At 43.5% G+C, this 72,089-nt stretch overlaps 1 protein-coding gene across 1 annotated transcript; it reads right to left on the minus strand.

The window, feature by feature from the left end:
- Positions 1 to 15,965: 15,965 nt before the first annotated feature.
- Positions 15,966 to 46,811, minus strand: LOC144482168 (scavenger receptor cysteine-rich domain-containing protein DMBT1-like). The gene is made up of 12 exons (XM_078201379.1): positions 46,502 to 46,811; positions 42,353 to 42,667; positions 36,682 to 36,996; positions 34,467 to 34,811; positions 30,729 to 31,046; positions 30,589 to 30,645; positions 30,181 to 30,498; positions 30,018 to 30,056; positions 29,372 to 29,488; positions 28,300 to 28,377; positions 18,639 to 18,731; positions 15,966 to 16,761 (listed from the first exon to the last, which is right to left on the minus strand). Exons 1-12 carry the CDS (start codon positions 46,809 to 46,811, stop codon positions 16,598 to 16,600), a joined length of 2,469 nt encoding a protein of 822 aa, XP_078057505.1. The 3' UTR covers positions 15,966 to 16,597.
- Positions 46,812 to 72,089: the final 25,278 nt, after the last annotated feature.

Consider the following 72,089-nt stretch of genomic DNA (forward strand, 5'->3'; position numbering starts at 1 on the left):
CGTCTTAATCCTTAAAACTTTCCGAAATGTTGAAAGACTGTGATCAGTATACACAATCATCTCTGATGCATTGTTTGCAATGTAAATATTAAAATGTTGTAAGGTCATTACTGAACTCAATAATGCCTTTTCAAAAGTGGAATATTATGTCTGGCACATATAGAAGTTTTGAAAAATAACCGATTGGCCTTTCAATTCCACAATCATCCTCCTGTAACAACATCACTCCAACATCTACATCGCTGGTGTCGATGGTGACTTTTAATGGTTTCAAAAATTTTGGTGTGACTAAAACAGCTGCGGTGGAATGCAATAGGTACTGCGTTATCTGTCTCAGGAAGAAATAACTGAATTGAAATACTTGTTACAGTGCTATGTGGACCAATGTAGAAATAGAATGGGGAGGACTAACGAAATAGTACATGAGGTTGATGTAGAGAATGCTGTTCTGATAAAACAACACACTTATCGACTTAATCCTCTCAGAGCAGATCAGGTTCCGAAGGAAGTGGAAGAGATGGTACAGGATGGCATCATAGAGCCGAGTCAGAGCGAGTGTAGTTCGCCGATCGTGTTGGTTCACAAACCTGATGGCACTCAACGATTCTGTGTAGATTATCCATAAGATCAATGCTGTGACTAAATCTGATTCATAAACAATTCCAAGGCTGGAGGATTGTGAAGAAAATGTCGGAGAAGCTAATTACACCACAAAGTTGGACTGACTTCGCGGTTATGGCAAATACATTTGTCAGAGTGAGCAAATTAAGTTTCTGCTCCTGTAACCCCAAGTGGGTTATAACAATTTAAAGTAATGCTCTTTGGGATAAAAAACGCAATAGCCACTTTTCAAGGGCTTAAGAACTGAGCTGCCACAGCACATGTGTGACGAAATGTGCTGCCTTCATAGATGACTGAGAGATCTGTAGTCATTCATGGAAAGATCACATGGGGCATTTGGCAGAGCTCTTCGAGAGAATACAGAAGGCGGAGTTTGTCATAAAATGGGCAAAGACAGAATTTGGGAAGGCAGAACTGACATTCTTAGGACACAACATTGGATACGGATAGATGGCATGGAGAAACGGGAAGACGAAGGTCATCACGCAATTTCCAAGACCATCATGAAAAAGGAAGTTGTACAATTTTGGGGATTGAGTCGATTCTCCCGAAAATTCGAACCAAACTTGAGCAGCGTAGGGGAACGGTTGAGGGATTTGTTAAAAAAAACCTCAATGTTTTGGTGGACAGAACAATGCCAGGAGACATTTGAAAATTTCAAAGCGGTGTTAACCACCGCACCTGTTTTACTCACACCAAAATGTTTGCAACCATTTAAAGTCAACAGGTTTTTTTTTCTTAATTTCTATTGACTTCAGTTTCTCTCGGGCTCCTTGATGCCACATGCAGATGTATGGTGCCTTGATGTGAAGGGCAGTCACTCTCACCTCACATCCTGAGTTCAGCTCTATTGTCCGTGTTTGCATTAAGGCTGTAATGAGGTAGGGGCTCAGAGTCAGTGAACACATTAATGCTAATTAAATGCCACTTGATAGTATCGATGACACCTTCCATTACTGTTGAAGAAGGGAAAGGGTGAATGTTGTTTTGTATGCAATGTATTTTGTACCTAAAAGGTTGAACTTTGTAACTGCGATGTATCACAATCATAACCCTTCCTTATGGCTAGTCTCCCCTTTGTTTATATTGCTCCTGGCAGTAGTATAGGCCATTTGTTCATGTCTTTCATCTTTAACTTTTAGTCGTATCAGCCATTTGTTCATGGTTCCCTCGCTTGTTTATATCATTCTGATAAAACAGACAGTTAAATATTAATGTTGGGTTATAAGTCTTACGTTTCCCGTAGGCTTGTGTATGATTTAAACAAAGGAAGCAGCTACCAAATGGTAGAGTGCGAGAATGGCCATTTAGAAACATAGAAAAACTACAGTACAAACAGGCCCTTCGGCCCACAAGTTGTGCCGAACACATCCCTACCTTCTAGACCTACCTATAACCCTCCATCCTATTAAGCTCCATGTACTCATTCAGGAGTCTCTTAAAAGACCCTATTGAGTTCGCCTCCACCACCCCTGACGGCAGCCGATTCCACTCGCCCACCACCCTCTGTGTGAAAAACTTATCCCTAACATCTCCCCTGTACCTACCCCCCAGCACCTTAAACCTGTGTCCTCTCGTAGCAAACATTTGAAGGAGGACTCCCACTGGGACAGCTGAAGTCGCACACAGTCACTTCAAAGGAAAAGCTGCGGGAAGAGCAGGGGACCAGAGGTCGCATCTTGACTACAACTACCAGGAGAATTGTGCTTTATGACCCAAGGATACCAGATCGTCTCTAACCATAAACCAGAGTTTATCAGAAGCTGTTAAAGGAACTATAATTTATGACCAAGGAATGTTAACTGGAAATTGCTTCATGACTTGTAAAGGGAACCGTGATGTATAAAAGTCCACGCTTCTTGTGTTCAGGGAGAACTTTGGCTTCCGCTTTCAAGGGGTCAAGTTCTCTCACAAGAGAATAAAGCCTACTCTATTTTGACTCAGACCAGCCTCAGAGGTATTTGTACCGACTTCATTTGGTGCCGAAAGCCGGGAGACAGCCCGGGATCTGTTTGCGGGACTCTCTTTGCGGACTCAGGTTGAATGGCCACCACCAGGGTAATGGAATAGAGTTCTGAACCTAATAGGGTGAGTCAAACTACAGTGGGCTGATCATATGTGATGAGAGAGTGTGAGAGTTGAAGACATCTGAACTGAACATATACGGACAAGGAGGCATTTGTCTGTTATGGATTCTCAAGTGAGTGTAAAGACTGGAGAAAAGTTGCCTGAGGTGTGATGTTCAGACGTGAGTGAGAAAGAAACTGTCTGTGTGAGAGAGAGACTGTCTAAGTGATCACCGGAGTAGAAGTAACCTTGATACTGTCAGCTTAATAGTGTAACTGGTGGTACGGAGGGATTTGATCACCCCTGACAGGTAAAACCGGACTCCGATAAGAGCGACCTAGGAGTGGGAGAGCGAGAAGGGAGAACAGAAGGCTCCAGGTGGTGATTATAAAACTTATCTGTATTATGGTCGGATCACTAAGACAGTGGGGACTTCCGGAATCCCTGATAAATGAGTGTATGACTAAGAGGAACAAATTCATTAAACAGATGAGAAAAGGGGGGTGGAACTTATCCTGCCCTCTGGGCCAACAGCATAAGTGGTTGGGTAAAGAAAATAGAAACACGACAAAGAAAATAGGAGTATTGTTAATACATCAGTTAGCTGGACTAATTGAGCAAGTAGTCGCCTCTAATAAGAAGTGGAGTGAGGATAAAAAAAGGATTAGGGAGTTAGAATCCAGAGTAAGGGAACTGGAGAAACAAAACCAAGTATGAGAAGAAAAGCTATGGAGAGAGGAAACCGTTCCTCTACCTCCTTATGACTCCATATAACAGGGACTAAACCCTCTTCCAGAGGAATGGGAAGCGCTAGAACACAACTTAGTGCTAGTAACCCAAGGGGGAACAGATGCGCAGCCAAAAGTAAATTATAAACCATTCACCCCAGGTGAGAGGCAGCAGATAATGGCTTCCCTGGGTAAATTACAACCGAGAAGCGCAAACACTAATTTCTGGGAAGAATTAGACACAATCTGGGTAGGACGCCAATTACATTTGAGAGACGTACACCAGCTGGTAAGGGCAGCCTGTCCAGCGGGTAAGTGGAGGCAGGTCGCAGGTGGACCCGCCGCTCCTCCAGCACAGGATAATAGTGGGGGACGGTGGACACATGTAGTCGCCCGACCATCAGAGATAGATGCCCAACAGACACCCTTCGCCCAGTTTAACGTAGAAATTCTGAGAGTGGTAGGGGATGCTCCCACTAACTGGAGCAGAATGACCACAACGAAACAGCTAAAAGAGGAAGGAGCTTCTGAATGTGGGGGTGGTTGTTCCAGGTATATCAGGAGTGCTCTGGACAAGGAAACCCAGGTCGAGGAGATTGAATGTTCATCCAGACTTTTAAGGATGAATTCTTTAGTGTTCACCAAAAAATCCTTAAAATGGGAATTCTCAGTACCGCGAACGATGTTGAGTTGGTAGAATGGGCTATTGGTATACCTGGGGGTGGATAGGAGAGATCTCAGTTTTTGTATTTCAGTGTGTTTGTGACCTGGTTGTTAGTCGAATGTAGGTGGTTGTTGTTGTATTAAATTGAGAGCAGGAATTGTTGAAGCTTTTGTTTGTTCTTGTGGAGTGTTTATTGCGGGTAATAAATGACCTCGTTTAGCCTCAGGAGAGCTGGGGAGGTGTTAAGAATGTTAAAGATTACAGTGATAAGATTTCTTGAATTTACTTCTGTTTTGAGTTTTAATTACAGTTTGGAAGAAGAATAAAAGTGACTGTCTTAATCCAAGTTCTGTATTCTTTTAATTGTTTTACTTACATCTCAGTTTAAGATGTTAAGTTTGAATGAGTGTTGGAAGTTTCCATGTGTGTCTATGTGTGTTTACAAAGTTGTTCGCTTTGTTGTGATTTTACAACAGAGGGTTTGATACAGAGTTTAAATAAAATTAGAAGGTAAATTGAAATTTCAAAATCAAAGTACATAAATTGAAGTTGGAAATAGCCAATTTGAATTTTGATTAAACCTGTGTTTGAATTTTGTTAAGAAAGGATTTAAACCTTGGAGGGAACCATGTGCTCTCTCCTTTGTCTTAAAGTGAAGATTATGAGAGAGTTAGTTGAGAATTGGGAGAAAATAAGTAATTTTATGGAAAGTAGATAAACAAGAACAAAAGAATGAGGTAAATGTACTGTCGGGGGGGGGGGTGCGGGGGGTGGGGGGGTGGGGGGGCGGGGGAGCGGGGGGGGTTTGATCTGGAGCTCAGTTTAAAATTGGAAACGGCTTGGATTAAAAGGGTTTGGATATCACAGTTATGACATGTAAAGTGGTATGATATAACTGCCGCTTGATTATTCTTATTATACAGTATAGCACTGCTATATAGACCCGAAAATAAAATCAAATCCTGAAAAGCCTTCACCAATTTTGTATAATATAGTTATATATTATATGTTGTGTATTGATAAAACATAATTCTGTAGGAGCTTCCTGTTTTCCTCGCCATACAAATGATTAAATTAGAGATAATGTCGGGGTACATTATATAAAGATTGGAGCTGTATGGCATGTGATTTTAATAGGGAATGCGATGTCTTTTGATGAGATTATATACAAATGAATGGATGTCTATCTGCAGCCGAAAAGCCAGTGTAAAGTGATATTTAATTCACACTAAGCTTTCTATGGAAGGGTGGAGGGGGGGGGGGGGGGGTGCAGTTAACTGTACAATGTACTGGCTAAAGCCATACAGATATCGGGAAATTGTGGACAGAGATATTGCCCACTATACTGATGAGATTAAGAGTTCCCACAAACCGGGCAACCGGATTAACCCTTTATGAATTAATGACAGAATGGGCAATGATGTCGGTTCACTAAAAGATGAATTCAGGAGATATGCTTTGGAACTAAGTACCCAACCAAAAGGGATGCGCAAATTGGTAAAAGACAATCTGGAACAAAGAGACACAGAGAGAAAGAGAGCTTGAAATGTTCCCTGATGGGCGGGAAGTTGCGTCCTAGTAAAAGCACCACTTGACAAACCTGGGTTCGCCCCAAAATGGAAGGGCCCCTATGAAGTTAAAATTGTGTACTGTGCTTAATTCACAGATATGTGAGACGGTTGACCTCCAAGCAAGCTGAATGGGTTCGCGGGCAGTGGCGCGCGGGCGATATAGCCTTTGGACCATTGTATAACGGTCGCACAGGTTATTAGTTAAGTGATAGGATGATTTTCTTGCTGCTTCTCACGACCCTTGCCCTGCTAGTTACGAAGGGGAAGTATAGATGGAATTGTGTAGACTTGTGGTTAGAGCATCGCAAGCATCTCTGTAACAATGGCTGTCTATTGTAACCTTCCGACACATGGAGTAAGTCGCTGGGAGGTAACCCGTAGGGACCGCTGCTTGGGATTCCTTAACCATGCCATGCTGCCAACTCTGTTGGAGGGGGGAGGTGATTGGGGTCTCCCATGCAATGTAACGTGGTGTAACTGGAATTTTCGGTGTTTGGCTGAGGGACCGGGATGGACCTGTACTCGGCAACAGCAGAGGGCTCGGGAGGATGAGTACATTAACAGGAGATTTGGTCGATCCAAGCGATCATTGTACCAATCCTCTAAAATCCGAACCTATCACATGAACACTTTCACGTATATGTCTCACTTGTGTGTATTGCAGTCAAAATTTTGAGCAAGTGCTGGGTCTGCTTACATATTCCCATGCACGAAGGAAAGGGGGGCGGGCGGGCGGGGAGTCCTTTAATCCCTATCTCTTTGTCAACTCCGGGAATGGTAGAGGGGATTTTGAATCAGAATGGAACCCAAGACGAGACAAGGAAAGTGACATTTAAAACCCCATCAGGCATGTTGTGAAAACCCAACAAGGGGGAATCTATCTGCTTGGTAGGAAACGGAGCCATACCGGTGGGCCTCAGCTACTGTACCCAGCAGGTTAATGTCACCAGTGGTGCCTGGGCTTTGGTGCAACAGATTACAATCCATTGCCCCACTGCTGATGTCCTGGTCAGCCTCTCCTCTACTTATGTGAACAGCATGACTGCATATGATGGTACTTATTTGTATGGAAACAATGCCTACCCATGGCTTCAGAGAACATAGAACATAGAACATAGAAAGCCACAGCACAAACAGGCCCTTCGGCCCACAAGTTGCGCCGATCACATCCCCACCTCTAGGCCTATCTATAGCCCTCAATCCCATTAAATCCCATGTACTCATCCAGAAGTCTCTTAAAAGACCCCAACGAGTTTGCCTCCACCACCACCGACGTCAGCCGATTCCACTCACCCACCACCCTCTGAGTGAAAAACTTACCCCTGACATCCCCCCTGTACCTACCCCCCAGCACCTTAAACCTGTGTCCTCTCGTAGCAACCATTTCAGCCCTTGGAAATAGCCTCTGAGAGTCCACCCTATCCAGACCCCTCAACATCTTGTAAACCTCTATCAGGTCACCTCTCATCCTTCGTCTCTCCAGGGAGAAGAGACCAAGCTCCCTCAACCTATCCTCATAAGGCATGCCCCCCAATCCAGGCAACATCCTTGTAAATCTCCTCTGCACCCTTTCAATGGCTTCAACATCTTTCCTGTAATGAGGTGACCAGAACTGCGCGCAGTACTCCAAGTGGGGTCTAACCAGGGTCCTATAAAGCTGCAGCATTATCTCCCGACTCCTAAACTCAATCCCTCGATTAATGAAGGCTAGTACGCCATACGCCTTCTTGACCGCATCCTCCACCTGCGAGGCCGATTTAAGAGTCCTATGGACCCGGACCCCAAGGTCCTTCTGATCCTCTACACTGCTAAGAATGGTACCCTTCATTTTATACTGCTGCTCCATCCCATTGGATCTGCCAAAATGGATCACTACACACTTATCCGGGTTGAAGTCCATCTGCCACTTCTCCGCCCAGTCTTGCATTCTATCTATGTCTCGCTGCAACTTCTGACATCCCTCCAAACTATCCACAACACCACCTACCTTGGTGTCGTCAGCAAACTTACCAACCCATCCCTCCACTTCCTCATCCAGGTCATTTATGAAAATGACAAACAGCAAGGGTCCCAGAACAGATCCCTGGGGCACTCCACTGGTCACTGACCTCCATGCAGAGAAAGACCCCTCCACAGCCACTCTCTGCCTTCTGCAGGCAAGCCAGTTCTGGATCCACAAGGCAACAGCCCCTTGGATCCCATGCCCTCTCACTTTCTCAAGAAGTCTTGCATGGGGGACCTTATCGAACGCTTTGCTGAAGTCCATATAGACCACATCCACCGGTCTTCCTTCGTCAATGTGCTTGGTCACATTTTCAAAGAACTCAACCAGGCTCGTAAGGCACGACCTGCCCCTGACAAAGCCGTGCTGACTACTTTTGATCATACTAAACTTCTCTAGATGATCATAAATCCTGTCTCTCAGGATCCTCTCCATCAACTTACCAACCACTGAGGTTAGACTCACCGGTCGGTAATTTCCCGGGCTGTCCCTGTTCCCTTTCTTGAATATAGGGACCACATCTGCAATCCTCCAATCCTCCGGAACCTCTCCCGTCTCCATCGACGATGCAAAGATCATCGCCAAAGGCTCCGCAATCTCCTCCCTCGCCTCCCACAGTAACCTGGGGTACATCCCATCCGGTCCCGGCGACTTACCAACCTTGATGCCATTCAATAGTTCCAACACATCCTCTTTCTTTATGTCCACATGCTCGATCCTTTCTGTCCTCCGCAATCCAGCAGTACAACCACCCAGATCCCTTTCCACCGTGAATACCGAGGTAAAGTATTCATTAAGCAGCTCCGCCATTTCTAACGGTTCCGCACAAACTTTTCCCCCTTCACCTTTTAAGGGTCCTATGCCTTCACATCTCATCCTTTTACTCTTGACATATTTGTAGAAAGCCTTGGGATTCTCCTTAATCTTACCCGCCAAGGTCTTCTCATGACCCCTTCTCGCTCTCCTAATTTCCTTCTTAAGCTCCTTCCTACATCGCGTATACTCCTCTAAATCCTTAACACCTCCTAGCTCTCTGAACCTTCTGTACGCCTCTCTTTTCTTATTCACCAGGTTCATCACAACCTTCGTGCACCACGGTTCCCGTACCCTACCAACACCCCCCTGTCTCATCGGAACGTTGTCATGCAGAGCTCCAGACAAACATTCCTTGAAAATCCTCCACTTTCCTTCGGTACTTTTCCCCAAGAATGCCTCCTTCCAATTTACCCGTCTAATTTCCTCCCTGATGACACTGTATTTCCCTTTACTCCAGAGAAACACTTTCCTAGCCTGCCTGACCCTATCTCTTTCCAATGCTATCGTGAAGGAGATAGAATTATGATCGCTATCCCCAAGATGCTCACCCACCGAGAGATCCTCCACCTGTCCAGGTTCATTAGCCAGCACCAGATCAAGAACAGCCTCTCCTCTAGTAGGCTTATCCACATACTGTGTCAGGAAACTCTCCTGGACACACCTAACAAACTCCTCTCCATCCAAACCCCTAGCCCTAGGGATATTCCAATCTATGTTTGGGAAATTAAAATCTCCCATCACGACAACTCTGTTATTCCTACATCTCTCCAGGATCTGTTTCCCCATCTGCTCCTCAACATCTCTGTTACTATTGGGCGGCCTATAGAAAACACCCAGCAAAGTTACCGACCCCTTCCTGTTCCTAACCTCCACCCACAGAGATTCCGTAGTCAGTCCCTCCACGGCGTCCACCTTCTCTACAGCCGTGACACTATCCCTGATCAACAGTGCCACTCCCCCCCCCCCTCTCTTGCCTCCCTCCCTGTCCTTCCTGAAACATCTAAAACCCGGCACCTGAAGCACCCAGTCCTGTCCCTGAGACATCCAAGTCTCCGTAATGGCCACCACATCACAATTCGAAGCAGCAATCCACGCTCCAAGCTCATCCACTTTATTCACTACACTCCTGGCATTAAAATAGACACATCTCAGACCTTCAGCCTGAGCACTTCCCTTCTCCCTCACTCGTCTAACCTCCCTCTTACCCTGTCTACATTCCTTATCTATTTGCGAGCTAACCTCCTCGCTCTCAGTCCCCTCATTTCGATTCCCTCCCCCCAACCTTTCTAGTTTAAAGTCTCTCCAGTAGCCTTAGCCAACCTTCCCGCCAGGATTGGGTAGGATCGTGTTATTTAGCATATGTGGTACCCTATATTCACCATTAGTGAGACAGAATGGTTCTTTATGATAGCTTTCCCACTTTATGGGACAGCAAAAACAGCACAGGAACTTATATATATGGCCTCGACCTTGGAGAGAATTGCAAATGAAACTAGAGACGGGTTCGAGGAGGTGAGCACAGCCTTCTTTGAAGTATCAGCCGAGGTTGTAGCTATCAGGACTGTTGCTTTACAGAACCGATTGACACTTGATTATGTGTTGGCTTTCCAGGGAGGAATGCACGTATATCCCAGATGATTAAAATATAACTCGCTGGCAGATTATGTCAAACGAGTGACGATGACAATACAAGGTGAAGGGAACCAATATCATAATCATAACCCTCCGGGATGGCTGGGGTAATGGTTTGGGTCGTGGGGATCATACCCGATGCACGGGTTAATTGTATTGATTGTCATTGTTATCGCTTGTTGTATTTATATGACATTATTGAACGAACAGCCCGGATTATGCCGAGTGCAAGTGTCCAGGCAGAAAGGGCAGACTTCCAGATGAAGGGGGAGGCCCATATATATATATTGGTAACCTTTGGCTCTGAATTGGTCATGGGGCCATGTTTGAACTTGTCCCCGACCAAAAGGGGGGATTGAAGAAGGGAAAGGGTTAATGTTTTTTTTGTACTCAATGTATTTTGTACCTAAAAGGTTGAACTTTGTACCTGGAATGTATCACAATCATAACCCTTCCTTATGGCAAGTCTCCCCTTTGTTTATATTGCTCCTGGTAGTAGAGTAAGCCATTTGTTCATGTCTTTCATCTTTAATTTTTTGTAGTATCAGCCATTTGTTCATGGTTCCCTCGCTTGTTTACAGCATTCTGATAAAACAGACAGTTAAATGTACATGTTGGGTTATAAGTCTTACGTTTCCCGTAGGCTTGTGTATGATTTAAACAAAGGAAGCAGCTACCAAATGGTAGAGTGCGAGAATGGCCATTAGAAGGAGGACTCCCACTGGGACAGCTGAAATCGCACACAGTCACTTCAAAGGAAATGCCGCGGGAAGAGCAGGGGACCCGAGGTTGCATCTTGACTACAACTACCAGGAGAATTGTGCTTTATGACCCATGGATACCAGATCGTCTCTAACCATAAACCAGAGTGTATCAGAAGCTGTTAAAGGAAATGTAATTTATGATCTAGGACTGTTAACTGGACTTTGCTTCATGATTTGTATTGGGAACCCTGATGTATAAAGGTCCACGCTTCTTGTGTTCAGGGAGAACGTTGGCTTCCGCTTTCAAGGGGTCAAGGTCTCCCACAAGCTTGTGAGAATAAAGCCTACTCTATTTTGACTCAGACCAGCCTCAGAGGTATTTTTACCGACTTCATTTTGCTGATGATCGAGAGTAGACTGATGTCTGTGATGTTGGGGACCTTTTGATGGTTGAGCCACTGGAGTTAATCACAAATATTTTAGTCATATCTTTTGCACTGATGTGCTGTTCTCCTCCATCATGAGGATGGGATATTTGTGGAACCTCCGCCTTCTGTCGTATCATCGTGCACTACCATTCACAACTAAATGTGGCAGGAATGCAGAGCTTCGGTCTGAGCCGAGGTAACCAGAATTTCCGGCTCGAGGCAACATATGACAGACAGAGCTCAATCGTACCAAAACCAATGGGCCTGATCAAAGATCTGCAGTCTTGCCATATCCAGCCATAAATAGTGTTAGACATGCCAGAAGTGTTGGACATGCCACTAAAAATAGGCGACAGAATGGTACAGTCGCAAGCACTGCTTCCTCATAGCACCAGGGACCCGAGTTCCATTCCGGCCTTGCGTGACTGTCTGTCTGGAACTTGTACGTTCCCACAGAGTCAGCGTGGGCTTCCTTTGTGTGCTCCGATTTTTTTCCCCACACTTCAAAGATGTGAAATTAGGTTGATTCGCCAGGCTAAGTTGTCCCTTCGAGTCGCCAGATATGTCGGTTAGGGGGATTAATGGGGAATATATTTGGAGTTACAGAAATAGGTTCTGGAGCAGATGTTGTTTCGAAGAGTTGGTGCAGGCCTAATGCGCCAAATGGCCTCATTCTGCGCTTTGGAGATGCTGAGATTCTATGAACGTGCCACAAGAATCCGATCATTACTGATGAGGGAGCCCAGTGTAAGTGACAAGGCTGAAACAATAGCCGCTATCTTCAGCCAGAAGTGCCGAATAGATTGACTAACCTCGCCTCCTCCCTGGTTCCAGCATTACAGATGTCAATTTTATTCACTACTTGTGAGGTGAAAAAGAATTCTGAAGGCACTGCGTACTGCAAAAACTGTGAGGCTGACAGTGTCCCAACAATGGTACTGAAGACTTATGTTCCATAACTAGTCATTCCCCGATCCAATCTGTTCCCGTACAGCTGCAACACTGGATCTACCGGACAATGTGGAAGACAGCAGCACAAATCCAATCTGGTGAATTACTGCTCCATCAGAAATGTGTCATCCTTTCAGTGCCTCATGAGTATCACGGCAGGAGTTCCTCAGGGTGATGTCCGAGCCCAACCACTTCAATTGCTTTATCAATGATCTTCCTCCCATTATAAGGTCAGAAGCGAGGATGTCCACCAATGATTGCAAGATGCTCAGCACTGATCACAATTCCTCAGAGACTGAAGCAGTCCATGTTCATAAACAGCAAGACCTGTACAAAAGAATCGCGAATTGGCTGAAAATATTGATGAAAGCCTGAATTCCATCTGAAAGGAAGATATTCAAATTACAACAATGTTTCACTTTAATTTTGTAAGCGATTCCCATTCTGCCTTCTTCTTCCTGCAGTTCCTGCACTCTCCCACTGAATGCCAATTCGGAAAAGGTTTGTTTGATTTTTAACTAAGCAGAGTATTGCAGATTGAAATAATACTGAAATTCACAATTTCAGACTGTAACAACTTCCACAGCGTTCTCGGACGGCCTTAATTATAATGTAATAAGGCCGCATCATATACTTGGAAAGGAACGGGTGTGGGCTTGTTCTTTGGCAGGGAGGATCCCCTCCTGTTGCACTTCCAGCAAGTTAGTCCATCCCTGGGATTTACCCACATTTCCACGTCAATCCTTTTGGGTCTTTGTCCTCTTTTCTGCTCATTCCAGGCTCTCCTTCTCCATTTCGCTCTGGTTTTATGTTGTGACCGTGTTCGAGTGCACTGTACCAAAAATCTGATTCCAAAAAGGCAAGGAAAGTTATGCAACATTTTAACAATTGCCGTTTCCTGAGTTGGACTGGGCGAGGATTTCATACAAGGCATGATGGGTGTTCTGCTACCCGTGGTGTGCCTCCTGGCATGGATTTCCCTTCCCCACATGGATAAGGAGGAGTCACCAGCTATCGAAGTGTGTATGAATCCAGCAGGGAAATAATCATTTTTCTGTTTATTCCTAGTGATTGGTTCTGATTGTTAGGTGCTTTAGATCACGGGAAGCATGATCAAAACAGAGGATGGTCCAAAATTGCGGAGAGGAGCAAGTCTGAGTAAGTTCAGATACTGGACGCATCCGAATCTAGGTTGCCCCTGTTTCCTAGACTGGATTCTGATTGCAAGAGATGCAAACCTGGTTGGGGGAGGGTGTGGTCTGAAGACAGGAAGTAATTTGCCAGGGAATGATGCGAATATGTGTGGGATCCAACGCTCCTCATCTGATAGCGGCCGATCACATTGAGAGCTTAATATCTAGCGTGTTTAGAGTGTTATCGCCCATGCCTTGTTTCTTTGCTGACTGTGTGAAGTGATCACAGAAAAAAAACTTATCATCCAGTATAAACGTTTAAAACAGAACAAGTAAACGACTTGCTGTCTCACTAACCGACTCGTTTTAATTCATGATCAGGGTGTGGACTACAAATGTAAGTTCAACTCCTCCAGTAACCCAAATATATTTTCTTTTCATAAAGTATTTCCATATGTTCCGCCTCACACATTGATATATTTTGATTTCCAGTTTCCTATCTTTCTCTGCCAGGTTTAATCCATTCACATTTGTAACTCTGTGCCCTGGTAGGTACAGTGACTTAACCTGCTCCACTCGTTGACTGGTGCCCAGCGAAGCAACGGATCTAATCGCCATGAACACGGAGGTTTCGGATCATTTTGGATTTCTCCATGCTGCGCCGTGGACAGCACTCCTTTGTGCAGTGTTACCGTTCACCTGATTCGTGAAGATCGAAACTTATCATTCTGGTTCGCCATCAGTTTCTTCTTTCATCGATATATGGCTATTTGTTGGATCTGTCTTTCTAGCACATTCAACCATTTTGCTCTCTTTAGAAAAAATCCCTTCGACTACACACATGACAAAGGAGCATTATTCGACAGCGTGCTCTGGTTTTGTTATGCTATGTCAAGTTTGAAGACAGAGCCCCAATTGATGGGATATTTTGTGTGTGATAAGATAGTAGCCCAATTGTTTGGCATCAAGAATGTTCTACTGGAACATTCGACTAAGGCAAAACGCGAGTCAGATTACCCCAATCAAATCGCTGCAAAAACATGTGTCTGCTCGAAATGCACACGTTCCATTCTTAGCACTTCGCATTTTGTAAGATTCGAATATGTAAAATGATCTGTTCTTTCATCGCCAGAAACCTTCTGTCCTTCTTCAGAGGCTCTACTCTCCTCTTTGTTCCAATTGTGTCCTCTCTGTCTCTCTCCCGCTATTTATCTCTCTCTCTCTCCTGAGCAAACGATTAGACACAGCATGGCGCCTGTTTTGATGCTGAGATGGAGGAGAGCAATCCTTTATTGGTCATGTCGTTAGTACTTATCTGCCCTATTCCATTTCATCAACTGCTTTCCATCCCTCCGTTAGAACTGGCTACTTTAGCCAGTACGTGCCTCAGCGTCCACTGAACAATCTTTCCTGGCAAATTGTTGCCCTATTTCATGGTCCACTTCCTCTCCAACGTGATTAATTACTGGGGCATCTCAAAAATCCGTGCACATCGTTCCTGAGCTCACTAGGGACTCATCCAATCTGTTCCCATCCCTTCCACAGAATCAAAACATATATTGTCCACGTTCCAACAGACATTCTGGGCAGGATTAACACAGGTAAACTATCCTTCTGTCTTGAACACTGTTATCATCATTTCCCAGCGATGTGCTGCTCCAACAACACTCCATTCTCAGCCAGCTGGGCGGGAGTTATATCTCATGGCCTATTTGCATCTATTTATTCGCAAATAGATAATTACATTTTTGTTTTTCTCCTTCTTAGTCCTTCTGCTGTCCACTGAGGACCCTTGGCTGCATTCGAATTAACATCCAGCAGCTTACTTTTGGCGACATCATCATAAACACGTTGTCCTGACAACCCTCATTTCTACTTCAACATCACATTGCGCAAAATCTCCCGTCACCGACAGCTGCCTCTACACTTACTGTCTGCTCCAATGATACCCAGAACTGGAGTATTCCTGGTGTGTAGAAGTATTGTATCATTTAATTTCTGAATTACATTTAGGCAAATAGTACATGTTGCACCATGCCTCCCTGACAAATGCAGACTCTTCGTCACCAGCTGAGTATATTGAGGTGTGTGCTTGAGCGAAAAGATCAGAACAAGTTCACAGGAAGTTGGGCAGTGTGGGTGAGTGTGCCGATAATATGATTAAAAATTGCTGCTCTTTATTCTCTCACAGCCTCGAGATATCAGCTCTCCTTCTCCCTCAACAAATAGTAATTATGTTGTTCGGCTTTTTGTACCACTTCCTGTTTTTTCTTCAGTTTATTGATATCAACTTTGGCGTTCTGCGAGTGGATGTGCTTGTCTCTGCACTGAAATTACGGAATAAGGTACGATGCTGCTCGAGGATGGCGCGTTATGCATTTATTTTCCTGAGTGAGTTCACATTGCATCCATAATTGACATGTTCAATATATAGAGCTGACGTTGATATAAACTTGATATTCTGATCATGGTGTCCTTGTCTCATACTGCAATTTCCAGATGTTGCTATAGTGCTGCAAACAACATTGTGGTGATCTGTATTTAGTAATTGTGACACCACAACGGGCTCTGCGCATCAAGAAGATGGCGATGGAGAGAGCAGTTATAATAAGTGGAGATAAAAGAGGCAAAGCATTCATATACTTTTTCGAATCCATCTTTAATGACAAGCGACATAATACAAGCACGTCATGAATACTTATTCAAACTTGAACCCAATATAGGTTCAAATCATCGATGAAAAACAGTCCATCACTGTTTTAATATGGACCTTGCAATATTGATAAAGTATTTCAAATGAGTAAACATAATGCATTAACAAACTATTGGCAAAGGTAAACATCGAAATCTCAAGACTAAGTAAAGTATATTTCCTCATGCTTATGAAGGGCTTAAAAATTGGGGCTTGAAAAAGCAAACTTGCATTGACGATACTGGTGGAAAAAATCTATTGGATTCGACACAGAATATTGTCACAAGTTTGTCACGGAGCTGCAGCCACCATGATTTGAAGCTGACTTTTCTCTACATTTTGAAAATAAAACGCTGCACAGTGAGAGGCGACAACAATTTGTTCCAGCATTAATTAGGTCAAAGATAGTTGAACTTTCATTTCATAGAATATTTTCAATTCAACTGCTATTTAGTTCCGAGAAAAAAATCACACCACACATTCTCTCTGTTAATGTTGTGTCACTGGAGAACACTGAACATAAACATATAATAAAAAAACAAGCAGAATTTCAGAATGCCCAGCCCTCAACACAAGAATGAAATATGTTTACTGGTCTGATGTCGATGTTGTTAAATTTTCAGATGGATTGCCAATGCTCATTTGTGGCGGAGTTTCTGATGTTGAGAAGGTCTCACAGGAAACTTCGTTGGTCTTGAAAGTGTTGAATTGATCCAGGAAATGCGAATCAGCAGGAGCCCGATCATTGTATTCTGTGGAGAGAAACCGAATTCGGATTAACTGTGGGCCGTATGCGAGTTCAAAGCTACTCAGAAGCTATAGGTGAAGCATGGCACTACGCGGCTCCCAATGGTTGCTTGGTCGAACGATAATTGTTTGCTATACCTATAAACATGCACAAGCACATTTCACAATGAGCCAAGCAATGGCAGATGAAATTTAACCCTGAAAAAAGTGAGGTGATGCACTATGGAAGAAGAAACGAGACAAGGGAGTATTTAATGAGTGGCAGGAGACTGGTCAGCTCAGCGGAATAGAGGCTTCTTGGGTTAATTACTCAATGATCCCTGAAATCGGCAGAGCACCTGAATATGATGGTTAAGAAGGCATATGAGACACTTGCCCTCATCAGTCCAGGTCTGGAGTAAAATAGCAAACAGGGTTGCGCAGAGCGTTGGTTAGGCCACAGCTTGAGTATTGTTTGCAGTTCTGGTCACCTCACTGTGGGAAGGACGTGATAACGCTGTTGGGGGTAAAGAGGAGGTTCAACAGGATGTAGCCTGGGATGGAGCATTTGAGCTATGGGAAAAGAATAGAAAGGGGTTGGATTGTTTAGTTTGGAGCATAGAAGCCTGGGGGGGGGGGGAGGGGAGGGGGAGGGGGAGGGGGCGGGGACACGATTAAAGTGTATATGATTATGAGGGGTATGAACAGGGTAAGTAGGGAGTTGTTCCTTGTTTAAGGTGCAACCGTGAAGGGGTATTGACTTACGGTTAGGGGAAGGTGATTCAGAGGAGATTTGAGAAAATAAAATTCCCTCAGAGGGCAGTGGGAATCTGGATTACACTGCCTGGGAATGTAGTGGAGGCCGTAAGCCTGAAACCTTTTTTTAAAAATGGATGAGCACTTGATATATCATAACATTCAACGATATGGGGCAAGTGCAGAAAAAAGGGATTGGCACAACTTTAATTAATTAGCTTATAGTTTCAGGGAACATGTTTATTTTCCTGTGAGAAATGTACTTTGCCACAGATATATCACTGGGGACGGAGAGTGTGGATTGTATTAGATGAAGGAAAAATAAATTGATCCTACCTTATTGTTCAGGGAATTTCAATCAAGTTGATTTTGATTATAGACTGACTGGGATGCAGAATATTAGATTAATTACAATGATGCACTCCTGTCCTTGCAGATTTGTTGGGCGGAAGGGCCTTTTCTGCGCTCTGACTCTACCGCTCTCTGACTCTATGATGGCAGGAGATTGGAGCAATAATCAAAGATTTATCTCACCAAGCAAGGAGAGAACAAGGCCACTTGTCGTCACTGCAAAAAGATAATCAGAAAGACTGTTGGGAGGCAAGTGCCTTCCTGTGGAATCCATATGCTTGTCTCAACTTATTTATTATTTTCTGGAAACGGACTTTAAAGGCAATCGTGAGTTTCACTGATAATAATTACTGACATAGAACAGTTAGACTAATGTTGCTCAATCTTGGAATTGCAGAAGGACTGCTGCATGCATTTTTGTCAGGAGGCGGGGTGAAAATTGATGGTGGAGTATGATTAGAGTATTTTTTGTCATAATATCGTTACTTTCTGTTCTCTGGTTGCTGGATAGCACAGAATCACGCCACAACCTGCACATTTTTTTTTTCACAGCGTACAATCTATTGTGAGGAAACGCAACTAAAGACATTCTTCACAACTTTATACAACTGGATGTAATCCGTATGATAGTTATTTTCAGAATGAATTAATTTATAACAGCCTTCGTAACTGAAATTATTCCCAAACACGAAGGAAATTTTGCATAGCCATTTTGCCGCCTATACATTTTGATATTTTTGCTGTTATTTGAGAGAGTACATGTGATCTAAACACTAGAAAGTGAAAATGTACCCACCCTGAATATTGAGGGGTTTTCCTTCAGGATCCATTGCACTCATATGACTGGTGTAATATTCGATCTGATCCAGGGATTCAGTGGACGCAGAAACTGTTCAATATTTCAAAAAGTGTTTATTTGAGACATTGTTTGTGATAGAGTAATTAAAGTGACATTTAATCATAAGTAAATAAATACGATAGCATGGCCATTGCAGAGACAGGATTAAAAGAAGATCAATATTTCAAACATAATATCCAGAGATATTTGACCTTTCGAAATGACAGGGGAGATTTAATATGTGATGGGTTAGCGCTGTTAATAGGAGATGACGTGAGGACAGTTGTGACGGATGATCGAGACTCCATGTGTAACGTCCCTTTGGGTTGAGGTAAACAACAGGACGGAACAAATACATTGGTAGGAGTAGCGTATAAACCCGCAAATAGCAGCCGCACTCTCGGAAAGGGTATAAAACAACAAATAATAGCAGCATGAAAAATGTATAGGTAAATAATTATGAGTAACGGTAATTTTCATGTTGATTGGTTAATCAAATCGGAAAGAGTAGCTACGACAAAAAATCCATAGCGTGCATTACTGGGTAAGTTGTTGGAAGGTATTTTGAGAGACAGGATCTACAGGCATTTCGATACGCAAGGACTGATTAGGGACCATCAACATTGCTTTCTGAGTGGAAAATCATATCTCATAAATTTGATTGAGTTTTTTGAAGGGGTAGCCAAGAAGATAGATGAGGTCAGTGCAGTTGACGTTGTCTCCATGGACTTTAGCAAGGCCTTTGACACGGTACCGCATGGTAGGTTGTTGCATAAGTTTAAGTCTCACGAGATCCAGGGTGAGGTTGCTAAATGGATACAAAATTGGCTTGATGACAGAAGACAGAGAGTGGTTGCAGAGGGTTGTTTTTCAAACTCTGTGACCAGCGGTGTGCCTCAGGGATCAGTGCTGGGTCCACTGTTATTTGTCATTTACATGAAGGATTTGGATGAGAATGCAGGAGGATTGGTTAGCAAGTTTACAGATGACACCAAGATTGGTGGCATAGTGGACAGTGAAGAAAGTTGTCTCGGATTGCAACCGGATCTTGATCAATTGGGCCAGTGGGCTGACGAATGGCAGATGGAGTTTAATTCAGATGAATTCGAGGTGATGCACTTTGATAGGTTGAAGCAGTGCAGGACTCCCTCAGTCAATATAGCGTCTTGCGGGGGGGGGGGGACGGACTGTTACAGAACAAGGAGGTCCAGGGGTACATGTTCATAGCTCCTTGAAAGTGGAGTCACAGGTGGACAGAATGGTGAAGAAGGCATTCAGCATGCTTTGTTTCATTTGTCAGAACATTGCATACAGGCGTTCGGACGTCTTGTTGAAATTGGTAAGGCCACACTTGGAGTACTGTGTATAGTTCTGGTCACACTATTATAGAAAGGATATTATTAAAGTGTGTAGAAGAGTGTAGAAAATATTTACTTGGTTGCTACCGGGACTTGATTGTTTGAGTGATAAGGAGAGGCTGGATAGACTGGGACTTCTTTCTCTGGACAGTAGAAGGCTGAGGTGTGATCTAATAGAGGTCTATAAAATAATGAGGTGCATATGTCAGCTAGATAGTCAATATATTTTTCCCAAAGGTAGGGGAGTCTAATACTAGAGGGCATAGGTTTAAGGTGAGAGGGGAGATATACAAAAGTGTCCAGAGAGGCATTTTGTTTTTCACACAGAGGGTGGATAGTGCCTGGAACAAGCTGCCAAAGGTAGTAGTAGAGACGAGCACAATTTTGACTTTTAAAAGCATTTAGACAATTACATGGGTAAAATGAGTATAGAGGGATTTGGGCCAAATGCGGGCAATTAGGACTAGCTTCGGGGATTTAAAAAAAAAGGACGGCATGGACAAGTTGAGCCAAAGGGCCTGTTTCGATACTGCAACCAGCTATGACTTTATAACTCTATGACTCTATTAGGAATAGTTGTGGAGAGCAAAATGTCATGGAGCCAATGAATGAACAGGCTATCATGGATCTGGTAATGGGTACTGAGGCCGGTTTCATTCATGAAATCAGAGTAAATGATCCCCTCGGATGCTGTGAAGATAGCGTAATATAATATAATATAACGTATCATTAAGCTTGAGATTGAGAGAGTTGGGTCAGAAACAACTTTGTTTAACTTAAATGAAGGGATTTGCAGTTGAATGAATTTAATGTTAACTGAAGTCGAGTGCGCAGAAAAATTAACAAGAAGCGGTAAGCAAGCAGTGGCAGAAATTGAAGGAGTTGATTCAAGATTCTCAGTTACAGTATATCCAGGAAGGAGGAAAGAGTCCAAGAGAGGGACAAACCAATCATGGCTAACCAAGGAAAAAAGGATTGTATCAATAGAAACATAGAAACATAGAACAGTACAGCACAGAACAGGCCCTTCGGCCCACGATGTTGTGCCGAGCATTATCTGAAACTAAGATCAAGCTATCCCACTCCCTATCATCCGGGTGTGCTCCATGTGCCTATCCAATAACCGCTTAAATCTTCCTAAAATGTCTGACTCCACTATCACTGCAGGCAGTCCATTCCACACCCCAACCACTCTATGCGTAAAGAACCTACCTCTGATATCCTTCCTGTATCTCCCACCACGAACCCTATAGTTATGCCCCCTTGTAATAGCTCCATCCACCCGAGGAAATAGTCTTTGAACGTTCACTCGATCTATCCCCTTCATCATTTTATAAACCACTATTAAGTCTCCCCTCAGCCTCCTCCGCTCCAGAGAACAGCCCTACCTCCCTCAACCTTTCCACATAAGACCTACCTTTCCTCAAAAGAGAAAGCTCGGCAAAACATCGTGGGCCGAAGGGCCTGTTCTGTGCTGTACTGTTCTATGTCTACCCTCCAAACCAGGCAGCATCCTGGTAAATCTCTCTGCACTCTTTCCAGCGCTTCCACATCCTTCTTATCGTGAGGTGACCAGAACTGCACACAATATTCCAAATGTGGTCTCACCAACGTCCTGTACAGTTGCAGCATAACCCCACGGCTCTTAAACTCCAACCCCATGTTAATAAAAGCTAACACACTATAGGCCTTCTTCACAGCTCTATCCATTTGAGTGGCAACGTTTAGAGATCTGTGGATATGGACCCCAAGATCTCTCTGTTCCTCCACAGTCTTCAGAACCCTACCTTTGACCCTGTAATCCACATTTAAATTAATCCTACCAAAATGAATCACCTCACATTTATCAGGGTTAAACTCCAGTTGCCATTTTTCAGCCCAGCTTTGCATCCCATCTATAGCTCTTTGCAGCCTACAACAGCCCTCCACCTCATCCACTACTCCACCAATCTTGGTGTCATCAGCAAATGTACTGATCCACCTTTCAGCCCCCTCCTCTAAGTCATTAATAAAAATCACAAAGAGCAGAGGACCAAGCACTGATCCCTGTGGCACTCCGCTAGCAACCTGCCTCCAGTCCGAAAATTTTCCATCCACCACCACCCTCTGTCTTCGATCAGATAGCCAGTTACCTATCCAATCAGACATCTTTCCCTCTATCCCACACCTCCTTACTTTCATCATAAGCCGACCATGGGGGACCTTCTTAAACGCCTTACTAAAATCCATGTATATGACATCAACTGCCCTACCTTCATCAACACACTTCGTTACCTCCTCAAAACATTCAATCAAATTTGTGAGGCACGACTTGCCCTTCACGAATCCGTGCTGACTATCCCGGATTAATCCGCATCTTTCTAAATTTTCGTAAATCCCATCCCTAAGGTCCTTTTCCATCAATTTACCAACCACCGAAGTAAGACTAACCGGCCTATAATTACCAGGGTCATTTCTATTCCCTTTCTTAAACAGAGGAACAACATTCGCCACTCTCCAGTCCTCTGCCACCATCCCCGTGGACAGTGAGGACCCAAAGATCAAAGCCAAAGCCAAAGTTGAAAGAAAAAGCATGCAAGGAGGCAGAAGTCAGTGATAGCCCCAAATACTGGGCTCAATTGGAAATCCAGAAAGGGAGGAATAAAGATATAACATGAGAGACCATAAACTATAAGGGAAATCTATGGTGGAATAAGAAAACTGACAATACGAGCTTCTTCAAATATATTATCAGGAAGAGAGAGACCAGAATGACTACAGGCCACTTAGAAAATGAAGCTGGTGAGAGTGTAATCGGGGATAAGGAGATATTAGGGGAGATAAATATATTTTGTATCAGTATGTGTGTTGGAACATACTGCAAACATTCCATTAATACGAAAGAATACAGGGGAAGAACTGAGTACTACCACCACCACTGGAAAAGTTGTGTTTGACAAACTAATGGGGCTCAAGCAGACAAACCATTTGGCCTTGATGGCTTGCATTCTAGGATCCTAAGGGAAGTAAGTAAAGTGAGTAAAGGTGCACTGGTTTTGATTTTCAAACCATGATTAGCTTCTGGAGAAGTGTGTGATCATCGGAAAACTGTCAATGTGACACATATTTTCAAAACTTGGAGTAATGGAATATGTTGGTAATTATGAACTGATTAGCATTAAACCAATTGTTGGAGAAATGTTTGAATCAATTATGAAGGAAGTGATAGCAGCACGATTGGAATATCATAATCTAATCAAGCAGAGTTAGCATGGCTCCATGAATGCAATCTCATGGATAACTAACATATTATAGATTTTCGATGATGTTTCAAACTGAGTGTAAATTATATGGAGAACTATTAGTTGTGGTGTGTTTGGACTTTCAGCAGGCATTCGACAAAGTTCTTCACAAAAGGTGAAGTCATAAGATAAAGCCCATTGTGCTGGATGTAGCATATTGGCGTGGATAGAAAATTGGCTAATCGGCAGGAAAATGTGATGGTGATTTGGGGTCCTTTTTCAGATTTGCGACTTGCAACGAGTGAGGTGCCATAGGGATAAGTACTGGGATTGCAGCTATTTACCATATATATTAATGACTTGGCAGAATGAAGCAAATGTACCGTAGCCAAATTTGCAGACAGCACAAAACAGAAGAAACAAACGTTGCGAGAGATATACAAACACTTTTGAAATAGATAGTGATAGGTGAAGTGGGCAAAAAGTTGACAAATAAAGTATGTGGGAAAATGTGAGGTTGTGTAGGTGGTGAAATTTGAATTCAGTAAAAAAATCTTGAATAAGAAGTCTGACGATGACCACGAAACGATTGCTGATTGTTGCAAGAAGACGTCTGGCTCACTAATGTGCTTATGGGAAGGAAATCTGCCGCCCTTAACTGGTCTGGCCTACATGTGACTCCAGAAGCGCAGCAATGTGGTTGTCTCTGAACTGCCATCCGATGAGAACTAGGTTTAGGCAATAAATGTTAGCCAGCCAGCGACGCCCATGTCCCATGAATGAATGCATGAATAAAAAGAAGTATTGTGCAACTGCACGAGCCACTGGTCAGATGACAAGTTTCCGTTCACCTATTTAAAGACATATATTATTTTTCTGGAATCAGTTCAGTGAATCATAGAAAGTAATCATGCAATCCCTACAGTGCAGAATGAAACCATTTGGCCCAAGAAGTCTGCATAGCCTTTCTGGCAGAATATTTGAACCAGACCACCACCACCACACCCCCACACATCCACCCCACCCCCACCACTCCCACCCACACACAGGCCCAGAGGGGGTTGATTCGGAATAAATCGGTGCCAATTTAATACTGAGATGGGAAGGACTTTATTCACGTGGTGGATTGTGAGTGCTCGGATCTCTTTGCCACAGGAAGCTTTGGAGGCAGAGTCGTTGAGTACGTTTAAGGCTGAGAGAGATAAATACTTCACAATTTATTGAATCAAAGGTTACGAGGAAAGGGCAGGAATGGGACGAGAGGAATATCGGATTACTCATGATTCTATTGAGTGGTGGAGCAGGATGGAAGAGCTGAACTGCCTCCCCCTGTCCCTATTTCTTAAAATGGTATGGTCGATAACATCACCATGGGTGGGTTCCGCAATTTAGCGGAGCCAATGGGCAGGATTTTCCGGCAGCACTCGCCTGAAAACCAGATGTCCCCGTCCGACTTCAATGGACGTTTACATGGTCCGCCGCCATGCGCTGCAATTATAGTGGTGGGCGGAATGGGAGAATTCCGGCCAACAATTCTACTGTCCATGTGATCACGTCCTGCAATGTTTTACATAATAACATTTTGGTGAAAAAGTCAACAAACACAATGCACGTGTTCAAGGCTTAGGACCAGCATTATCTTTTCCTCGCAGCTAGAGATGGAGAATGAATGTTCTTCTTCCAGTCCAACAGGGATTATTTCAGACTGCAAAGCCCATTAGGTAGGGCATTTCTCGGATATCAGAGCATTAATGTCGAATAAAAGCCGGTATTACTGAGTCAGTATGTGCGATTTCCTGATTCCGAAACCATAGATGTATAGAGAAGAGGAATAGGGGGAAATCATTCCTCCTATTCTTGCTTGCTCCAGTATTTATTGCGGTCATATTTGATCAGCCAACTCAACAGCCTCTTCCCTCCTGCTCAAGATGTCCTTCGACCCATTCATCCCCAAGAGCTTCGCCTATCTCCTTCTTGAAAACATACAGTGCTTGGGCCTCAACTATTTATTCTGGTACAGAATTACACAGGCTTACTACTCTCTGCGTGACTAAATTTCTCCTCATATGATTCCAAAACAGTCCATTCTGTCAACTCAGTGTGACACCTAGTTTTGAACCCACTCTCCATCAGAACATCCTTTCTGCATTTACGCTGTTCCGTCTTTATAGAATTGTGTAGGTCTCTATAAAACCTCCCTCATTCTTCCGAAAGTCCACGTAAAGCACGTCGACTGGCTCTCAATCATCAACTTTACCAGTTATGTCATCAAAGTATCCCAGAAGATTTGTCAAACATGATTTCCTTTCGGTAACTTAAAGCTGACTTTGTCCGATATTGTCATGGTTTTTCAAGTGTTTTGCTGTTAAAACATTTATAATTAAGTCTAGAATTATCTCACTACCGACGTCAGGTTGGCTGGTTTGTGATTTCATATGTCCTCTTTACCTTCATAGTTTTTGAATAGTGGATTTATAATAGCTATCCTGCAAACTGTGGGAACTGTCCCAGAGTTTATGGTATCTTGGAAGATAGCCAGCAATTGATCAAACGTTTCTATGGCCACTTCCTTAAGTGCACTGGGATGTGGATTATCAGGCCCAGGGGACGTTTTTGCCTTCAATTCAATAAATTTCTCCAACACCATTTCGCTACGAATAGTAACTTGCTTCAATTGCTCCCTGTCAATAAACGTCATGTCCCCCAACATTGCTCTGCTTCCATTCTTGGTCTTGTTTTGCATTTTTGTACTCCCAAATCGTTTGTTAAAAAATTCTCGTGATCACTTTAGAGTTGTGGTCCAAGTAAAATATAACAATCTTATTTACTCTGATGTTCATAGCAGTACTCCTCAGACCAAAACAACTGTGTCATTATTAAAACTATAAGCTGCGTTTGGTTTATAAAGACAAAATCGTTCAATAAAATTGCACGCAGCAGTGGTCCAAACACCCTTGTCAAACAGGAATTCCCTTATTCTTCCCCTTTGAATGATTGTCTTGCATGCAAACCATTAAATTATATTTCAGCGAGCTATCGAGCCACTCTGTTATTTAGCATATCATTTCATATAGAAAAACTAAGCAATTGAATAAGATGTTTCTCACGAGGAGTGGTAGATTCAAAGTCCTTTGCAACCACCAAAAAATATTGGGGTGCTGACACTGTTGCTAAGAGTGAAATCGGTCAACAATCTGTGCATTGCAATTTTCAACTAACAATCAAGCAATGTGATAATGTACAGGTCACACGAATTTGTGCTAATGCTTGATTGATAAATAAGGTCTCGGCAACAAACACAGTTTTGAAATATTTTTGTGCGCACTATAAGGAACCTTTCCTTGGATGCAGCTTGCAGTTCACTAATGATCATTTGGGGAGGCAGGGAGGGCGGAATCCACCACCCTTTTCCGTCTTGGCTGCATGGTTTCCAGAACATGGCAATGATACTGGCATCTATCTGTCCCCTGCAACAGACAAGCGAGCTACTCAGTTTAAGGGAAATTTCAGGATGGGCAAGAAATGTTGCTGTAATCAATAAAGCCAACATCCAATTAACAAAGATAAGCATAGCCACAGGAGTAGGCATGCGGGACCGACAATCAATGCCGCCTGTTTAAAAATAATGCCACAGGCTATGGCAGAAGTCCCTGCTGCTTGTATTTTGGTCGCCGTTCTGGGGGCATGGTTGCTCTTCAAAACGGGAACTTCTAAGTCATGCACATCATTGCTATCTATTTTTTCAGGGCTAATAGGCTGACATGTTTTGGCCTCACTCATTTGTGTATCATCCAAATGTTAGCAGTACATGATTTTCAAAAAAAATAATGGTATCAGATTTTCAAATGAAAGAATTGTAATTCTGTCTGTTTTATCCATTTCATTTTCAGTTTTATCCTCAAACTTTGCTTGGATGTTGCAAGTAGAATTCCGTGCATTTTACATTAAATCTGAGTATATTCCGATGCTAACCAGAATTTCCATCTTCATGTGTAGCTATGCTTCATCTCTGGTAAATACTGTAGCAAACTAATTATTTTCTCTTTCTGCATTTTCACTGGTCTTGACTATTAATTCATTTTGCACATATTGAACATACTGCAATGTCACTTTCCCTTTTGTAATTTATCCGACAGTGGAATATTTTACAAATTACGGTCCATAGTACCTTTATAATCAACTGTATTCTTTCTTACACATATGCATTTTGCGATTGGGTTGTATATATTTTGCCTCGACTCAGCGAACGTTAAATAATGTAAACACATTGTTATGTGTGCATGGCGCTGTCCATATATTTTTGCAAGTGCTAATGGAAATCCCGTCGCTTTCAAAACTATTTCCCAAACAATTATCCTTGTTCCTGTTATGCCCCATTATTATATTGATGTATGTATTCATTAATATGCCTGATGCATAAATGTCCCCCTTAATTTATGATCTCTTCTGGATCATTCTTACATGTTCGCAGTACATGATTTTCGCAGGTCACACGAATTTTTTTGCCTGTTGTATTTTAGGCTGACTGGGTTAGAAATATATTTTGCACACAAAAACGCGCTGCATTGCCCACATTCACACCTGCATGCTCCAACAGCCCAACACAGCTTGTTCCAGCCTCAATTTGTTCAGATAATTTTCGTCAATTGTTATTTTTGCACCAATTACTGAGGTTATCTTTGTTCCACTCACTTCTCAAATATGCTGTTTAATTTTCCCACCTTCTTACGTGTACTATTGACATTCTAAGAACTATCATAGTACATTAGATTGTCCTTTATTTAATCGTCAATATGTGCAAGACTCTTGGCCTGATAACTAAAGGATTTCCGGGGTGGAAGGTGGTCTGCGTTCTAGTGATGAGGGGAGACAATTCTGTTCACTATTTACAAGGAAACAGCCAATGGATTATTTGAGCAATCAAGAAGCTTCAGACACTGACCTGGACTCCTTCAAATAAGGATATTTTTGAAAATAGTAAACAACAACTATCCATTGAAAAATACGAACCCGAACGACGCAACTGGGTTGATAGTTTACCCGGTGGAATAATCTCGATCTCTTCGTAAATTGCTTGGTAGAGGCCAATAGGAGAATCCCAGCTGTCCATGGCATCATCTGTCGAAGAGACGGTGGGGAGATTCATATTTTGCTGCATACGATCAATTTTTTCACATTTACAAATGTAAAAAGATACATTTTCATGGTTGGGTGACAGTTAGTGAATAAAGCCAGTGACCTTCATACTGGGGAAGCGCTCTTGTGTGGATGCTGTGTGTGTGTGTGCGTGTGTGTGTGTGTGTGTGTGTGTGTGTGTGTGTGTGTGTGTGTGTGTATGTGTGTGTGTGTGTGTAGAGAGAGACAATTAGACGAGGGGTCAATTTGTCAAGGTAGGTTAAGTCGGAATTAATCACTGTGGCGAAACATATGTACTCGCTCAGTTGCGAGCCACACCGAGAATTGAGTTGAAGAAATGATGCGAGAAATGTTGGTGGATTTTTGTAGGATTTTTGAGGGAGATGGTCATACCCATTTGACATATCACGTTAATGTGACAAGTAATATTGGCTGTGCTTTTAGAACGTAATGGTATTGTATATTGAGATATTCGTGTGATAGTTGTGTTTGGGTGTGCAATAATCGCCGATGACTGCAGAATATCCCATAGAAGTGTTACATCTCAAAACAGTGAATGGAATCCTGTCGGAGATCTTGGACATCTGGATCGATAAGCTACAGGCCGAACTGGACATCTAATTGAGAATGCAAGTGTAATTGATGCAAAAACAACAGAACCCGGAGGCGGAAATTATTCAACTAAACTCTCAGAACAATTGGTGCTAGAATTACATTCTTCTGGAGTTATGTACCGAAGGATCGGCTCGAACATTCAATGTAAGCATCCAAATAAATCGACTTTTAAAAGTCATATTTTACAATGTTGGTCAGTGAGTTTAACGGAACCAGTGTTGGAACGCTGACAAACATCAAGAACATATGTTTCTAAAAAAATTCGGTGGCAGTTTCTTGAAGCAGGAGACTGCATATTCACCTGGACATAAGCAAATGTACGAGATCCAGTTTTACCCTTTGCTCAAGTTTTGAAGCTTACCTTTTCTTCTCCACTTTGTCTTTAACAGCATAATAATTGCAGTGAACTCCACGATTAGCAGGACTCCGAGTGTTATGCAGGTCGCAAGTAGGATGTAACTGCGTTTATCTTGCTGTTCTGAATAGAAAGGACGATGAACACAAAATTATGAACAGAGTGGATAGGGACCAGCTGTTCCCTTTAGTTGAAGGATCAGTCAAGAGGGGACATAGGTTTAATGAGAGGGACAGGAGAATTAGAGGGGATGTGAGGATTTATTTTGTTTTACCCAGAGGGTGGTGATGGTCTGGAATGCGCTTCCTGGGATGGGGGTGGAGGCAGGTTGCCTGACATCCTTTAAAGCAAAGTACACGGATGAGCACTTGCCACGTCATAAGACCCCAGGCTATGGGCCAATTGCTGGTAAGTGGGATTAGGTAGGAGGTCAGGTGTTTCTCGTTTATCGGTGCAGACACGATGGGCCGAAGGGGCTCTTCTGCACTGTATTATTCTGTGATTGTATAACACAAGCAGTCCAGCATATGCACTTTGTAAATTTTCCACAGTTCTGAAAACACAGATATTGTGTGCAACATGAAATGACAATAAATGACACTATGCCAAACCAAATCACTGACATGAATATATTGTTGTTAATAATAATTACCTGAATTTGTCGATTGTGTTGCCTGTAGAATTTCGAGCCCTGAGGAATAGGTGATACAAAATATAATGAATTAGATACGACTGTTCTCGTTCATTCTATCAGCAATGCTCACAGAACAAGGACAGCACCAGGGCCAACATAAGTCTCTTTGTGCAAACCTTACCGGAGCAAACCACACTGGCATCTTCCTTGTGATTGCAATCATGTGGAGATAATGATGAGCATGGACAGTCGAATAGAACGGATTCACTTCCGGTGCATTTCACATCATCCAGCCAGATTGTTCCGTTACCCTGGCCAAAAGCGGCCCCTCCTGGCGCCAGCAGAGCGGAGCCACAACCTAGTTGTCTGCAGACAACATTGGCATCGACCAAATCCCAGGAGTCATCACACACCGTACCCCAGCGCTTATTGAACATTATCTCCACTCTCCCGGAACAGTTGGTGTTTCCACCAACTAGGTGCAAACTTTGCCCTGAATCTGTCAAATAAAATGTATGCTATTAGTTACACAACGCAAGGCAGAGATTCAATTTCATGTTATAGAAATGTAATAAAGTGTAGCAACCACCTAATTCCCGAATGAAGTCTGCTGAATTCTGCGGCACCTCCTCCATTACGTTTGGTTCTGTTGAAAAGAGAAACATGCTGACTGTGTTAGATATCAGTGTTTGAAATGACAGCCGCGCTTTGGGGTATTTGTTGGTTTACCTGTACAAACAACACCTGCATCTTCCAAGTGATCACAGTTATGTTGACCCCACGGGTCTGATTGGCACTGCCAAAGGGTCGATTCGTGTGAAATACATTCCACCTCATCCAGCCAAATAGGTCCAGATCCTTCTCCGAATGTCCAAACGTCATACTCGATATAATCAAGGGTGCCGCACTCTAACTGTTTGCAGATCACGATTCCATCATGGCGGTCCAGTTTTTCCCTGCACACTGTTCCCCAGGTCCCATTGTAGAAAACTTCCACTCTCCCCTCACAGCGATGCTTTCCATTCACCAGCCGGATGTCTTTGTGTTCTGTCAATTCAATACGAAGTAACCAGACAGAAAACTTATATAGTTCCTACAGCTCACATGACATATGTTGCAACCTTGAGTACCCAGATTTCTGGTAATTATTTCAAATGTTAACAGCAAAAAGTTATAATCCGAGCCGAGCTTTATCTGAAACCAAGATCAAGCTATCCCACTCCCTATCATCCTGGTGTGCTCCATGTGCCTATCCAATAACCGGTTAAATGTTCCTAAAGTGTCTGACTCCACCATCAGTGCAGGCAGTCCATTCCACACCCCAACTACTCTCTGCGTAAAGAACCTACCTCTGACACCTTTCCTATATCTCCTACCATGAAGCCTATAGTTATGCCCCCTTGTAATAGAAATCATAGAAATCATAGAAACCCTACAGTGCAGAAGGAGGCCATTCGGCCCATCGAGTCTGCACCGACCACAATCCCACCCAGGCCCTACCCCCACATATTTACCCGCTAATCCCTCTAACCTACGCATCCCAGGACTCTAAGGGGCAATTTTTAACCTGGCCAATCAACCTAACCCGCACATCTTTGGACTGTGGGAGGAAACCGGAGTACCCGGAGGAAACCCACGCAGACACGAGGAGAATGTGCAAACTCCACACAGACAGTGACCCGAGCCGGGAATCGAACCCGGGACCCTGGAGCTGTGAAGCAGCAGTGCTAACCACTGTGCTACCGTGCCGCCCATCCACCTGAGGAAATAGTCTTTGAACGTTCACTCGATCTATCCCCTTCATCATTTTATAAACCTCTATTAAGTCTCCCCTCAGCCTCCTCCGCTCCAGAGAGAACAGCCCGAGCTCCCTCAACCTTTCCTCATAAGACCTACCCTCCAACCAGGCAGCGTCCTGGTAAATCTCCTCTGCACTCTTTCCAGCGCTTCCACGTCCTTCTTATAGTGAGGTGACCAGAACTGCACACAATATTCCAAATGTGGTCTCACCAAGGTCCTGTACAGTTGCAGCATAACCCCATTAACCCCATATTATATAAATAAGAAGAATCAACACAGATTGCAATCGTAGAAGTGTCGAATCTCGAAGCAGGAGTAGGCCATTCGGAACTTCGTGCCTGCTCCGCCATTCATTTTGATCATGCCTGATCAGCGAATTCAATATATGATCCCCCTTCCCCCCATTTCCGTACCTTTACGCGTCGTCTGACGTATTGAAGTTAGCTAAAGACTTGGCAGAATGAACATAGTAAATGCAATGTGTGCAGAATCCCAATCCACCTTTGGCATTGCTTGAAAACTGACTGAAGTCAGCAGAAATGAAGTTAGAGAATGAGTAGAGATTTGGTGTAAATCTGATTACAAAACCAAGAACCGCGTCCTCCAGTTGCTACTAGACTTTTGAAGGACCTTTCTCGTATTAAGTGGATCTTTCACTGCACCATAGCTATGACTGTAACACGACATTCTGCATTCTGCACACGACATTCTGCACGACATTCTGCAGTTAATAAAAATCAAGAGGTAACTAAGTGTGTTGATGAAGGTAGGGCAGTTGATGTCATATACATGGATTTTAGTAAGGCGTTTGATAAGGTCCCCCATGGTCGGCTTATGATGAAAGTGAGGAGGTGTGGGATAGAGGGAAAGTTGGCCGATTGGATAGGTAACTGGCTGTCTGACCGAAGACAGAGGGTGGTGGTCGATGGAAAATTTTCGGATTGGAGGCAGGTTGCTAGCGGTGTGCCGCAGGGATCAGTGCTTGGTCCTCTGCTCTTTGTGATTTTTATTAATGACTTAGAGGAGGGGGCTGAAGGGTGGATCAGTAAATTTGCTGATGACACCAAGATTGGTGGAGTAGTGGATGAGGTGGAGGGCTGTTGTAGGCTGCAAAGAGACATAGATAGGATGCAAAGGTGGGCTGAAAAATGGCAAATGGAGTTTAACCCTGATAAATGTGAGGTGATTCATTTTGGTAGGACAAATTTAAATGTGGATTACAGGGTCAAAGGTAGGGTTCTGAAGACTGTGGAGGAACAGAGAGATCTTGGGGTCCATATCCACAGATCTCTAAAGGTTGCCAGTCAAGTGGATAGAGCTGTGAAGACGGCCTATAGTGTGTTAGCTTTTATTAACAGGGGGTTGGAGTTTAAGAGCCGTGGGGTTATGCTGCAACTGTACAGGACCTTGGTGAGACCACATTTGGAATATTGTGTGCAGTTCTGGTCACCTCACTATAAGAAGGATGTGGAAGCGCTGGAAAGAGTGCAGAGGAGATTTACCAGGATGCTGCCTGGTTTGGAGGGTAGTTCATATGAGGAAAGGTTGAGGGAGCTCGGGCTGTTCTCTCTGGAACGGAGGAGGCTGAGGGGAGACTTAATAGAGGTGTATAAAATGATGAAGGGGATAGATAGAGTGAACGTTCAAAGACTATTTCCTCGGGTGGATGGAGCTTTTACAAGGGGGCATAACTATAGGGTTCGTGGTGGGAGATACAGGACGGATATCAGAGGTAGGTTCTTTACGCAGAGAGTGGTTGGGGTGTGGAATGGACTGCCTGCAGTGATAGTGGAGTCAGACACTTTAGAAACATTTAAGCGGTTATTGGATAGGCACATGGAGCACACCAGGATGATAGGGAGTGGGATAGCTTGATCTTGGTTTCAGATAAAGCTCGGCACAACATCGTTGGCCGAAGGGCCTGTTCTGTGCTGTACTGTTCTATGTTCTATGTTCTAAGACTTCACGAACCAAACCAATAAAATGCAGAATTGGCGTGCGAGTGACAAATCAGATTTAAAGCTAAAAAAAAGGCAGGCGGTGGATTGTAGGAAAAACAAAAAGGCTGCATTCTGCATGAAAAACAAAATTCTAAATGACATGTCATAGAATCATAGAATCATAGGAACCCGACAGTGCAGAAGGAGGCCATTCGGCCCATCGAGTCTGCGCCGACCATAATCCCACCCAGGCCCTACCCCATATCCCGACATATTTATCTGCTAATCACTCTAACCTACGCATCTCAGGACACGAAGGGGCAATTTATTTTAGCATGGCCAATCAACCTAACTCGCACATGTCGGTGCTTATATACAGAGTCACTAATTGTTGATGGAGCTTTAATGTCGTGACCGATGATGTGATAGTGAAAAATCCATCCAGTAAAAAAAGCATTGGAATCTTTTTTTCCATGTTCCATTCAGAGTCCGTGGGAGGCGACAGACATGTGAAGCCACGGTGAAGTGTGCTGATGACTCTGCGGTGAAGGTCGATTGCGTAGAGCAAGACAGTCATCAAAGCTAACGCCGATTTATTTTGATGAACTATCTGGGTGATATTTATGTTCCGAGTGGATGAAATGAAATGATTATGTGTTTTTCGCGAACGTAACTCTCATTCTCATGAAGCCTTGTTTTTACCATGAAAACAAGTGAATACACTTACCAGAGCACATGATGATCACATCTTCTTTATGGTTACAGTCGTGGTTACCCCACGATGCATGCGGGCATTCCCAGAGAAATGATTCATTCCCAGAACAGTCCAATTCATCCAACCAAATCGGGGAATAGTCTGGTCCTCCAAGAGCTGGATGACCCAACTGCAATGCATTTCCACATCCTAGTTGTTTGCAAACCACGTCAGCGTCAATCAAGTCCCAGGAATCATCGCAAACTGAGCCCCAGGCCCCATTGTGATAAATCTCGACTCGGCCAGCACATCGGCTTCCACCATCCGAAAGCCTTAACTCCTCGTGCTCTGTTAGAAAGTAATGCTGGAAGGTCACAGCTGCAATACACATTGACCACAATGTACAGTCCAACACGTTTAAGAACAAAGAACAATACAGCACAGGAACAGGCCCTTCGGCCCTCCAAGCCCGCGCCGCTCCCTGGTCCAAACTAGACCATTCTTTTGTATCCCTCCATTCCCACTCCGTTCATGTGGCTATCTAGATAGGTTTTAAACGTTCCCAGTGTGTCCGCCTCCACCACCTTGCCCGGCAGCGCATTCCAGGCCCCCACCACCCTCTGTGTAAAATACGTCCTTCTGATATCCGTGTTAAACCTCCCCCCCCCCCCCCCCCCGTCACCTGGAACCTATGACCCCTCTTCAACGTCACCACCGATCTGGGAAAAAGCTTCCCACCGTTAACCCTATCTATGCCTTTCATAATTTAATACACCTCTATTAGGTCACCCCTCATACTCCGTCTTTCCCGTGAGAACAACCCCGGTTTACCCAATCTCTCCTCATAACTAAGCCTAAAAACTAATCTTTTTATACATCAAGATTAATTCTGATATTGGTGTTTAAAATATACCTGTGGCAGGTAAATAAATGTAACCTGCAGAATACCAATCTAGATTTCACTATGGTATGGAAGAAATAATGGATAAATATTTCCGATATTCCCGCGTCTGACTCTGATGATTATTTGCTTTCAGTTCACCTATTCTCCACGCATTGCTATGGAAGTTGCTTTGCCATCGATTTAATTTATTTTCCCAATTCGTAGTTCCCCACGAGCAATTTTAAAAGTGATTTAAAACCGTGTTATTCTCCTTTAAATTCGGCAATTGGTATTTCATAAGATCACCTTGCATCTCACTAATTTACATTGATAACGTCAGAAAATGTTGGAAATACTCAACAGGTAAGGCAGTGATGCTGTGCTATTGGCACCAAACGACCAGAGACCAAATGCAGTGCAATTGGAATCCACCAATGCAGATGGTGTAATTATAATAACAATCTGGAATTACAAGTCTATTGGTGAAACAATTCACTTGAAAATGCATTTGGTTCAGAATCCATATGAATTGGAAGGACAGTTAGGGATGCACAATCAATGCTAGGCCAGACAGTGGCACTCACATACCATCATTTTTAAAACGCCAATATTTCTGGAGAGTGAAATAAAAATGACTTTTCAGACGGTGACATTTGATAGGAGTTCAACCCCTCTGCTGCTGAAATTGTCATGAGTGTTTTGTTATTTCTAGAGTCAATATTTTGTACACTCCTGACGTGGAACCAATCCCCCTCACTCCACAATCTTCAATGTAATGAGAACTCTGATCAATGAATTGCGCATCAGGGAAATGAGTACACCCAGCTGGGACTCTCAAATCTACGTTTCTTGCCCGAAAGCCAATAAAATTAGCCTTAGATGGTCATTGGTGTTCAAATAGTTATTTTTTTCCCCCTCCACCTCCCATCCTCAAACTATCACAACAAAATGCCGAAAATCCCGAATCTGTCCGAGAATTGTTCATTTCTGGCATTTCGTGCATCGCCCTTCCTTCAGATACGATTAGCTCTTAGACATTGTCAGAAAATCTAAATGTCATGCTCAAACATCTCCGCCTATCCACGTTTCAGACGCCATCTTCAAGACACCAATAACGAAAAATTTTCTCCGCGTTGCCAAGATATCCTGCATGGCTTAGCCTGAATTTCCTGACGAAGAGTATCAAATTCATTTTTTTCGCTGTTAAGGCGCTATAAAGTGCAAGTACGATTAGATCTAGAGTTCCGCCTTGCTGCTCGCTTTGCATTCATACCCTATGGTAAATTATTGGTTTATGTGATACCATCCCCCTCCAAGTAGCTCATTCGTATTCCCAATATAGTACAGCTTACAATTTGGATTTACCTGAACACAGAACGCCCACGCCAATTCTGTCATTTTGAGAGGAATTCAGTCGCAATGGGCTACAGTTCCAGAGATGCGATTCGTTTCCTGCACAATGCACATCTTTCACCCATACTGGACCTTCAGCCTCTCCGTACTTTGAAGCGTTATAAGCGGCGATCGCGACACCGCAGCTCAGCTGCCTGCAAACAACTTTGGCATCATTCAGGTCCCAGGATCTGTCCTGCACTCTGCCCCAACTGCCCGTGTGGTAAATCTCCACTCGCCCATCGCACCGGCGTCCCCCATTAGTCAATCTTAGCGACCAGCTTGCAGCTACACAGATAAAATATTCAATAAACAATTAAAGTGCAGGAAATAAAAACAAATATTTTGTTAACTATCACCAGGACAGCAATTCTTAATTTTAATATATTTTTGCGATAAATTTTAGAGTCCATTGCGAGAAGTCGTGCAGAGAGATAGTATCTGCCATGAATTATTTCTCAGTATTAGGTTTTCGAATTAGTCGAGTTCTGGGCCTTTTTTTTAGGTAGTCGAGTTCATGGGAACATGGTGATTTATCCAAATATGTTGACGCATGTGGCGATATGTGAGCGGCTGATTGTGATATTGGTGGTTTTCGTGGGAAGGGGGCATGTTGGTTGTTGATTACTGCGTTGATATTACTGCTTTCCTCCAGCAACGAGTGATGCATCTGTGTTTACACGCTTGGAGACTGCATGTTGCAATTACGCCAAGCGTAAATGAGGATGCTCAATGGGGGTTCGCCTAGACAGCGAAATGAACAGCTCCTCGAAGAGTTATTTGTATTATTTATATTAATAATAGCAGAGAATTTTAGCTGACAGTAATAGTACTTGATTGTATGCATGAAGAAGTCGGTAAATAAATAAAGTAATAAACAAACAAACACATCAAGTAATAAATTATTAGATAGATAGATAGATAGATAGATAGATAGATAGATAGATAGATAGATAGATAGATAGATAGATAGATAGATAGATAGATAGATAGATAGATAGATAGATAGATAGATAGATAGATAGAAAGAAAGACAGACACACATTAAGACAGATACATACAGACATAAATTTAGGCAGATCTGCCAAGTCGAGTGATGTGCCCTGAATTTGCATATGTTAATACCAGCAAGGCATTGTAATCCCAAACCAGCATGTTTGTCGTATGAGTCTGCAGCTTGAGTAACTTGGAGTTATAGCTGCTGAGGTGCAAACTGCATGGCAAACATTGGTAGGGGTGAGGGAGATGCGAGATGGCTGATCACTTTGTTCCTGGATGTATTCCTGAGATCTAGCAGGAATTGGCTGATTTTAAGAGAGAAGAGCATCTGTATGCGAGTCAGAGGTTTACTGGACATGAATGTTCAGTGAACTTGACGAGACAAACTTAGGACTTTATTCTAACCAACAGGTAACATGGATGAGCACAAGGACTGCTGGTTGCGGGACACAATTACCATTCACTCGGGGAGGTTTGGATTCTTTATGCTAACCACTATTGTCCAGGTGCAAATTGTATTCAACTAACTTTCTGGAGAGTTTTGTTTGCTTTTGACTAACTGAATGCTGATGCGTCTACTTTCTACGGAATTTTGATATTGTACCACTGAAAAGAATCATCAGCAAAAAATCGAACATGTCGAAGAAAATTGTCAATATTTGCTTGGACACGGTGTTGGATGTTCGACAGGACAAGACAATGGTAGAATAGCTGCGCATTCTTAGAGCAGGAAGCGATAATGCGAGGGTCCCCGGTGCTCAGCTGCCTGACCACTAATTTCATCAACATATATCAATGGCCCAGGTTTCAGCGGAAAGTACAGAATTTAAACACTGCTTTCCTTGGAAGTGTTCTGAAATGTGTAGTGTCTAAGCTCACACACGAAACAGACTCGTGGAGAGGTCGGAAAATTGATGAATAAGTGTCATGCTGATATATGTTGAACGATTCTGTGTTACAGGAAAAAAATAAAAAAATCGAATTACTGATGTTTTCACAGCCAATTAATATAGAACATAGAACATTACAGCGCAGTAGAGGCCCTTCGGCCCTCAGTGTTGCGCCGACCAGTGAAACCAATCTAAAGCCCATCTAATCTGCACTATTCCAATATCATCCATATGTTTATCCAATAACCATTTGAATGCTCTTAATGTTGACGAGTCTGCTACTGCAGCAGGCAGGGCATTCCACGCCCTTACTACTCTCTGAGTGAAGAACCTACCTCTAACATCTGTCCTATGTCACTCACCCCTCAATTTAAAGCTATGTCCCCTCGGGCTAGCCAACACCATCCGTGGAAAAAGGCTCTCACTATCCAACCTATCTAATCCTCTGATCATCTTGTATGCCTCTATTAAGTCACCTCTTAACCATCTTCTCTCTAACAAAAACAACCTCAACTCCCTCAGCCTTTCCTCAAACGATCTTCCCACCATACCAGGCTACATCCTGGTAAATTTCCTCTGCACCCTGTCCAACACTTCCACATCTTTCCTATAATGCGGCGACCAGAACTGTACGCAACACTCCAAGTGCGGCCGCACCAGAGTTTTGTACAGTTGCAGCATGACCTCCTGGCTCCGAAACTCAATCCCTCTACCAATAAAAGCTGACACACCGTACGCCTTCTTAATAACCCTATCAACCTGGGTGCCAACTTTCAGGGATCTATGCACATGGACACCCAGATCCCTCTGTTCATCCACACTGCCAAGTATCTTACCATTAGCCCAGTACTCTGTATTCCTGTTACTCCTTCCAAAGTGAATTACCTCACACTTGTCCACATTAAACTCCATTTGCCAATGTCCCTCTGTAACCTGCCACTTCCCTCCGCTTTGTCTACAACTCCACCGACTTTAGTGTCATCTGCAAATTTACTAATCCATCCTTCTACGCCCTCATTCAGGTCATGAATAAAAATAACAAACAGCAGTGCCCCCAAAACAGATCCCTGCGGTACACCACTAGTAACTGAACTCCAGGATGAATATTTCCCATCAACCACCACCCTCTGTTTTCTTACAGCTAGCCAATTCCTGATCCAAACCACTAAATCAACCTCAGTCCCATGTGTCCGTATTTTCTGCAAAAGCTTACCATGGGGAACCTTATCAAACGCTTTGCAGAAATCCATATACACCACATCAACCGCTTTACCATCATCCACCTCTTTGGTCACCTTCTCAAAGAACTCAATAAGGTTTGTGAGGCACGACCTACCCTTCACAAAACCGTGCTGACTATCCCTAATCAATTTATTCCTTTCGAGGTGATTATAAATCCGATCTCTTACAATCCTTTCCGAAACTTTGCCCACAACAGACGTAAGGCTCACCGGTCTATAATTACCAGGGTTGTCCTTACTCCCCTTCTTGAACAAAGGGACAACATTTGCTATCCTCCAGTCTTCTGGCACAGTTCCTGTAGACAATGACGACACAAAGAACAAAGGCAAAGTCTCTGCAATCTCCCCTCTAGCCTCCCAGAGAATCCTGGGATAAATCCCATCCGGCCCAAGGGACTTATCTATTTTTTCCCCTTTCCAGAATTGCTAACACCTCCTCCTTATGAACCTCAATCCCGTCCAGTCCAACAGCCTGCATCTTAGTACTCCCCTCGACAACACTGTCCCTCTCCTGTGTGAATACCGACGAAAAATATTCATTTAGTGCCTCTCCTATCTGTTCAGACTCCACGCACAACTTCCCACTACTGTGCTTGACTGGCCCTAAACTTACCCTCGTCATTCAATTACTCCTGACATACATATAGAAAGCTTTAGGGTTTTCCTTGATCCTACCTGCCAAAGGCTTCTCATGTCCCCTCCTGTGGCTTCTTAACTCTTTCTTTAGGTCCTTCCTGGCTAACTTGCAACTCTCAAGTGCCCTAACTGAGCCTTGACATCTCATCTTAACATAAGTCTCCCTCTTCCTCTTCACAAGAGATTCAACCTCCTTAGTAAACCACGGTTCCCTCACGCATCTGCTTCTTCCCTGCCTGACAGGTACATATTTATCAAGGACCCGTAGTAGCTGTTCCTTGAACAAGTTCCACATTACAATTGTGCCCATCCCCTGCAGTTTCCTTCCCCAACCTATGCCAGCTAAATCTCGCGTAATCGCATCATAAGTTCCTTTCCCCCAGCTATAACTCTTGCCCTTTGGTATATACCTATCCCTTTCCATTGCTAAGGTAAACATAATCGAATTGCAGTCACTGTCACCAAAGTGCTCACCTACCTCCAAATCTAACACCTGGCCTGGTTCACTACCCAGTACCAAATCCAATGTGGCCTCGCCTCTTGTTGGTCTATCTACGTACTGTGTCAGGGAGCCTTCCTGCACACATTGGACAAGAACTGACCCCTCCAAAGTACTCGAACTATATCTGAACACACTTGCTCGTCAATTATGAGTACTCTGAATGGTACGCATCGTTGGAGACTACTGAATGAGAAAAGATAAACACAGCAAACTCCCACAAACAACAAGGTGAAAATGACAGGAACATTTCTGGTTTACGATATTGCTTGAGGGATAATTATTCGCCTCTAACCTGGGAAACTGCCCTCCCTTGTCGGGATGTCAGCCGATGGAGTATCGATTTAAAGTATCACCTAAAAGAGGGAAGCTCGAAGGTTGCAGTAAACCTTCAGTATTGGAATTTGTGCTGGGGACATCAAGTGAGACTTGAACCAAAGTTTGCAATTTGGAGGTGAGGCGGCAATCAAGCAAAACAAAGCTGACACGCAAAGAAGCAAGAAAAGCAATGTACAATAACTGGAACATATTTAACGTGGTTGCTGAAGTAGAGGGGGGCTGGTGGTATGTTTCACAAATAATGACGATGAAAGGGCGCATTTTGAAGGTGGGCAGAAAAAGACAGGGCTGGGATTTTAAGTGGTGACACAGAGTTTAATAATAGGGACGGTATGATACTCCTTTAAAAATGACTAATTTCGGCTCCAAATAGAGTCATAGAGGTTTACAGCATTGACCTATTTTGTCAGTTCTGGGAATAAACCTTTTGGACGAATATGATGGCTTCAGAAGGGATGCAGACAATATTGGTAAGGTCTGTTACAGTATTGATGATATTTACTTATGTGGATAGATCTTGAGAACGGTGTTTTTCTTTCTGGGGAAAGGATACAAAGGAGGTCATTTGAAAGATATATTCGAAAGATCAATGGCGGAATTTTACCGGGACGCCCGCCCCGATTCCGGGGGGCGGGGGGGGGGGGCGGGGGGCGAGGCTAGGAGAATGACATTCTCCTTTGGCCTCGGGTGGGATCGTATGTACCTCGGGCTGACATGTCGGTAAATTTCCGCCCACTTGTCTGGGCACATTAATGGTAATGAATATTCAATTTGGCGGACAGATTGTGAAATGGGGAAGCCGAATTAAATTTGTTAAAGTAGTGTCAACGGAGACTTAAGGCTAAGTCACCCTGGAGGAAAACAGAAAGACAAAAACGATGTGCAGAACGTGTGCGTGTGTGTGTGTGCGATTTTGTGTTTCTGTGTGTGGAAGAGAGAGAGATATGTGGGATGCGGTCTGGCTGAAATGTTTCTCCCCGTGATGCACTTATATCCGGTGATTCTATCATGCAATGATTCCATAGTCTTAGGTGACTCACCTGTGCAAATAACACTCACGTCATTTTCATGTGAGCAGCGAAATTGATCCCAGGATGAAACAGGGCAATCCCACAACTGGGACTCGTTCCCACGGCACCTGTATTTCTCCTTCCATACTGGGCCATTTCCTTCTGCAAAGTGAGCTCTTTGTGGGAGTTCCTTTAACACTCCACAATGGAGCGCCTCACAGACCACACTGGCTTCCTCTAAACCAAAATAAACATCGCAAAGTGTCCCCCAGAGTTCTCCATGTAGAACTTCCACCCGGCCGGAGCAGCTGTCCACTCCTCCAGCCAATCGGAGGCCATGGTGACCTATTTTGAATAAATATTTATGTTATGTTAATAACCAAAATAATAATGGAGTAAAGTAAAGAAATTAGCAACAGCGTATCAACCACTGGTGAACTAATTATGAACCTTGTCGCGTTACGCCAACTATATAATGCTAAACAGGTTTGTTATGAAGTTTGTACTGAGCTCCAATTGGATAGTACGTACTGAAGACATGGCTTGAATGTTTGACTATATCTCAATTGCCTCCAAGATGGAAGTGAGGAGATGATAACCAGACATGCCCATTCATTATAAGACCTGATCAGCAGCATTTCCCTTCATCTTCGGCCACACAAGTAAGCAGCGATTAATTCGTGAAGCATTATGTTCTAATGCCAGCTTGTATAAACTGTCATGAGGACCTTTAATTTGGAAGAGTTCTGATTAAATCAGTTGAGGTGTTAAAATGTTACGTAGATTGGAAAGCTCAGTCGCAAATTCAATAATTTGATAATCCAGAAAAAAACCTCATCCGCAACATTGTCAAGGTCGACATCTGTATCCCATCCCTACCTGCCCTTACGAACGATACTTAAAAGAAAATCACGTGAATCAATACATGTTCGCACGTATAATGTTCTTTTGCAAGGCTGATAAGTTGAGAGCCCCAATATTGTGAAATAAGGACCCTGAACTGGCAAAATCGGTACTCTATCAATTCCACTAGGTGAAAATCCTGTCACTCCATCGCTAAAGAAATAACCGCCATGTGCTGTCGCAGTAGTTTCCCTCGATGTGTTCCCCATGATACTCCACATCATGACATCACCCTCAGACAGAGAACCAGGGATCTGTTATGTGACTGCAAAACACAAGACGAATATGAAAGGAAGGAAGAAAGCTGAGCCCGGTGCAATTGTTTAATAATTGACTACAATGTTCTGCTAATTTCAGAAGAAGCAAGAAAATGGAACATGTCATTTTAAAAATAATGGCCAATACTTTCTAACGTTGGTTCTGCCATTTAAAATTTAGAATGAATTGCAAACCGGGTTGAGATACTGTTAGAGAAATACAACCGGGACTTCACTTTCTAAAAAAAAAGGATTCTATCTGTCATTCGTTAAGCATGTGTTCACCGGAATGATCGCATTGAAATCATGTGTGCAGGAAGTTTGATTCACTGTAGAAATAGGGCAGTCCCTCAGACGTGCGCCCTTCATTTACATGTAAAATATTGTTCCATGTAAATTCAGTGCAGTCTCCAATGTAATTGTCCACTGATACGGGCACCGGGTTGGTGCAGTACAGTTGAACAGTGACCATAACGCCGTGATTCCTGTACCTCTCGCGTTAGGGAGCGAACTTCAGTTCCGGCCTGTGGTGACTGTCCATGCAGAGTCTGCACGTTCTCCCCGTGTCTGTGTGGGTTTTCTCCGGGTGCTCCGGTTCCCTCCCACAGTCTAAAGATGTTCAGATTCGTTGGATTGACAATGCTTATGTGGGGATACGGGGTTAGGGCATGGGTTGGATGCTCTGTGGGAGAATCTGTGCAGACTCGATAGGCAGAATGCGATGGCCGGTGGCTTCTATAGTATGATTCTCTCAATAGAGTCATAGAGGTTTACAGCATTGAGACAGGCCCTCCGGCTCAACTTGCCCATGCCACCCTTTTTCCTTAAACCCCTAAGCTAATGCCAATTGCCCCCATTTGGCTCATGTCCCTCTCCACCCATCTTATCCATGCAACTATCTAAATGCTTTTTAAAAGACAAAATTGTACCCGCCTCTACTACTACCTCCTGCAGCTTGTTCCAGACACTCACCACCCTCTGTGTGAAAACAATTCCCCTCTGGACACTTGTGTATCTTTCCCCTTCACCTTAAACCTATGCCCTCTAGTTTTAGACTCCCCTACTTTTGGGAAAATATATTGACTACCTGGCTGATCTGTGCCCCTCATTATCTTATAGATCTCTATAAGATCACCCCCAGCCTCCTACGCTCCAGAGAAAAAAGTCCCAGTCTATCCAGCCACTCCTTATAACCCAAACCATCATGTCACGGTAGCATCCTAGTAAATCTTTTCTGAATTCTTTCTCGTTTAATAATATCCTTTCTATCATAGGGTGGCCAGACCTGCGCACGGTACTGCAAGTGTGGCCTTACCAATGTCTTGTACAACATCAACATGACGTCCCAACACCCGTACTCAATGTTCTGACTGATGAAACCAATTATGCCCAATGCCTTCTTCACCATTCTGACCACCCGTGACTCCACTTTCAAGAAGCTATGAACATGTATCCCTAGATCTCTTTGTTCTGTAACTCTCCCTAATGCCCTCCCATTGACTGAGTAAGTCCTGCCTTGATTCAATCTACTAAAATGCATCACCTCGCATTTGTCTAAATTAAACTCCATCTGCCCTTCGTCAGCCCACTGTTCAAGATCCCGTTGCAATCGGAGATAACGTTCCTCACTGTCTACTATGCCACCAATCTTGGTGTCATCTGCATACTTACTAACCATGCCTCCTATATTCTCATCCAAATCATTAATATAAATGACAAATAACAGTGGACCCAGCATTGTACCCTGAGGGACACCGCTGGTCACAGGCCTCCAGTTTGAAAAACAACCCTCTACAACCACCTTGTTGCTTCTGTCAAGAAGCCAATTTTGTATCCATTTAGATACCTCATCCTGGATCCCGTGAGATTTAATCTTATGCAACAACCTACCATGTGGTACCTTGTCAAAGGCCTTGCCAAAGTCCATGGAGGCAACATCAACTGCACTGACCTCATCTAACTTCTTGGTAACCCCATGAATACATATTTTAAACCTGCCATCCTGCGTTCCCAAACTTAATCGAATTTAAAGCTTGAAGTTATTAAAGTGTATTTATTAGTCACAAGTAGGGCTTACATTAAAACTGCAATGAAGTTGCTATGAAATTCTCCAAGTCGCCACAATCCGGCGCCTCTTCGGGTCAATGCACCTAACCAGCACATCTTTCAGAATGTGGTAGGAAACTGGAACACCCAGAGGAAACCCGAGCAGAGAGGGGGAGAACGTGCAGACTCCACACAGACAGTGAACCCAAGTCGGGAATCGAACTCGGGTCCCTGACGCTGTGAGGCAGGAGTGCTAACCAATGTGCTACCAATTGTGCCAAATATTGAATATGCCCTTCGACCTCGAATATATATATTTGCGAGTAACATAACTCGTTTTCATTTGTATTGTGTTATTTATTGATATTGGTGGTCGTTTACTTCTTGCAACACACACTTCATAACTCGTCAAAACTCCGAGAATAATCGGTTTAGATAAACGGGTCAATTTAATGCAAGGTATTTCTGTGCTGTCTGCAGCTATATTAGTTTCTTTCGCTGTCGCTCTCATCCTTGCTCAGCCGCCCTCCCTCCCACTGCCCCCCCCCCCCCCCCGCCGCCCCCACACCCCGCCCTCCCCCAGAAACTGCGAGCTGAGATGGGCGTGCAGGAAGCTCCCAAATTTTACTCCGGTTCTGAGAGACACAGAGCAGAATTACCCAATAACCCCGTTTCATTTCAATCTTGCCCTCTTTTATATAGCTCACTGTGTTTGCTTTGACAATAGCCAATCCGTCTCATTGACGCAACATGGCAATACAGTTAAATTTCTGTAGGTTTACCAAACGGCTGAGACGTTGCATAGAGCAGAAATTGAATAGCAACAAATTGCCAAGCTTTTCCAACTGATACTTAGCCGAATTCTCACTGCTAAATTCGTGTTTTTGAAAAAAATAACTGTAAAATCATTGGAGATATTCTTGCAGATAACATTGCAGAAAATAACAGGCAATTAAAAAAATAATAATCTTACCGGAACACAACACCTTCACATCTTCTTCATGATCACAGTCGTTTTCACCCCAAGCTTTGGCTGGGCATTTCCAGAGAAATGCTTCCTCACCGGAACACTTCACATCATCCAACCAAATTGTTCCTGAGCCTGGTCCAATAGAATCAGGAAGTGCGCTATCCAATGCATTTCCACAATTGAGTTGCCTACAAACCACGTTACCGTCTGAAGAATCCCATGAGTCATCACATACGGTGCCCCATGTTCCACGATAAAAAACCTCCACTCTCCCAGCGCATCGGCTTCCACCTTCAGACAGTCGTAACTGCATCTGCTCTGTTGGACATCACAGTTTGATTATATTTTTAACACAACTTTATTTATTCTATTGATGTAATCCTTTGCATGACTCCAGTTGCAACAAATATTCTTATTCATCCCACGACAATTAAATTAATCTGACGAATTTTGTTGACTTGGCAAACTGGGAACAAAAATAAATCACTCGGCTCAACGAAGTTATTTCTGTGTTCATGCGAACAATGAATCCGCTAATGCAACAATTGCTCTAACAATTTAAACATAACTATCAAATCACGTCGCCATCTCGAATTATCTATTTTTCTCCTGGTCATATTCTGTTTACGAGCATCTTGTTCTACCTTTTTACAATTGTTTAGGCAAATAAATCATGATTTATTGTTCTACTGCCTTTATTATGGTCTAACTGATATTTGTTACTCGTTTCTGCTGCAGAATAAAATATCACCTTTTTTCGTTCCAGTCATTTTACATTCCCGAAGACTGCCACTTCAATGGCATCTTTTGTGCAATATGATATTGCTGAAACCTTTGGAGCCATTCCTGCCACTTCTAACGTCCTAGTTCTAGTATCATCATAGAAACAAAGAAAAACTACAGCACAAACAGGCCCTTCGGCCCACAAGTTGTGCCGAACACATCCCTACCTTCTAGACCTACCTATAACCATCCATCCTATTCAGCTCCATGTACTCATCCAGGAGTCTCTTAAAAGACCCTATTGAGTTCGCCTCCACCACCACTGACGGCAGCCGATTCCACTCGCCCACCACCCTCTGTGTGAAAAACTTACCCCTAACATCTCCCCTGTACCTACCCCCCAGCACCTTAAACCTGTGTCCTCTCGTAGCAGACATTTCCACCCTGGGAAAAAGCCTCTGAGAGTCCACCCGATCTATGCCTCTCAACATATTTTACACCTCTATTCGGCCTCCTCTCAGCCTTCCTCTCTCCAAGGAGAAAAGACCGAGCTCCCTCAGCCTATCCTCATAAGGCATGACACTCAATCCAGGCAACATCCTTGTAAATCTCCTCTGCACCATTTTAAACTTTTCCACATCCTTCCTATAGTGAGGCGACCAGAACTGAGCACAATACTCCAAGTGGGGTCTGACGAGGGTCTTATATAGCTGCATCATTATCCCCGGACTCCTAAAGTCAATCCCTCGATTGATAACGGCCAGCACACCATATGCCTTCTTAGCCACCTCCTCCACCTGCGGGGCCGATTTCAGAGTCCTATTGACCCGGACCCCAAGGTCCTTCTGATCCTCTACCGTACTAAGAGTCTTTCCCTTTATATTGTACTCCTTCATCCCATTTGACCTACCAAAATGGACCACGACGCGTTTATCTGGGTTGAAGTTCATCTGCCATTTGTCCGCCGAGTCTTGCATCCTATCTATGTCCCTCTGTAACTTCTGACATTCCTCCAGACTATCCACAACCCCACCAACCTTCGTGTCGTCGGCAAACTTACCAACCCATCCCTCCACTTCCTCATCCAGGTCATTTATGAAAATGACAAATAGCAAGGCTCCCAGAATAGATCCCTGGGATACACCACTGGTGACCGACCTCCATTTAGAAAAAGACCCATCTATACCCACTTTCTGCCTCCTTTGGCAAGCCAGTTCTGGATCCACAGGGCAGCAGTCCCTTGGGTCCCATGCCCTCTCACTTTTTCCAGAAGCCTTGCATGGGGGACCTTATCGAACGCCTTGCTAAAATCCATATCAACAACGTCTACCGCTTTTCCTTCGTCAATGTGTTTAGTCACATTTTCGAAGAACTTCACCAGGCTCGTAAGGCACGATCTGCCTTTGACAAAGCCTTGCTGAGTATGCTTGAGCATACTGAACCTCGAAATGCTCATAAATCCTGTCCCTCAGGATCTTCTCCATCAGCTTACCAATCACTGAGGTTAGACTCACCGGCTGGTAATTTCCTGGGCTATCCCTATTCCCCTTCTTGAAAATAGGAACCACATCCGCAATCCTCCAATCCTCCGGCACCTCCCCGTCTCCATCGACGATGCAAAGATCATCGCCAGAGGCTCTGCAATCTCCTCCCTCGCCTCCCACAGTAACCTGGGGTACATCCCATCCAGACCCGGCGATTTATCTATCTTGATGCCATTCAAAGATTCCAGCACAACCTCTTTCTTCAAGTCCACATGCTCAATCCTTTCAGTCCACCGCACACCGGCAGTACAACGACCCAGGTCCTTCTCCTTTGTGAAAACCGAGGCAAAATTGAGCACCTCTGCCATTTCTACTGGTTCTGTACAGACTTTCCCGCCTTCACCTTTAATAGGCCCTAATCCGGAACAAAGAACAAAGAACAAAGAACAGTACAGCACAGGAAACAGTCCCTTCGGCCCTCCAAGCCTGTGCCGCTCCTTGGTCCAACTAGACCAATCGTTTGTATCCCTCCATTCTCAGGCTGCTCATGTGACGATCTAGGTAAGTCTTAAACGATGTCAGCGTGCCTGCCTCCACCACCCTACTTGGCAGCGCATTCCAGGCCCCCACCACCCTCTGTGTAAAAAACGTCCCTCTGACATCTGAGTTATACTTCGCCCCTCTCACCTTGAGCCGGTGACCCCTCGTGATCGTCACCTCCGACGTGGGAAAAAGCTTCCCACTGTTCACCCTATCTATCCCCTTCATAATCTTGTACACCTCTATTAGATCTCCCCTCATTCTCCGTCTTTCCAGGGAGAACAACCCCAGTTTACCCAATCTCTCCTCATAGCTAAGACAATCTCTCCTCATAGCTAAGAGGTCTCATCTTTTTACTCTTCACATACTTATAGAACGCGTTTGGGTTCTCCTTATTCCTACCTGTCAAGGCCTTCTCGTGAGCCCTGCTGGCTCTCCTAATTCCCTTCTTTCGTCCCTTCCTACAAGCCGTAAACTCTTCTAAATCCCTACCTTCGCCAAGCCCTCTGAGCCTTTTGTACACTTTCCTTTTCTTCTCGACTAGGTCCCGCACAGCTTTCGTGCACCACGGTTCCTTTAACCGACCAACACCTCCCTGTCTTCTCGGAACGTTGTCCTGTAGAACGCTAGACAGACATTCCTTGAAAAACTGCCACCTCTCTTCAGTAGATTTCCCCGAGAATACCTCCTTCCAATTTACTCCTCTAATTTGCTGTCTAATGTCTTCATATTTCCCCTTACTCCATATAAACACTTTCCTAGCTTGCCTGATCCTCTCTTTTTCCAATGCAAGCCTAAAGGAGATAGAGTTATGATCGCTATCCCCAAGATGCTCTCCCACTGAGAGATCTGACACCTGTCCAGGTTCATTGGTCAGTATCAGATCAAGTACAGCCTCTTCTCTTGTAGGCTTGTCCACATGCTGTGTCAGGAAACCCTCCTGAACACACCTAACGAACTCTTCCCCATCCAATCCCCTTACCCGAGGGATATTCCAATCTACGTTTGGGAAATTAAAGTCTTCCATCACAACAACTCTGCTATTACTGTATCTCTCCAGGATCTGTTTCCCTATCTGCTCCTCCACCTCCCTGTCACTATTGGGCGGCCTATAGAAAACTCCCAGCAAAGTGACCGATCCCTTCCCACTCTGAACTTCCACCCACAGAGACTCGGTGGACAATCCCTCCACAGCATACACCTTCTCTACAGCTGTGACACTATCCCTGATCAGCAGTGCCACTCCACCCCCTCTCTTGCCTCCCTCCCTGTCCTTCCTGAAACATCTGAATCCCGGCACCTGGAGTATCCAGCCCTGTCCCTCAGATATCCAACTCTCCGTAATGGCCACCACATTATACTCCCAGGCATCGATCCATGCTCTGAGCTCATCCCCTTTATTCACTATACTCCTGGCATTAAAGTAAACACATCTCAATCCTTTGGTCTGAGCTCTCCCCTTCTCTATTCCCTGTCCATCCGCCCTCTTGCACTGCCTATAACCCTTCTCTGTTTGCGAGTTACCTTCCTCACTCACAGTCAACTCATTTTGATCCCCTCACCCCAACCTATCTAGTTTAAACTCTCCCCATGTAAATCTCAATGTAAGTCTTGTCTGCAAATTTTCATCTGTATATATATATATATATATATATCGATATATGTATCTTTGATAATATATGGTGAAATTAATTGACCAAGGGAGATCCAAACAAGTTGTGATGGTTAATTAAAATACATTGCCTAATATTCAATGATATTCTGCTAGACATCAGCACCAGTCATGTGTTTCGTACTTGTGACCTCATTGACTCATAGTGATACTTTAGTTTTTTTTATGTATTTGAAACATTTGCGTTCGTTGTCCATTATTAGTGAAGCTGCTGGTAGACATTCTGCTTCACAACACTACCGTCAATCGGAAGAAACTGCTCTCATGTCGTTGCTAGGTTGTAATGCTGCATTGGGAAGAATTGTCGATGAATGCACAAATCAGAAAGGTGGTAGAGAAAGAGAATGATGGACTTGGATAAGAATAAGACAAATTGTTGTTGCGTATACCTTCTCATTCAGCAGTCAGGATTTTGTGACTGTATTGCACTGCTGAACAAATGTTGGTGTGTTGCTGCACTGCACAGTCTCGCATGGCACAATATAACCATGGTGCGCTAATGGTTGAATGATTGAAATTTCAGCTCGTGTTCCAGCTGTTATAAAGGAGAGTCACTTGCATATATCCTCGCATCGAAATTCTTAAATAGTGTTGGAAAGACATGTGCTGAGGATCCCACGCCAGAATATGCAGACACTGACCTCCTGGAATAGATTCATTTGTGGTCACACACCTGACACATTTGCTATGATTCGCCCTCTATGAATATATCAGATTTAAGGGGTATGTTGGCACTTTTCGCCTGCATTTCAGCTAGCTCGAAAGTAATTGTAATATTTGAGAAAAAAAAATACTGTCCTTCCTCAGAAACTTTTTTTCTAAAATTGCAGATTACTCTCCGAATGACAATATATAAACTACTGAAGGTGCAATAGGAAAACTAAATTCCATCAACACTTGACCAATACTCTACCAACACCAACACTGCTGTTGGTGGCAAATGGGCAACTGTTGTACCCCTCACAAACCATTGATGACATGGTGAAAGGTTGGTTGTCTTCAGAAATATCATGAAGTCAACAATTATTCAAAAAATCTAATAATCTCTTTCCAAGGGCAGTGAAATCAGTAAGAAGTGTGGTCGAAGTTATGAGAAAAACTGCTTTTCTGCTCGTTGTGGAATTAGTTCTGACTGCTCATTGCAATTGTTTCCTCTCTTTTTTTCTTCCTGCTTACTTTGTCTAAAATGCTGTTTCATGCAACTGTCCCATATTTATTAGCATTATAAATGAAAGGACATGCAAAAAAGAAGGTACATAAAAATCACATGCATGTCAGAACGTAACCAGCAAGGTTGATAGTGGGGAGCCTATGGATGTGATATATCTGGACTTCCAGAACGCGTTTGACAAGGTGCCGCATAAAAGACTGCTACAGAAGGTTAGATTACATGTGATTAGGGGACGACTCGGAATAAAAATTGAGATTCTCGCTGGCTAAATGTAACTAGCAGGGTCTGCAGGGGTTAGTCCTCTGATCTCAACTGTTTATAATCTGTATAAATTACTTGCAAGCAGGGACAGAGTGTTACATAGCAAAATCTGTGGATGATGGAAAAGTAAGTGGGAAATCAGGCAGTGACGAGGATATAAAGATTCTTCAGATGGATGGAGGTAGGCTAGGAGATCTGGCCAAAAATAGGCACATGGAGGTTAATGTGGATAAATGTCAGGTTATCCATTTTGGCAGGAAAAAAAATAGAATGGCAAATTATTGCCGAAATGGAAAGCAGATGAAAAATGCATCTGGGAGAAATCTGGGTGTCAATGTTCATGAATCACAGCAAATACTTCTCATGGAGGCTGATAATTTTTTGAAACTCGCTGCCACATAGTGGTGGAGTCTGAATCGTTGAATGGTTTCAAGAAGGAGATCGATATATTTCTAACAAAAATACATAAAGGGATTTGGGCAATAGGTGGAGTGGTTGGATTTGAGACCAGGGAGAGTTCAGACATGATCTGATTGAATGACAGAGCAGACACGAAGGGCTGAATTTGTCTAGTTCTACTCCTAATCCCTATATTCCACCGAGTGCAGCTACTTCCCTTGCTGTCAGCGGTTGAAATGAATACAAATCTCAGACATTCCAGGGACGGAGAAAATGACTTTCTCAGGTTCAAAGTGTATGTTGGTTAACAAACCGTAGGCGAACAATTGGAATGGCACAGCATGCACTGTAGCAGTTACTGGTTTGAACGTTCAATGGTTGTATGGAAAATGCAACCTGTCCAGCTCATTCATTGTGCCTTGGCGTCAAATTTCAGCAAAACGTTTTCCATTCTGCGTTTGAAAATGTCGAGTATTACCAATTTATTCTGTATTTTGAATACTTAAAGAGAGATTGATCATTAGGAAGCAAGTGAGTCAAAGAATATCAGGAGTCGGCACTATTATGAAGTTGAGATGATCATAAAATCAGTACATTATTTTGCAACGATGGAGCATAGCCCAGAACCGAGAGGCCATTCATGATCCTAATTTGTACGCTCATCTCACTCCCTTTATAATGTAAATGTTTATTAGAAGTGATACTCAAACAAAAAGACTCGATAGGGACAGTATATATTTCAGGCTTCAGATCTCGGGAGAATGGAATGAGTGCAAGGACACAGTGAATGTAATATTCAGCACAACTTCAGCACCGAAAAACATGAGATCCCATTCGATATTTTTTTTAAAAACTTGAAGATAGTCCTCAAAATGTCCACCTGGAAAGGGAGAGCCATTGAGAATACTGCTTGGGTCGATGGTCGTTGACTCTTCATTTTAACAGAGATTGCTGAGGTGGAAAACGATAACTTATTTGGGACAGCTAGCAAAGCAAGCACGGATGGTTCTTCAGGAATCCGCCTGTTATCAGGTAACATGAAGGGAGTAACGTTTTTTCAACTGACAGGTTGATAAATGTGAAAAAAAGTGTGACTGATATGAATGCTAGTTTTCTTTCCCTTTGGAACAGAGGAGGCATTAAGGAAATTAGATTTATGCATGCAGCTTCATGGGTCCCGCATAGAAAGGATAAGAATCATCGCTTTCCCTGAGCATAAAAGACAGCAGGGAAACAAGCAGAGAACCAAAGAGATGAGTGGAAGCGTTAATGGATGAGGGGTCTGAAATTAACGGACTGAGACAGCAAAAAACAGATAGAGATGCAGGTCGGTTTCCTTAATTTACGGAGCACTGTTCAACAAGTGAATGGAATTAGGCTGAATGACCTAAGCATAACATTTTATGCTAGAAACATGGTTGAATGTCCAGAGAGCAAGCGCAAATCATTTAAATCGTGACCATTTGGATCAAGAAATTCTCTGCGAGTCTGGATATTTAATGGGATGAGTTAAAGCAGAAAAATGCAACATTATGTGGAAGTAAATTGCCGTTACCTGAAGGATCATCCTGACTGCTTCCACGTTCCCCTGAAATGACATGTCAAAAATTAAATGTTGTCGGACATGAAATAAAGACTGAAATTTCATACAGAACATAAATGCTGTTCATAAAGAACATGTGCAGCACGGTGGCTCGGTGGTTGGCACTGCTGCCTCACAGCGCTAGGGTCCTGGGTTCAATTCCCGATCTTTGCTCACTGTCTACGTGGAGTGTGCACATTCTCCCCGTGTCTGCGTGGGTTTCCTCCGGTGCTCCGATTTTCTACCACAGTCGAAAGATGTGCGGGTAACGTTGATTGGCCGTGCTAACTTGACCCAAATATCAGAGGGATTGGCAGGGTAAATATGTGGGGTTACAGGAATAGATTCTGGGTGGCATTGTGGTCAGTGCAGAACCGATGGGCCGAATGGCCTCCCTCTGCACTGTCGGGATTCTATATTTTGTCGAGGCGGCACGGTAGCATAGTGGTTAGCACTGCTGCTTCACAGCTCCAGGGTCCCGGGTTCGATTCCCAGCTCGGGTCACTGTCTGTGTGGAGTTTGCACATTCTCCTCGTGTCTGCGTGGGTTTCCTCCGGGTGCTCCGGTTTCCTCCCACAGTCCAAAGATGTGCGGGTTAGGTTGATTGGCCAGGTTAAAAATTGCCCATTAGAGTCCTGGGATGTGTAGGTTAGAGGGATTAGCGGGTAAATATGTGGGGGTGGGGGTAGGGCCTGGGTGGGATTGTGGTCGGTGCAGACTCGATGGGCCGAATGGCCTCCTTCTGCACTGTAGGGATTCTATGATTCTATGACAAACTATATCGCTCAAATGGTATTTGAAATTACACATTGGGGCTTGTCATTTCATCTGTTCTATCGGCAGCACCAGCACAATTCATTTAATTTATTTCAATTCATCAAGGGGTGTTTTACCGTTTTAGCTCGAGAACACATGTGAGAGAATGTGGAAAAAGTTGAATTGAGATAACAAAACTAAAAGATATATCACCATCTCTCCCCAGCTCACTGGAGGAAAAAAAGGCTTGCTGATTGACGAAAAGTGGAAAACGTCTGCATGGCCATTTGGCGTAGGTAATAGGGGGTCATAAACGATCAGCTTTAATGATGCCTTTTGCCGAGTGGCCTGGCTTTCTCTAATATCATCGCAGATCTTTCATATATGTGAAAACAAGCTCAAGGCATGGTACTTAAACAGGCTGAATTCTGAATGTTCTGAATGTAGAATTTAAATTCCTGAATGAAATACAAAGCTGTAAACGAAGTTCATTAAAGGTAGCTACGGGAAAGATTTCGAGATGAGAAACGAAAATTAAGATATTTTTGATATGCACCTTTTCTCGATCAGGTAGTTAAATGTAATAATTATTTCATTTTGAATTATCAGTTTTTAGTTTCCTACAACCAGTTCTTATGTATGTGTGTGACATTAAGGCACCATGCAGACTATATGAGCTAAATAGGTCAAATCGAATAATGCCGAGAAACATGAAATGTTAGATAAGATTATTTTGAAGCAAACAGAGAAAAGTCGCATTAAAAAATCACCAACAGTAACTAAAATTAACGTGTTAAAAGCAAATATGAATTATCAGTCTTGTTATTTGAAAGGCGTGGTAAATAATTATTATTGATAATCAGTATTAATGTTTTTCACACATTAATTAACATTTAACTTGTCAATTTTTTAACTCGTTGGCCAAGGTTCTGATCTTTAACAAGCAAATGTTTCGGTTGGATTCCCTTCAAAAACCAAGGTCAGCAACATATCTGAGAATTATCGGAGACTGAATTAGCCATTTCCGTTCAGTCAGCATAGGTGCCTCTTGGCCTTTTGTGCTAAACTAAGTAAATTAATTAGGAACGCCAGCCACAGCACATTCCATTCTAAGGGAGATCAGCCTTTGCTTGCAGCAATAGAGCATTGAAAGTTTAGAATAGTATTTCACAGGCGTTCGCACTGCACTGTCCGCACAAGAACAGTAGGGCTCGTTTTAAACTGGTTGACTCGCTGCGATTCAATTTTGCTCCGGCTTAAAATGTATGACAAAATGAAGCTGGAAATTTAATCCAGTCATATCAGGCATTCCAAAATTCCTATAGTTTTACTGACATTTGCAAACAAAAGGATAATCTCCTAACTGAACTTGGCCTTAATCAAATCAAGTATACAATCAATAACGTGGATAAGAATTTATTTCTAATAATTAAATAAACAATTTCAATGTTCTTGTCATGCATTGTCAAATAATTCTAACTCTCAATATAAAATGCTCACTTTGTGTAAACTGATTTTATTAGCAAGATTTTGCGAAGTTATGCCTTAATTGTATCAGGCTTTGTTCATAACATGCCATGCAGTAAATGATCTTTGAACTATCCATTGGAACCTGCGTTACATTCCAACACAACTAAAATATATTGATTTAGGGAAACACATTTTTTGCAATGTATAAAGTGTTTGAAAACAATGTGAGCAAATTCGCCTGTCAGGAAACACAATGTGCCTTCGACAGACTATTAATTGTCAGGAGACGTACATTTGAAACAAGGAAAAAGCGAACACAAAGACGCTCTACTAAGATCGACAAAGATTACTGATTCGGACAAAATAGTTTCTAACTAGTTGCTTATAATCATTAAACACTTCTGGCATTGTATTAATATGTGAGAGTGTGAAATATTTTTAAATCAAGAGTCTCCTTTTTGAAGACATGCACGAATTCCAGACAAAAATGCACAGAGCAATACTTTGGTCAAGTTAGAACACATCAGAAACGTTACATCTTTCGATTAAGTACTGGTTATTTTTTATATTGACGATTAACGTGAACAGAAACAAATGCTCATTCAACTTGTAGTTCACATTTATCTATGCAGCATGTATTGGTCTTGTGCAATCTACATCGGTGAACAAACTATTTATATTAGTCTTACTTCGGTGGTTGGTAAATTGATGGATAGGGTCCTGAGGGATGGGATTTACGACCATTTAGAAAGATGCAGATTAATCCGAGATAGTCAGCACGGATTCATGAAGGGCAAGTCGTGCCTCACAAATTTGATAGAATTTTTTGAGGAGGTAACTAAGTGTGTTGATGAAGGTAGGGCAGTTGATGTCATATACATGGATTTTAGTAAGGCGTTTGATAAGGTCCCCCATGGTCGGCTTATGATGAAAGTGAGGAGGTGTGGGATAGAGGGAAAGTTGGCCGATTGGATAGGTAACTGGCTGTCTGACCGAAGACAGAGGGTGGTGGTCGATGGAAAATTTTCGGATTGGAGGCAGGTTGCTAGCGGAGTGCCGCAGGGATCAGTGCTTGGTCCTCTGCTCTTTGTGATTTTTATTAATGACTTAGAGGAGGGGGCTGAAGGGTGGATCAGTAAATTTGCTGATGACACCAAGATTGGTGGAGTAGTGGATGAGGTGGAGGGCTGTTGTAGGCTGCAAAGAGACATAGATAGGATGCAAAGCTGGGCTGAAAAATGGCAAATGGAGTTTAACCCTGATAAATGTGAGGTGATTCATTTTGGTAGGACAAATTTAAATGTGGATTACAGGGTCAAATGTAGGGTTCTGAAGACTGTGGAGGAACAGAGAGATCTTGGGGTCCATATCCACAGATCTCTAAAGGTTGCCAGTCAAGTGGATAGAGCTGTGAAGAAGGCCTATAGTGTGTTAGCTTTTATTAACAGGGGGTTGGAGTTTAAGAGCCGTGGGGTTATGCTGCAACTGTACAGGACCTTGGTGAGACCACATTTGGAATATTGTGTGCAGTTCTGGTCACCTCACTATAGGAAGTATGTGGAAGCGCTGGAAGGAGTGCAGAGGAGATTTACCAGGATGCTGCCTGGTTTGGAGGGTAGGTCATATGAGGAAAGGTTGAGGGAGCTAGGGCTGTTCTCTCTGGAGCGGAGGAGGCTGAGGGGAGACTTAATAGAGGTGTATAAAATGATGAAGGGGATAGATAGAGTGAACGTTCAAAGACTATTTCCTCGGGTGGATGGAGCTATTACAAGGGGGCATAACTATAGGGTTCGTGGTGGGAGATACAGGACGGATATCAGAGGTAGGTTCTTTACGCAGAGAGTGGTTGGGGTGTGGAATGGACTGCCTGCAGTGATAGTGGAGTCAGACACTTTAGAAACATTTAAGCGGTTATTGGATAGGCACATGGAGCACACCAGGATGATAGGGAGTGGGATAGCTTGATCTTGGTTTCAGATAAAGCTCGGCACAACATCGTGGGCCGAAGGGCCTGTTCTGCGCTGTACTGTTCTATGTTCCATGTTCTATATTACTTTTAACTTAGTTCCCTGTACCACAGAATGATCAGACAGCACTTGTGCCGAGAAATACTTCCGGCAGAGAGTCAATCTGGTTTATTTCTTCTGCAGGTGCAGCTTTGACTGATGTTTTGCAGTCACAGCTGCACCTGCAGACTTTCCCGGCACACAGGCGTCCGTAACTCTGCGCTAAGAAAGACTGAGCTCTGCTTCGAGCGTGCTGCAGTGAAAGCGTCCGATTGGAATTTCAACCGCAGTGAGATTTGCTTTTTCATAGCCACAGGAGACAGAGTACAACTAATTGGAGCAGAAACTCAGGCCATTGATTTTGTTTTATGAATTTGGACTGCAGAAGCAATCTTTTCCAATGTTTCTGACTGACAACGATACAGTAGAGTACAAATTCTGTTATTGACGTTAAAACAAGTTAACATTAAAGCATTGAACCGGAATGTATGTGTAATGTTTGAAGGAGTGATGTGCACATAAATGAAAGCGTGAAGCTGTCCACTGTATAAAACGCTGACAATTCGGGTAAAATAAACCTGTGATTGTAAATCTATGTTGATTCATCAGCGATTTTACAACATTAGAAAAAAAAGTCCTTTAAAATATTGACAAAGACTTGCATGTTCATTTGTGATGTTTAATAAAATTATAAGTACCAATCGCAGAAATGCATTTCTTCAAATCAGCAATGCACGTGATAACCGTGTGGCAACGTTCCCTGTCAGCCAGATTCCATTTTTTGTTGAAATAAATGAGAAAAACAACCGATCACAAGTTGAAAACAATTTAAAAAGCTGAATGGAGCCATTGGCTGAAACAGTCAGTAATAAATAGCGAGTCATCTAAAGAAATTGAGGAAGTAGCCCATTGTAGTAAGTACGTGATATTATATAATATAATCCTGTTCGGCCTGATATATAGAAATATTTGAAAGAGAGAACCAAAGTAGTAATAAAACATGTGACGTAAAATTGCCACTAAGTAGACAAATCTGTTCACATAGCAAATATTGCATAGGCTTTGAATGTTTCGTTAATGTTTTTCGACAACGTACATGATAGTAGTACTAACATTTAATATCAGCGGAACTATAATTGAGCCGTCGCTTTTCGCGAGTTATCGAGCAACATTTTTGGCCTTGCTCAACACGGGAACCCGGGAGTGAAAAAGTAACGTACAATTTCAATTTGCTTCATCACACGGTTTGACAAACGACACTTCTGAGAAATATCAATGGGAAGATCATTGGTTTAATGATTCCCGAGCATGTACAAGTTTGACAAACATTCTACAGTCTGAGAGCTAAGTATAATCCCAACATTGTTTCCGAACACTTACGAAACAGCAAATGCACGACAATCAGGATTTCAACTTCAGCCTGCTCTGAGTGCACAAAAATCTCAGGGGCATTAATAAACCACCTGCCGATTTGGATTATTATTTCTAATTGTGACAGAAATTCAAACTGGGAATGTAAAGAGACAGTTCAATAAATTACGAAGTCTACCGTTGCTGAAAGGAATGTGAAATTCTTTTCTTATTTAAAAAGACTGGAATCTAGAATTAAATTCACGACCTAAAATGTACATTAAATGCGAAGTCTCCACTTCAAGGACCCGGTTGCATTAATCCCTTCTGAAACTTCGAACAAATTACAAATTTTGATCAGATATTTTTTCAGTCAATAAGTTTGATTCACGTTGATGCCTAAGTGAAATGAAGAAGAAACGTACACTTCATTTTAATTTATTGCTCAGTGATCTATCGGAACTGTTCGTTAAAATGTTTACTGAATCCAGACTGTGCTCCAATTGGCTTTATAAAATAAACAAATTAAAGGAAATTGAAATGTTTTAACGCTCCTGTGCCTGTGCGAGATATTGTCTTCATCAGTATAACAGAAGGATTTCGTGTTGGAATTAAGGACTCGAAGGAAATGCAAACTGGAAATAGCAAGAAACCGAACGACTCATTGACCGAAGACATCAACAAACAATATCGAATTTGGAATGAGATTGAGGAATGTGGAGGTAATCCATATTGACCGCGCAATCTTGATTAAAACGTATGCACGTGGAAAGGCATACAGAAACTTCAATGAATGCATGTCACTGTGCATAGATAGACGCAATGGGGATGGGGGGGGGGGGGTGAGGAGGGGGGGAGGGGGGGGGAGGGGGGGGGAGGGGGAAGGGGGGTTGAGGGGGAGCTGATTTAATGGAAAATGTCCGAGACCTCTTAATAAACTTCAGTAATTAAACAATGATTGCGAGAACAATTCAACACTGCTTTTAATAATTGCAGTAAGCTAACATTTGGAGAGTGTATACGAGACTTCTTGATGAGTAGATGGGACTTAATAGGATTGAGGGTTATAGGTAAGCCTATATATAAGCCTAGGTCGGTAGGGACATGACCGGCGCAACCTGTGGGCCGAAGGGCCTGTTTGTGCTGTATTTTATCTATGTTCTATTTTCTATGTATTACTTATGCTGTCAATTACAAAGCCATCTATACGATTTTGCTGTCATCATTCTTTGACATTATTATAAAACAAATTTGTAAATATCACCAGCACTCTACTGTTGATACAACCATTCAAAATATGTTTTATTAATGCTCTGCTCCCAAGGGGACAAGACAGCTTGCTAAATTCTAACAGTAATGTTATTGTGTTTCAAACGGCATCAGATGGGGCCTTGACTGAATTTCCAGACTCTGTGTTTTGCCGTGTACCCAGGCTCAAATGCACGTTGCTCTCGCAGTGACTGTGTACTCCTGCTAGCAATCTCACCCTTAATATTCCCATTAGAATTTGAGCGACAGTCAGCCCTGGCTGCACAATAGCAGCAGCTGGACAGCGATTGAGGAACAAGGTCAGATATCGTCTTGAATTTCACAGGGCAATATTACAATTCAGCAAATTGTTCATGACGGAACACATTAATCTACTCAGCTGTAAAAATATCATGCCACACTTGCTTTTAAGAAATAATTAACTGTTTAATGGATAGCTAAAAGATAAAAAGTTATGAAATCACTCACCATTCAAAAGTTTTAGAAGAAAAAGGATCAGAAGTGAATGCAGCTTCATTGCTTGCGCCAATTACAGCGATTGGAATTGACCACTCTAACAAGTGTTGTTAGCAATTACTGAGCTTTCCAGCCAGCATCCTCGGCAGCTCGAACAGAATTGGCCGTTCATTATTTCACAACAGGGTATATTGACACTAACATTTACTTTGAATTAGCCAATGCGATCATTCTGCTGTAAAACGTGAATTGCAGTCAGGTAAAATCCACCAATGAGAATTACTGTGACCATAAACAGACACATTGATCACGCGTTACAAGTACCAGTGTATCCACAGAGGCCAATGGCGATTTACATCACAAGTGGACGAGAATTTTCCATCTCATGCCCGCGTTCTGGAATCACACAAGAGTGGATGGAAGTTTCTTTGAAAGTGCCGTTCAATTTGTTCACAGACGCATTGTGTTAACACAAAACACTTCAATTTAAACAGATTCAGGTACGTCTTGAATTGTCTTCAATTAGTTCCTTTAGAATTAGGTTTGATTAATTATTGAGGTCGCACGATCAACATCTTAAGAATGCTGTGTGTGAAGCCATTTCTCCACATTATCCTATTCTTTATGAACCAATTATATTTACACTGCTAAATCGCGTTTCCGAATTATTTGTGAGAGGAAATATATATGTTTGTGCTGCTCTCTGTCTCTCTCTCGAGCCTCTCATAGTTTGCAACCGCTGCTGTATCTCACTCCTAATTACTAATGGCCACCAGAAGGAATATATCTTCTCGAGTGTCACCAGATATAGAACTCGTTCAGTTGTTAGATGGAAACAAATATCAGCAAGTCCATGCCATTTGCAGCATCTTCCCTGCTCCGCAATTCCATAAGATCATTCCACATCTGATTGTGGGCTTAAATACACGTTCCAGTCTGTTCCAACTGCCCCCGAAACCTGGAACTGCCTTGGAGCGTGATTGAGTCGCAGTGCAGAAAAGGCCCTTCAGCCCATCGAGTCTGCACCGACAATATAGATACCTCGAAGGGCGGACTAATCCCACGGAACTTGTTCCATTGCCTCGAATATTCTGATATTTCAAGAGTTCATCCAAGAGTTTCCGGCCTCGACGACCCTCTCAGGAAATGCATTCTTGAATACCATAACCCTCTGAGTGAACAAATAATCTAAAATACTCTCTGAATCTCAATGCCACTTCCGCCAGTCACATGTTCCTCATGATTTACCCCTCAATTAAGGGGAACAGTTGACCCCCTAATCACTCTGTCTATGACCCTCATAATTTTATCCTCCTGAATCATGTCCCCCCTCCCCACGCCTCCCCCCCCCCCCCACGCCCCCTACCACTCTAGTCTTCGCTGCTATAAAGAAAACAATCCAGGCCTACCGTGTCCCTCCTTATAGTTCACACAGCGACCAGAGTGAAGACCCTCATTGGTCTCATTGGTCATAACTACACCTTCAACACCGCATACTACTTTCACCGTCTCCTAGGCTCAAAAAGAAGCAGTCACCCCAGCAAACGTGGAAAACGTGCAGCCTTGCACATGAGTGCGAAGCAATGCGGCCCCAAGGTCCCCCTCCCCAGCTTACTGCTTGCAAATGGCCAATCTCTGGAAAACAACTTGACAAACTTAAAGCCAGACTCATTTTCTGAATAGAAGTGAGGGATTGCTCTGTGCACTGTCTCACGGAGACATGGCTCAATCCTGCCTCACACGGACTGTGCCCTACAACTAGAGGGCTACCGAATCCATCGAATGGACCGTACAGCGGGGGAGGGGGGTGGGGGTGGGTTGCTTCCTAATCAAAACCTCGTGGTGTCTAGACAGAACAACACTGGAATGTTTCTGCTCCACGGACCTGGAATATCTGATGCTAAAATGCCGCCCCTATTACCTTCCGTGGGAGTTCACCTCCGTTATCCTGAGGCAGCTTACAACCCACCCCATGCGTGCGTGGACAAACTATACACCACCACAGGTAGTCTTGAGATAAAACATCCTGAGGCCTTGTTCATTGTGGTCCGGGACTTCAATCAGGCCAAAATCAACAGTGCACTGCAAAGTCACCACCAACACGTCTTCTGTTCAACCAGAGGCCGAAACATCCTAGACCACTGCTACACAAACATCGAACATGCCAATTGCTCTATCGCCCACCCACACTTTGGCAAATAAGACCACAATGCTGGGCTCCTGCTCCAGGTTTACAAGCAAAAACTGAAGCGGGAAAATCTGTCAAAGAAGGTCGTGAAATGTTGGTCTGAGGAATCGGATGATCTCCTACGGGACTGCTTAGAATGAGTGGAATGGTCAGTATTTAAAAACTCTGCGACCAACCTGAACGGGTACGCAACTACAGTAACTGACTTCAGCCTGGCGGTGAGATTTGCTAGAAGCACTCGGGACGGTTTAAACTATTTTGGCAGGGGTGTGAGACTCAAAGCAGTAGGGAGACAGAAGAGAAAGCTGAGGAGAGCACAGAAGTTAAACATAGCACATTAAATAGTAAAGTCGGTGTCAGTAATCCGAATGTTAGAGAGGTCAGGCAAAAGCAGAGCACAGTGCAAGGGAAGTCCAGATTAAACTGCATGCATTTCAGTGCAACAGGACTGACGGTCAAGGCAGATGAACTCAAGGCATGGATGGGTACATGGGACTGGAATATTATAGCTGTTACTGTAACATGGCTATGGGAGGGACAGGACTGGCTGCTCAATGTTCCAAGCTACAGTCCCTATAAGAAAGATGGAAGGGAGGAAAGAGACAAGGGGAAGTTGCACTTTTGATTAGGGAAAACATAACAGTCGCGCTGAGAGGGGATATATCTGAGGTTTCGCCCACTGAGTCTATATGTGTAGAACTGAGAAATAAGCAGGGCGAAATCATTTTGATAGGTTTGTACTTTAAGCCCCCAAATAGTCAGCGGGAAATTGAGGAGCAAATATGTAAGATTACAGATAGTTCCAAGAAAAATAGGGTGCTAATAGTCGGGGAATTTAACGTTCCCAACATTGACTGGGACAGCCAGAATATAAGAGGCTTGGATGGAGAGAAATTTGTTGAATGTCTTCAGGAGGAATTTCTCATTCAGTACTAGTAAGGAGGAAAAACTTGACCTCCTCTTGGGAAATAAGAAAGGGCAGGTGACAGAAGTGTTAGTGAGGGATCACTTTTGGACCACTGTACTTAATGCCATTAGTTTTAAGACAGCGATGGAGAAAAATAGGTCCGGCCCAAAAGTTCACATTTTAAATTGGGGTCAGGCCAAATTTGATGGTATCAGGCAGGAACTTTCAAAAGTTAATTGGGGGAGTCTGTCGCCAGGCAGGGGGACGTCTGTGAAGTCGGATTCTTTCAAAAGTGTGCGAACCAGGGTTCAGTGTCACACATTTTTCTGAGAGTGAAGGACAAGGATGGTAGAAGTAGGGAACCCTGACTGACTCAGGCTATTGAGGCCCTGGTCAAGAAGAAGAAGGAGGCACATGATATGCCTAGAGAGCTGGAATCGAGTGGATCCCTTGAAGAATACAGAGGGTGTAGAAGTAGAGTTAAGAGAGAGAGAGATCAGGAGGGTGACATGGGGACACGAGATTGCTTTGGCAGATAAGGCAAAGGAGAATCCAAAGATACTCGACAAATACAGATAGGCCAAAATAGTAAATAGGGAGAGAGTAGGCCCTCCAAGGGATCAACAATGTCATCTATGTGCGGACCCACAAGAGTTGGGTGAGGTGCTCAATGAATATTTCTCATCAGTATTTACTGTTGAGAAAGGCATGAATCTAACGAAACTTGGGGAAATAAATGGCGATGTCTTGGGGAGTGCACATATAATAGAGAAGGAGGTGCTGGAAGCCTTAAAGCGCATCAAGGTAGATAAATCCCCAGGACCTGATAAAGTATATCACAGGACATTGTGGGAGGCCAGGGAGGAAATTCCCAGCAGATATATTTGAATCATCGATAGTCACGGGTGAGGTGCTTGAAGATGGGAGGGTGGCAAATGTTGTGCCTTTGTTTAAAAAGGGCTGCAGGGAAAAGCTTAGGAACGACAGGCCATGAGCCTCACATCTGTGGTAGCTAAGTTGTCAGAAGGTATTCTGAGAGGTAGAATCTACAGGCATTAAGAGAGGCAATGACTGATTAAGGACAGTCAGCATGGCTTTGTGAGTGGAAAATCACGTTCCAGAAATTTGATTGATTTTTTTGAAGGTGGAATCAAGAAGGTCGGTGAGAGCAGTGCAATTGATGTTGCCTACGTGGATTTTATCAAGGCCTTTGACAAGGTACCACATGGTAGGTTGTTGCATAAGGTTAAATCTCACAGGATCGAGACTGATGTAGCCAAATGGCTGAAAAATTGAGTTGATGACAGAAGACAAAGGGTGTTGTCAAAGGTTGTTTTTTTAAAAAAACTGCATGCCTGTGAACAGCAGTGTGCCTCAGGGATCGGTGTTGGTCCCACTGTTATTTGTCATTTATATTACTGATGTGGATGAGAATTTAGGAGGCATGCCGAGTATTTGCAGATGACGCCAAGATTGTTGGAATAGTGGACAGTGAAGCAGTTTATCTCGGATTGCAACGGAATCTTGATCAATTGGGCCAGTGGGCTGATGAATGGCACTTGGTGTTTAATTTAGATCAATGCGAGCTGATGCATTTTGGTAGATCGAACCAGGGCAGGACTTATTCAGTTAATGGTAGGGTGTTGGCGAGAGATATAGAACAACGAGTTCTCGGGATACATGTTTATTGCTCATCGACGTTGGAGTCACAGTTATACGGAGTGGTGAAGAAGGCAGTCAGACTGCTTGGTTTCATTGGTCAGAACATTGAATACAGGAGTTGAGATATCATGTTGTAGTTGTACAAGACATTGTTAAGGTCACACTTGGAATACCGTGTACAGTTCTGGTCACCCTATTATAGAAAGGATATCATTAAACTAGAAAGAGTGCAGAAAAGATTTACTAGGATGCTACCGGGACTTGATGGTTTGAGTTATAATGAGAGGCTGGATAGACTGGGACTTTTTTCTCTGGAGCGTTGAAGGCTTGGGGTGACCTTACAGAGGTCTATAAAATAATGATGGGCATAGATCAGCTAGTCAATATCTTTTCCCAAAGGTAGGGGATCTAAAACTAGAGGGCATAGTTTTAAGGTGAGAGGAGAGAGATACAAAATGGTGCACAGGGACATTTGTTCGCACAGAGGGTGATAAGGGTGAAAACCCTGCCACAGCAACCTCTGCAAGACGTGCCGGATCATCAACACAGATGCCGTCATCTCACGTGAGAACACCATCTACCAGGTATACGGTACGTACTCTTGCAACTCGGCCAACGTTGTCTCCCTGATACGCTGCAGGAAAGGATGTCCCGAGGCATGGTACATTGGGGAAACCATGCAGACGCTGCGACAACGTATGAATGAACACCGCTCGACAATCACCAGGCAAGACTTTTCCCTCCCTGTTGGGGAGCACTTCGGCGGTCACGGACATTCAGCCTCTGATATTCGAGTAAGCGTTCTCCAAGGCGGCCTTCGCGACACACGACGATGCAGAGTCGCTGAGCAGAAACTGATAGCCAAGTTCTGCACACATGAGGGCGGCCTAAACCGGGATGTTGGGTTCATGTCACACTATCTGTAACCCCCACGACTTGCCTGGACCTGCAGAGTCTCACTGGCTGTCCTGTCTGGAGACAATACATATCTCTTTCATCTGTCTTAATGCTCTCACCACTCACATTGTTTGCACCTTTAAGACATGATTAGTTGTAAGTATTCGCATTCCAATCATTATTCTGTAAGTTTAGTTTGTGTCTTTATATGCCCTGTTTGTGAACAGAATTCCCATTCACCTGAAGAAGGAGCTTAAGGCTCCGAAAGCGTGTGGCTTTTGCTACCAAATAAACCTGTTGGAATTTAATCTGGTGTTGTTAAACTTCTTACTATATTCAAGAAAACCAGATGTGTTCTGAGGATATACATCAAGATGCCAAAAGACACTTCCGCACGAAGCTAGAGTCACAGGCGAGCCAGACGGACCCCTGCCGACAATTACGAGGTCCGTCAGATGGAACAGGCTACAAGATCAAGGGATGTGAGATCGCCAGATCCAACGCACCCCTAACCGATGAATCAAACTCATTCTGCGCCCATTTTGAACAAGATGTCAGCGAGAGCATGCCCTCCACCCCAGAACAAAGAACAAAGAAGAGGACAGCACAGGAAACAGGCCCTTCGGCCCTCCAAGCCTGTGCCGCTCCTTGGTCCAACTAGACCAATCGTTTGTATCCCTCCATTCCCAGGATGCTCATGTGCCTATCCAGGTAAGTCTTAAACGATGTCAGCGTGTCTGCCTCCACCACCCTACTTGGCAGCGCATTCCAGGCCCCCACGACCCTCTGTGTAAAAAAAATCCCTCTAATATCTGAGTTATACTTCACCCCTCTCACCCGGAGCCCGTGACCCCGCGTGATCGTCACTTCAGATCTGGGAAAAAGCTTCCCACCGTTCACCCTATCTTACCCCTTCATAATCTTGTACACCTCTATTAGATCTCCCCACATTCTCCGTCTTTCCAGGGAGAACAAGCCCAGTTTACCCAATCTCTCCTCATAGCTAAGACCCTCCATACCAGGCAACATCCTGGTAAACCTTCTCTGCACTCTCTCTAACGCCTCCACGTCCTTCTGATAGTGCAGCGACCAGAACTGGATGCAGTACTCCAAATGTGGCCTAACCAGCGTTCTATACAGCTGCATCATCAGACTCCAGCTTTTATACTCTATACCCCATCCTATAAAGGCATTCATGCCATATGCCATCTTCACCACCTTCTCCACCTGTGTTGCCACCTTCAAGGATTTGTGGACTTGCACACCTATGTCTCTCTGTGTTTCTATATTCTCGATGTCTCTGCCATTTATTTTATAACCCCTCCCTACATGATTTCTTCCAAAATGCATCACTTCGCATTCATCTGGATTAAATTCCACTTGCCACCTCTCCACCCAATTTTCCAGCCTATCTATATCCTGCCGTATTGCCCGACAATGCTGATCGCTATCCGCAATTCCACCCATCATTGTGTCATCCGCAAACTTGCTGCTAACACCAGTTACACCTTCTTCCAAATCATTTATATATATCACAAATAGCAGAGGTCCCAGGAGAGAGCCCTGCGGAACACCACTGGTCACAGACCTCCAGCCGGAAAAAGACCCTTCGACCATCACCCTCTGTCTCCTATGGCCAAGCCAGTTCTCCACCCATCTAGCCACTTCTCCTTGTATCCCATGAGCCTTAACTTTCTTAACCAACCTGCCATGTGGGACTTTGTCAAATGCCTTCCTGAAATCCATATAGACGACATCCACGGCCCTTCATTCATCAACCGTTTTTGTCACTTCCTCAAAATACTCCACCAAATTTGTAAGGCACGACCTCCCTCTTACAAAACCATGCTGTCTGACACTCATGAGATTGTTCCGTTCTAAACGCGCATACATCCTGTCTCTAAGAATCCTCTCCAACAACTTTCCTACCAGGGACGTCAAGCTCACTGGCCTACAATACCCGAGTTATCCTGCTACCCTTCTTCAACAATAAGAAGTCTTACAACACCAGGTTAAAGTCCAACAGGTTTATTTGGTGGCAAATACCATAGGCATTCGGAGCGCTGCTCCTTTGTCAGATGGAGTGGAAATGTGCTCTCAAACAGTGCACAGAGACACAAAGAATCAAGTTACAGAATACTGATTGGTATGCGAATCCCTACAGCCAGCCAGGTCTTAAAGGTACAGACAATGTGGGTGGAGGGAGCATTAAACACAGGTTAAAGAGATGTGTATTGTCTCCAGACAGAACAGCGAGTGAAATTCTGCAAGTCCGGGGGGCAATCTGTGGGGGTTACTGATAATGTGACATAAGTCCAACATCCCGGTTTAGGCCGTCCTCATGTGTGCGGAACTTGGCTATCAGTTTCTTCTCAGTGACTCTGCGCTGTCGTGTGTCGTGAAGGCTGCCTGGGAGAACGCTTACCTGAAGATCCAAGGCTGAATGCCCATGACTGCTGAAGTGCTCCCCCACAGGAAGAGAACAGTTCTAATTTTTGTAGAATTAGGGGGCATAGCCTTAAAATAGCGGGAAGCAGATTTAGGACTGAGTTGTGAAGGAACTCCTTCACACAAAGGATTGTAAATCTGTGGAATTCCCTGCCCGGTGAAGCAGTTGAGGCTACCTCATTGATTGTTTTTAAGGCAAGGAGAGATAAATTTTTGAACAGCAAAGCAATTAAAAGTTATGGTGAGCGGATGGGTAATGGAGCTGAGTCCACAAAAAGCTCAGCCATGATCTTATTGAATGGTGGAGCAGGCGGGAGAGGCCAGATGGCCTACTCCTGGTCCTCGTTCTTATGTTATTAACTCGATCTAATATAGTTTGCCTACTGCCACAACAGATCCACAGCAGACGCCTTCGCCCTAGCCCTGCACTTAACCCTGAAACACCTAGATGACAAATACACTTCTGTGAGATTCCTGTTTATTGACTACAGCTCAGCCTTCAAAACCATTATTCCTACAAAACTCATGCCCAAACTCCGTGGCCTGGGGCTCGAATCCACTCTCTACGACTAGATCCTGAAATTCCGAACCCATAGACCACAATCAGTAAGGATATCCAACAAAACCTCTTTCGCAATCACTCTCAACAATGTTGCCCTACAAGGCAGTGTTCTCAGCCCCTTACTATACACCTTGCACGAATGTGTGGCCTAATGCCCCATCAACACGATTTTCAAGTTTGCTGATGACACCACCGGAGTGGGTCGGATCACAAACAATGACGAGACGGAGTACAGGAAATTGAAAGTAAGTGTAGGGAAGCTGGTAAAAGAGGTGGCGGAGTCGCATTGTTAATCAAGGATAGTTTAACGGCTTCGGAAAGGCACTTCGAGGGGGATCTGCACACTGAGGTAATATGGGCTGAAGTTAGAAAAAGGAAAGGAACGGTCACGTTGTTAGGAGTTTACAATAGGCCCCAAAATAGTAATAGAGATGTGGAGGAAGAAATTGCTAAGCAGATTATGGGTGTGTGTGGGGGTCATGGGGTAGTTGTCATGGGGGATTTTAACTTTCCAAATATTGATTGGAACCTTTGTAGGTCAAATAGTTCGGATGGGGCAGTTTTTGTGCAGTGTGTGCAGGAGGTTTTACTGACACAATATGTGGATAGGCCGACAAGAGGTGAGGCCACATTGGATTTGGTACTGGGAAATGAACCGGGCCAAGTGTTAGATTTGGTTAGAGCACTTTGGAGATAGTGACCACAATTCGGTGTCTTTTGTTATTGCAATGGAGAGGGATAGGGTCGTACGGCAAGTCAAGGTTTACAATTGGGGGAGAGGTAATTATGATCCAATTACGCAAGAATTAGGGGGCATAAGATGGGAACAGAAACTGTTAGGGAAAGGCACTAATGAAAAGTGGAACTTTTTCAAGGAACAAATACTGGGTGTCCCTTTCAGGCAGGGAGGAAATGGCCGAGTGAGGGAACCATGGTTCACGAAAGAGGTGGAATGTGAAATGTGTCGTTAATGAGGGAACAAAGCAAACCCAGGACTGAATGGATGCTTTTTTGCATACATAATGCCGTGAGGCCAGAATTGCTATTTCACAGACTCCAAACCGGACTGAAATTGGCAGGAATTCGCTCATCTAAAGATGTGCAGTTCATATGAACAGGCCATGCTAAATTTCACCCTTATTGTCCAAAGATTTGTAGGTTAGAGGAATTAGCAATGGCAAATGAGTGAGGTTATAGGGAAAGGACAGAGGGGACGGCCTGGGTGGGATGCTCTTTCAAACAGTCAGCACAGACTCGTTGGGCTGGATGGCCTCTTTCTGCCTGCAATATATGGATTATGTCTTTCCAGGATTCCAGAAAAACATCCTGAGAGACTGATTTGTGAGGGAGTGCCTAATATTAAGTTGAATTTTCTTAAAGGAAGCCAGCTGCACTCCGCCAATTGGTCAAGAATGTTAAATATTGGATAGCACTTAAAATTGGTCTGTTAAAAGGAATGCAGGAGCGATTCGACTATGAGTTAAAGATCAGAATTATTAGGATATAATATCGACAATGATTACAAGCAGAAACAATTTCTGCCGCTTTTGGAGTCTAACAGCAGCTGAAGAGTTCTAAAATTCCTGCCAGAATTTTCAGATTTCAATCTGGAAACATTTCAACACACACAGAGTTGGAGATCGTTGAAACGCTATTGCTCAAATGTACACTCTTATCAGATAGGTGATAGGTTTTTAGCTACGATTGTGAGTCAAAGTAGCTGCATGGAACATCCGCTATGCTAGACAAAATTTCTATTCCTTCAGCTTTATGCATAGTGTTGATGTG

The sequence above is a fragment of the Mustelus asterias genome, assembly GCF_964213995.1.
Source record: "Mustelus asterias chromosome 26 unlocalized genomic scaffold, sMusAst1.hap1.1 SUPER_26_unloc_6, whole genome shotgun sequence".
In the NCBI taxonomy this organism is placed as follows: Eukaryota; Metazoa; Chordata; class Chondrichthyes; order Carcharhiniformes; family Triakidae; genus Mustelus; species Mustelus asterias.

Coding starts and splice junctions, on each gene's coding strand:
- LOC144482168 (XM_078201379.1), bottom strand. CDS start 46,811: ATGCAGTTACGACTGTCTGAAGGTGGAAGCCGATGCGCTGGGAGAGTG. Junction 34,812..36,681: donor CGTGGGCGTTCTGTGTTCAG/GTAAATCCAAAT, acceptor TGTGTATTGCAG/CTGTGACCTTCCAGCATTAC. Junction 30,499..30,588: donor AGACTTCATTCGGGAATTAG/GTGGTTGCTACA, acceptor TTTATTTGACAG/ATTCAGGGCAAAGTTTGCAC.